At 44.3% G+C, this 72,089-nt stretch overlaps 2 long non-coding RNA genes across 7 annotated transcripts; both read left to right on the plus strand.

The window, feature by feature from the left end:
* The first annotated feature begins 35,260 nt into the window (after positions 1 to 35,260).
* Positions 35,261 to 38,059, plus strand: LOC123044859 (uncharacterized). Its single transcript, XR_006420584.1, has 2 exons — positions 35,261 to 35,895; positions 36,545 to 38,059. It is a non-coding gene; the product is annotated as an uncharacterized lncRNA (long non-coding RNA).
* Positions 38,060 to 39,407: 1,348 nt separating this feature from the next.
* On the plus strand, positions 39,408 to 46,559 carry LOC123044860 (uncharacterized). 6 transcript variants are annotated; one of them, XR_006420587.1, is made up of 8 exons: positions 39,761 to 40,284; positions 40,399 to 40,450; positions 40,542 to 40,937; positions 41,034 to 41,085; positions 42,930 to 43,160; positions 43,666 to 43,870; positions 44,036 to 45,597; positions 46,132 to 46,559. It is a non-coding gene; the product is annotated as an uncharacterized lncRNA (long non-coding RNA). The 6 variants fall into 6 exon arrangements; XR_006420590.1 differs by having other exon boundaries at positions 39,762 to 40,284; positions 44,881 to 45,597; XR_006420588.1 differs by lacking the exon at positions 39,761 to 40,284 and adding an exon at positions 39,408 to 39,531 and having other exon boundaries at positions 43,666 to 45,597.
* The last annotated feature ends 25,530 nt before the right edge of the window (positions 46,560 to 72,089 follow it).

Consider the following 72,089-nt stretch of genomic DNA (forward strand, 5'->3'; position numbering starts at 1 on the left):
GCGTGTCATTGAATAACGTCATGTAAACTACTTTACTTTATTGCTAAACGTTAGTCATAGAAGTAGAAGTAGTCGTTGGCGTGACAACTTCATGAAGACACGATGATGGAGATCATGATGATGGAGATCATGGTGTCAAGCCGGTGACAAGATGATCATGGAGCCCCGAAGATGAAGATCAATGGAGCTATATGATATTGGCCATATCATGTCACAACTATATAATTGTATGTGATGTTTATTATGTATTATGCATCTTGTTTACTTAGGACGACGGTAGTAAATAAGATGATCCCTTATAAAATTTCAAGAAGTGTTCTCCCCTAACTGTGCACCGTTGCTACAGTTCGTCGTTTCTAAGCACCACGTGATGATCGGGTGTGATGGATTCTTACGTTCACATACAACGGATGTAAGACAGTTTTACACAGCGAAAACACTTAGGGTTAACTTGACGAGCCTAGCATGTGCAGACATGGCCTCGGAACACGGAGACCGAAAGGTCGAACACGAGTCGTATGGAAGATACGATCAACATGAAAATGTTCACCGACGATGACTAGTCCGTCTCACGTGATGATCGGACACGGACTAGTCGACTCGGATCGTGTAACACTTAGATGACCAAAGGGATGTCTAATCTAAGTGGGAGTTCATAATTTGATTAGAACTTTATTATCATGAACTTAGTCTAAAACCTTTGCAAATATGTCTTGTAGATCAATGGCCAACGCTAATGTCAACATGAACTTCAACGCGTTCCTAGAGAAAACCAAGCTGAAAGATGATGGCAGCAACTATACGGACTGGGTCCGGAACCTGAGGATCATCCTCATAGCTGCCAGGAAACAATATGTCCTAGAAGGACCGCTAGGTGACGCTCCCGCCCCAGAGAACCAAGACATTATGAATGCTTGGCAGTCTCGCGCTGATGATTACTCCCTCGTTCAGTGCGGCATGCTTTACAGCTTAGAACCGGGGCTCCAAAAGCGTTTTGAGCATCACGGAGCATATGAGATGTTCGAAGAGCTGAAACTAGTTTTTCAAGCTCATGCCCGGGTCGAGAGATATGATGTCTCCGACAAGTTCTACAGTTGTAAGATGGAGGAGAACAGTTCTGTCAGTGAGCACATCCTGAAGATGTCTGGGTTGCACAACCGTATGACCCAGCTGAACATTACCCTCCCAGATGAGGCGGTCATTGACAGAATCCTCCAGTCGCTCCCACCAAGCTACAAGAGCTTTGTGATGAACTACAACATGCAGGGAATGGAAAAGACCATTCCTGAAGTGTTCTCGATGCTGAAGTCAGCAGAGGCTGAAATCAAGAAAGAACATCAAGTGTTGATGGTCAATAAGACCACTAAGTTCAAGAAGGGCAAGGGTAAGAAGAACTTCAAGAAGGACGGCAAAGATGTTGCCGCGCCTGGTAAGCCAGTTACCGGGAAGAAGTCAAAGAATGGACCCAAGCCTGAGACTGAGTGCTTTTATTGCAAGGGGAAGGGTCACTGGAAGCGGAACTGCCCCAAATACTTAGCGGATAAGAAGGCCGGCAACACCAAAGGTATATTTGATATACATGTGATTGATGTGTACCTTACCAGTACTCGTAGTAACTCCTGGGTATTTGATACCGGTGCCGTTGCTCATATTTGTAACTCACAGCAGGAGCTGCGGAATAAACGGAGACTGGCGAAGGACGAGGTGACGATGCGCGTCGGGAATGGTTCTAGAGTCGATGTGATCGCTGTCGGCACGCTGCCTCTACATTTACCTACGGGATTAGTTTTGAACCTTAATAATTGTTATTTAGTGCCAAGTTTGAGCATGAACATTGTATCTAGATCTCGTTTAATACGAGATGGCTACTCATTTAAGTCTGAGAATAATGGTTGTTCGATTTATATGAGAGATATGTTTTATGGTCATGCTCCGATGGTCAATGGTTTATTCTTAATGAATCTCGAGCGTAATATTACACATGTTCATAGTGTAGATGCCAAAAGATTTAAAGTTGATAACGATAGTCCCACATACTTGTGGCACTGCCGCCTTGGTCACATTGGTGTCAAGCGCATGAAGAAGCTCCATGCCGATGGACTTTTAGAGTCTCTTGATTATGAATCGTTTGACACGTGCGAACCATGCCTCTTAGGTAAAATGACCAAGACTCCGTTCTCCGGAACAATGGAGCGAGCAACCAACTTGTTGGACATCATACATACCGATGTGTGCGGTCCAATTATCGTTGAGGCTCGCGGAGGATATCGTTATGTTCTCACTCTCACAGATGACTTGAGTAGATATGGGTATGTCTACTTAATGAAACACAAGTCTGAGACCTTTGAAAAGTTCAAGGAATTTCAGAATGAGGTAGAGAATCAACGTGACCGAAATATAAAATTCTTACGATCAGATCGTGGAGGAGAATACTTAAGTCACGAATTTGGTACACACTTAAAGAAATGTGGAATCGTTTCACAGCTCACGCCGCCTGGAACACCTCAGCGAAACGGTGTGTCCGAACGTCGTAATCGCACTCTATTGGATATGGTGCGGTCTATGATGTCTCTTACCGATTTACCGCTATCATTTTGGGGATACGCTCTAGAGACAGCTACATTCACTTTAAATAGGGCACCGTCTAAATCCGTTGAGACGACACCGTATGAATTATGGTTTGGAAAGAAACCTAAGCTGTCGTTTCTAAAAGTTTGGGGATGCGAAGCTTATGTCAAGAAACTTCAACCTGAAAAGCTCGAACCCAAGTCAGAAAAATGCGTATTCATAGGATACCCTAAGGAAACTATAGGGTATACCTTCTACTTAAGATCCGAAGGCAAGATCTTTGTTGCCAAGAACGGATGCTTTCTGGAAAAAGAGTTTCTCTCGAAAGAAGTAAGTGGGAGGAAAGTAGAACTTGATGAAGTACTACCTCTTGAGCGGGATAGTGACGCAGCACAGGAAACCGTTCCTGTGATGCCCACACCAACTGAAGAGGAAAACCATGATAATGATCAAAGTACTTCGGATCAAGTTACTGTTGAACTTCGTAGGTCCACAAGGACACATTCCGCACCAGAGTGGTACGGCAACCCTGTCCTGGAAATCATGTTGTTAGACAACAATGAACCTTCGAACTATGAAGAAGCAATGGCGGGCCCGGATTCCAACAAATGGCTTGAAGCCATGAAATCCAAGATAGAATCCATGTATGAAAACAAAGTATGGACTTTGACAGACTTGCCCGATGATCGGCGAGCGATAGAAAACAAATGGATCTTTAAGAAGAAGATGGACGCGGATGGTAATGTTACCATCTATAAAGCTCGACTTGTCGCTAAGGGTTATCGACAGGTTCAAGGGATTGACTACGACGAGACATTCTCTCCCGTAGCGAAGCTAAAGTCCGTCCGAATCATGTTAGCAATTGCCGCATACTATGATTATGAGATATGGCAGATGGACGTCAAAACAGCATTCCTTAACGGGCATCTTAAGGAAGAACTGTATATGATGCAGCCGGAAGGTTTTGTCGATCCTCGGAACGCTAACAAAGTATGCAAGCTCCAGCGATCCATTTATGGACTGGTGCAAGCATCTCGGAGTTGGAACATTCGCTTTGATGAGATGATCAAAGCGTTTGGGTTTATGCAGACTTATGGAGAAGCCTGCGTTTACAAGAAAGTGAGTGGGAGCTCTGTAGCATTTCTCATATTATATGTAGATGACATACTCCTGATGGGAAATAATATAGAATTTCTGGACAGCATTAAGGCCTACTTGAATAAGTGTTTTTCAATGAAGGACCTTGGAGAAGCTGCTTATATATTAGGCATCAAGATCTATAGAGATAGATCGAGACGCCTCATAGGTCTTTCACAAAGCACATACCTTGATAAGATTTTGAAGAGATTCAGAATGGATCAGTCCAAGAAGGGGTTCTTGCCTATGTTACAAGGTATGAGACTGAGCTCAGCTCAGTCACCGACCACGGCAAAAGATAAAGAAGAGATGAGTGTCATCCCCTATGCTTCAGCCATAGGATCTATTATGTATGCCATGCTGTGTACCAGACCCGATGTAAACCTTGCCGTAAGTTTGGTAGCAAGATACCAAAGTAATCCCGGCAAGGAACACTGGACAGCGGTCAAGAATATCCTGAAGTACCTGAAAAGGACAAAGGACATGTTTCTCGTTTATGGAGGAGACGAAGAGCTCGTCGTAAAGGGTTACGTCGATGCTAGCTTCGACTCAGATCTGGATGACTCTAAGTCACAAACCGGATACGTGTATATGTTGAATGGTGGAGCAGTAAGCTGGTGCAGCTGCAAGCAGAGCGTCTTGGCGGGATCTACGTGTGAAGCGGAGTACATGGCAGCCTCGGAGGCAGCACATGAAGCGATTTGGGTGAAGGAGTTCATCACCGACCTAGGAGTCATACCCAATGCGTCGGGGCCGATCAATCTCTTCTGTGACAACACTGGAGCTATTGCCCTCGCAAAGGAGCCCAGGTTTCACAAGAAGACCAGGCACATCAAGCGTCGTTTCAACTCCATCCGTGAAAATGTTCAAGATGGAGACATAGAGATTTGCAAAGTGCACACGGATCTGAATGTCGTAGATCCGCTGACTAAACCTCTCTCGCGTGCAAAACATGATCAACACCAGAACTCTATGGGTGTTCGATTCATCACAATGTAACTAGATTAGTGACTCTAGTGCAAGTGGGAGACTGTTGGAAATATGCCCTAGAGGCAATAATAAAAGTATTATTATATTTCATTGTTCATGATAATTGTCTTTTATTCATGCTATAAATGTATTATCCGGAAATCGTAATACACGTGTGAATACTTAGACCACACTATGTCCCTGGTAAGCCTCTAGTTGACCAGCTCGTTGTGATCAACAGATAGTCATGGTTTCCTGACTATGGACATTGGATGTCATTGATAACGGGACCACATCATTAGGAGAATGATGTGATGGACAAGACCCAATCCTAAGCATAGCATAAAAGATCGTGTAGTTCGTTTTGCTAGAGCTTTGCAAGTGTCAAGTATCTCTTCCTTCGACCATGAGATCGTGTAACTCCCGGATACCGTAAGAGTGCCTTGGGTGTACCAAACGTCACAACGTAACTGGGTGACTATAAAGGTGCATTACAGGTATCTCCGAAAGTAGCTGTTGGGTTGACACGGATCGAGACTGGGATTTGTCACTCCGTATGACGGAGAGGTATCTCTGGGCCCACTCGGTAATGCATCATCATATTGAGCTCAATGTGACCAAGGTGTTGGACACGGGATCATGCATTACGGTACGAGTAAAGTGACTTGCCGGTAACGAGACTGAACAAGGTATTGGGATACCGACGATCGAGTCTCGGGCAAGTAACGTACCGATTGACAAAGGGAATTGCATACAGGGTTTGATCGAATCCTCGACATAGTGGTTCATCCGATGACAACATCGAGGAGCATGTGGGAGCCATCATGGGTATCCAGATCCCGCTGATGGTTATTGACTGAGAGAGTCTCGGTCATGTCTGCATGTCTCCCGAACCCGTAGGGTCTACACACTTAAGGTTCAGTTACGCTAGGGTTATAGGGATATGTATATGCAGTAACCCGAATGTTGTTCGGAGTCCCGGATGAGATCCCGGACGTCACGAGGAGTTCCGGAATGGTCCGGAGGTAAAGATTTATATATGGGAAGTCCTGTTTCGGGCATCGGGACAAGTTTCGGGGTTATCGGTATTGTACCGGGACCACCGGAAGGGTCCCGGGGGTCCACCGGGTGGGTCCACCTGTCCCGGGGGGCCACATGGGCTGTAGGGGGGTGCGCCTTGGCCTAATGGGCCAAGGGCACCAGCCCCACATAGGGCCATGCGCCTAGGGTTTAAGGGGGCAAGAGTCCTAGGAGGGTAAGGCACCTCCTAGGTGCCTTGGGGGGAGGGAAAACCCCCCTTGGCCGCCGCACCCCCTAGGAGATTGGATCTCCTAGGGCCGGCCACCCCCCCTTGGCACCCCTATATATAGTGGGGGAGAGGAGGGACTTCATACCTGAACGCCCTGGCCTTTGGTTGCCTCCTTCTCCCTCCCCAACACCTCCTCCACCTCCATAGTGCTTAGCGAAGCTCTGCCGGAGTACTGCAGCTCCATCAACACCACGCCGTCGTGCTGCTGCTGGTGCCATCTCCCTCAACCTCTCCTCCCTTCCTTGCTGGATCAAGAAGGAGGAGACGTGGCTGTTCCGTACGTGTGTTGAACGCGGAGGTGCCGTCCGTTTGGCGCTGGTCATCGGTGATTTGGATCACGTCGAGTATGACTACATCATCACCTTGCAAGCTTCCACACGCGATCTACAAGTGGTATGTAGATGCAAACTCTCTCCCTAGACTCGTTGCTTAGATGAACTCATAGATGGATCTTGGTGAAACCGTAGGAAAAATTTTAATTTTCTGCAACGTTCCCCAACAAAATCTACTTCACATACACAAAGGTGAATCATCTCCTTTACACATGCTCACTTGACCCCTTCGAGGATGGTATACTACTTGACACCCCTCTTGTGTGCATGCATAGGTATTGGCGGAGCTTCACAGACGATGAGGAGGAGTGCAAGCGCCAAGGAACAACTACACCATCCGCGAGGGAAGCATGGAACCAACAACGGAAGAAGATGGAACTGCTGAAGCTACAACGGCCAGATATCCGCGCCAAGGGTCGTACATCCGGCGTGTGTGCAACCACCCAACAACTACACCAACAGATGAGTGAGACATCAGCGGCTGGACATCCGGCGCCTTGCCACCATCCGGACATCCAACCTTCCCCAGAAATCCAGCATCGATGCCACAACACACCAGAAGTTTGGCCACCTTTGGGCCAGACATCCGGTGTCTCACGTGAGCCCGAACATCTGACCCGCAGCCCGGACATTCTACGCCTGCCTGTGCAGCCCCGGGCCAGAGGCCCATGTATCTGTTTCCCACTTACCCCTTCGTGGCTTAGACTATATATAGACATCCCCCTCCTCCTTTCTAGGGTTAGGAAAGTGATAGCTGTATGTGAGCTTTGCTTCTACCTACTCTACTCTTGAGAGAGAGAGGGAGAGAGGGAGAGAGAGAGAGAGAGAGAGATACCACTCCCATGGAGTTCAAGGCCTCCATGTGAGAAGATCCCTAGTGGATTCAAGACCCCATCTAGGGAACATCCTCCAAGGATTCAAGACCTCCTTCATGGAGATGAACTAGTTCATTTGTATCCCCCTTTGTAGGATTTGGACCTTTGTATCTCTCTTTCTGTGTTTGGATCTAGCACATGTGTGATTGAATCAAGTCAATTTGAGTGTTTCCTCTTGTTTTTCCCCTTTGTGTTCTTCGTGTGTTATTTGTGTTCTACGGGAATCCCCCTCCAAATCGTGAAAGATTGACCCCTAGAGTTCCACCCTACATCATCTTGGATCAGAGTCATGGTTGATCACGAATTTGGAGTACCTATACCCCCACTTCTAGCCTAAATTTTGCTCTAATTTTGTCCAATTTCAAAAATCCCCACCAAAAATAGCCCCCAATTTTTTTGTGATTTGTTGGTTTGATAATGTTTTGTTGGATTTGATCCATGGATTTGCTGTGTTACTAGTGGATCTATCTTTCCCCCAAGTTTCTCCGAGGATTTGTTGTGTTACTAGTGGTTCCATGAAATCTCCTCAATTTTGCCCCCGAAAACATCAATTTCCGCACCCAAAATCGAGTTCATCGAGTTCATCCTTGGATTTTTTTTAGCCCGCACATCTGACTCATGGCCCCGGACATCTGCCCCCCGGACATCCGGCCCGTAGCCCAGACATCCGGCTCCTGGAGTGCAAATTCGCACGCGGTTCTGGACATCAGGCCCCGGATTTCCGGCCAAGCCCCCGGATGTCCGACCCCTTGGATTTCAGCCTTCCTTGTTTCACCGTTTTGTCCATAACTAATTCATATAGAGTCCGATTTTGACGTTCTTTAGCTCGTTTTGAAGCTATTAACATTCCCCATCACACGAAAATACTACCGCCATCATTTGAATCCATCAAATTTTGGAACGTTGGCATCTTTGCCTAGGGCATCCACCATATCATCCGCATTACCACCACCGACTTCCACAAGCTAACCCATTATATTTCCCCTTTGCATTTGAGGTTGTTTGAGTTGTTGTTTGTGTCTCCTAAGGTGTTTAGACTACTTAGGGACTGTGCCTTCAACTCCGACACCGTGTATAGCCCATCATACCCTTCCGCTACCTTAACCCATTTTGATCAGGTTTCCACCAATATTTCCTTAACTATCACCGCATTCCGCTACCACCATTTGACATTTCAGATCTTGACTTTGCGGTTTTTCCGTTTCCTAAGGTGTATCAGCTAAGTCGGAACGGTTCGACATCGAGAACACCACCACTAATCATCGCCATGAGGTCGTCATTGACATTGACCACTTCATCATTTTCACACCATCAACCGTAAGCAAGAACGGTAACCTCGACAACATCATTGTATATTCTCCCTTGCCATTGCATTGTTAATCCCTAGCCCTTTTGGCATCACTTGCCAATCAAGACTAGCCATTGAATATTGCCAGCAATGTTACTTGTGCACATTAGTGATAATACCTTGCATTGCATACATACCATATCATCTTGGTATCCTCATCTTGGTATTATCATATCATCTCTTGTGTCACAAGATTGTTGCTGCATATACACAATTGCTATCTTGGTTTGTGCATTTCATATAGTAGCCATAATAAAAGAAACAAAGAGAATAAGCTTTTAAGCAAAGAGAAAAACAAAGAGCTTGTAAGCAATTGCTATCTTGGTTTGTGCATTTCGCATAGTGGCCATAAAAAATAAGCTTTCAAGCAAAGAGAAACAAAGAGCTTGTAAGTAATAGTCGTAGCATCGCCACATTGCATATCATACTACCATATTGATCATCTTGGATCATCGTGTATGGAACACGGGGAACCATACATACATAGCATACTTGGGATAGAAAGTTGATACATTTTGCATCTCATAAGTTGTGCACAAGTGTCGTATCCTCCTATTGAGCAATCATGCTAGCGTCTCTCTAGAGTTGAGCAACATGAGCGTTTTCTGTGGATTCCACATTTTGTGCTCATTCCTTGGTTGCACGACCCCATTTATCTATCTGTGTGTGTGTTTTCATGTGCCATTCATTGCTATTGGTCTACTTGTTTCACTTGCAAATTTGTGAATCTCTTTCAACGTTATTGACTCTTGCTAACAATTGCATCAAATTTTTGTGCCACTATCCTCACCAAGCTGCTCCATAAGCTTTACTTGTGTAGGTGTGAGAATTGACAAGATCTGGTATCAATTGTGCTATTTCCATAATCCATTATTGAGTGATCATTGATCCATCTTCAACATTGGACAAGGTACATTTGGTCTAGTTCCTTCCTATCTTCCACTCACATTTTGCTTGAGCATGATGGATAGGCAAAGCACATCTACTTCGGTCTACAATAACAACGACGAGTTCGATGTCACCAAAAACTACTTGGACGCCAAGATGGATGCTCAAATGGAGGAGATCAAATCCCTCATCAATTCCTACAAGATATCTTCCTCGTTTTTGAAAGACGGTCAAGTGCACATCCTTCCAAGCTACCATCTTCGGCAAGGTCACATCGACATCGACACCATCATCGACGAGAACGTGAAGGTCAAGAGCTCAACACCAACCACCGCTCTACAACTTCACCATTTACCTTGGCATCTTTGCCAAGCAACTTCAAGGCATCTTCACCTTTGGACATGCGACATCTTCGCCTACAAGCACCTCAAGATTACGCCCAAGAGAAGCTCCCCAAGCTCAAGTCTGCGACTTCCACGAGCTACTACGACCTCGACACCGACCATGAGCTTCCTTTCTATGGGACTCAAGACCCCAGGAGTATCTCGAGTGGGAGCGCAAGATGGACGACTACCTCAAGCCACATCAAGTCCCTTCCGAAGGTCAAGTGAAGTGTGCCACAAGTAACTTCCACGACTATGCGTCGACATGGTGGCTTCACACACCTTAGAAGACCTTCGACATGAGTTGGCCCAAGACAAAGAAAGCTATGCGGCGAGAGTTTTTCCTTACACCTAAACGGGACATCTTCAATGCCAATTGGAGAACACCATCCAAGGATCCAAGTCCATCGACGAGTACTTCAAGGAGATGAAGAAAGCCTTGCGATGAGCCGGCATGCACGAACCCATTTTGATCAAGTTCCACTTCATGATGAGATTGAACAACGACATCTCCAAGACTATCTTCCTTGAGAACTACAAGTCCCGCGACGACAACTACATTGGTTCTCTCAAGGCGCAACAAGAACTCATGAAGGCCAAGACTTCTCCACCCGAAGCACACTCCGTGACGACCAAGCTCCACGACAACGAGCATGAGGGTAGTACCACAAAGATGTCCAAGCCCGACGAGCTCCAAGACGATGCTCCCAAGTTCGACTTCACAACCATCCCTCTTTGTGGCATTGATGATGCCGAGTCTACCACAACTCTTTTTCAAGACGGCACGGCGATTACTATGACTATGGCGCCTCTCAAGGAACATGCTTTGGAAGCGAGCGACATGGTGACAAGCAAGGATGATGCTTCCATCTTTGGAGGCGAGACTGATGATGTGCCATTTTCGACCTTCACCCACGGCAACGGTGGCGAGATGGTTGAGCATGGGATTTGCCCTTTGACCACGGCGGCGTTTGTAGATGACTTGAGTGACTTATGCCACCATATTGAGAGTGAGAGCGAGTTCCACTAGCCCCATATATGATGAGTTTCCCCAAAGTTCATGTGAGGAGAGCCACAACCCCCACCAGTTGAGTGAGATGAGTGACTCCACCATATGTGACTTTGAGTGCACATACCTTGAGGGAGTGAGTGAGCCACCACATAGAGAGAGAGTGATAGTTGATAGGGCATGTGAGGCCATTTTGATTTCTAACGACTTAACCTCTACCTCTATTGTGTCTTCTCAATTGGTGCTAGGTCCCATATACGATGACACGCTGATTCTTGATGACTTTGTCCTTCCTTTGGACAATACGATGGCGATGGTGGAATATGATGCACCCCCCACATGGTTCCATCAAGATGAAGATGACCAGCATGTGGTCTTTACCACCTTACCTACACCACTTGAGTGCAATGAGAATGATAACATAGGTGAAGGTGATGCTCTAGTCCCACTAGTAGACATTTGATGTAGGGTGGAATCCCTAGGGGGCAATCTTTCATGATTGGAGCGGATCTCGCAAAGAACACCAAGAACACATGAGGGAAAAACACGAGGGAAACGATCCAAAAACAATCAAATCGACGAGATTCGATTACATATGTGCTAGATCCGATTACACAACAAGACACACGATCCAAACACAACAAGGGACGATACAATCGGTCGGTAGTTCTTCCCAATCCAGGAGGATATGGGGGCTTGAATCCACGAGGGGGTCTTCCTTTGACGGGGTCTTGAATCCACTTGGGGGATCTTCTCCTAGGAGGCCTCGGTCTCCAATGGAGTAGGGGTACAAGTGGATGAGAAATGCTCTAATCTCCAAAATGAGCTATCATAATGCTAACCCTAGAAGGAGGAGGGGGAGGTCTATAAATAGTTCTAGTACAAGTTTGGGCGAGTTGGAAGGATACATGGGCCAGAGGCCCGTTACGATGTGCGTAGATAGATGCCAGATGTCCGAGCAAGGCGCGGATGCCCGAGCCTTCAACAGGGGCCGGATGTCCAGACTGGGGACCGGATGTCCAGGGAATATGTGGTTTTTGGTGTTGTAGTCTTCAGCCAGATTTCCGGGGTGTCGGCCAGTTGTCCGGGAGGCTTGGGTCGAATTAGGGGTGGACTAACGAGCAGCTCGGCTCGTTAAGCTCGTACTCGTTAAGCTCGTGCTCGTTAAGCTCGTTAAGATTAACGAGCAGAAAAGCCTGCTCGGCTCGGCTCGTTTGAAGCTCGTTAAGCTCGTGAGCGCTCGCGAGCGCTCGTTAACAGATTATAATGTGTTTCGATATACGGTATGAATGCGTAGGTGTGGTTTTCAAGATGAAAATTTGTCACGTAAAATGAAAATATGTGTTATGTTGTTACTAATGAGCTTAACGAGCTATGCGTGAAACTCGTTAGCTCGTTTGTTAAGCTCGTTAAGCTTAACGAGCTGAAATCTATGATTGGCTCTGTTCATTAAGAAGCGAGCTTCGAGCTTAACGAGCCGAACTATCGAGCGCTCATTAAGCTCGTGAGCTACGAGCTTTTGGTCCAGCCCTGGGTCGAATGTCCGGGGCTTGGCTGGATGTCCGGGTCCTAGGAACTTTCTCCGGTTCCTTTTGTCGGTCTTCTTCGTTCGTGTACTTGGGGACTTGTCCATCGCTTCGAGCATCTCCAAGAGGGTCCTCTTGGTACCTAACCACATGTAGTGCCTTTCATTAGGTAGCAACCACGTCTCGCATGAATGGAAAGGGGAAGCATTTAGGAGCGGGTTCACCTTGTGTCCAATGGCGTATGCTTGAGGTCTCGTCATATGTCTAGTTGGTGCTTGGGGAGTAGTCATAGTGTACATGGGAATGATCATAGGATGCTCTCCATCATCTCCCCCCTCCCTTGGGAAATATCTGACCTCGGATCATAAACCTCATCAGTAGTCATGGACAGACTTGTAGTTGGACAGAGTTGAAGACACTGTGCAATCCAAGTACTCCAAGGTGTCTCCAGAGTGGTATACATGCAAAAAGAGCAAACACAAACGACACTCAAAAATACAATGGTTAGCGCACACGAGGTGTCCATCAAGTAAGCATGAGGTCGTCCGATGAGATTGATCATGAAAAGGTGCATGAAGCTTAGCCAAATGATATATAATGATATGCAAAGCATTCATGGAGCAAAAGCATTTGTTGTGCGCACAAAGTTTCAGTAATTGGCATGGTGCACAAAGCTAAAAATTCTACCATTGTGCAAAATGATGTCATAGTGTGATTGTTTCTGAAGAGCATGAACATGACAATTGGTTCTCCATGTGATTATGTGATCACGCAATTGATTATGGGCAATATGATGATGAGGTATGAATATGCCCTCAAGGAAGATCACAACAAATTTGCTAAGAACATGCACAAGCTCATATATCATGGATGACATGGTAATACAAGATGCAACAAGGCAATCATAATGTAAGTCAATCCATGCATAAGGTGCAAATTTTTCATTGAAGGAATGTTTCCATCTAGCATGCTCATCAACAAATATGTAAGTGTTGGTGTAATATGGCAAACGTTTCATGGCATACAATTGCTCAATGTCGTTGCAAGAGTGGTGGTCTAATTCCAAGCGCTCCACAACTTGAAGGTCCATAGGGTCCATCTCCAATGTCGGTCCTCCATCCAATATATGTATCATGTAGACAAGAAGAAGGAGACAACAATGAAAGTATGGCTCATCCAATATTCTTATGCGAGGATGTCTCACAAGGAAGGAATTCACCTTTATGAGGATGTCGAAATGTTCGTGTTGCGCATCATGTACGCCTTCGCATGACCAATATGCCTCGCGATGGTACCGCCTTGTGAATCCTTCAAAACTAAAGAACATGACAAACACTCGAAAAAACAAATGAGGTTGGCATAAAGCAAAGCTTATCATTCATGTGGTGAGATACCCAACAAGTGTTTTCATCATTCTTATCATGAGAAAGGACAAGGTGTGGCATGGTATGAAAGCATATGATGCAACTACAACCAAAGACATTAGGCTCAATCAAATGAGAATGCTTCACAAATAAGGTGTCCAAGTCTCCAAGATCAACAAGCATGGCATGGTTGCACTCACGACAAGTGAATATGAGAGATGCAACTATTGGAGACAAGTGATAATTATCAATGTAAATCAAGTGAGAGGCATGTATATATATGTTATCAACCCAATGCAATGAGAAATTTTGTATCATGGGTGATGCGACAAAGCAAGTGATCCTAGTAAACAAGTCATGCAAGCTAGTAGTGCGAAGATGCAACATACTAGAAGTAATAATGGAAATGATGTCATGTGTGCAAATATAATGCGCATGACATATCACAAGCATGAAAACAAGATCTGAGTAATGTATCGTCATTGTATTGGCAAGAAGTTCTATGTAAATAGCAATGAAACATCACGACTCTCCCAACACAAGAATCAATAATAGAATGGATCATGGATAGAACATGGCAATAGCAACAAGTATATTCACCAAGCATGCAAATACACATAGTAGTAGTAGAATGGTGAATCATGGGTAAATGCAAGCAAGGGTCACATTTGCATGGCAAAGGCATAAAAGCAAGCATAACATACAAAGTGAACATGGTAAAATGGGCATAAGGTAATAAGTATTATATAGCCCATATCCGTGTGAGAGCCAAGTAAAAGATATGCGCAAAGTTCTTGCATGAAGGAAACGTTGGAAAGGACAACCCATGGGATCCCAAATCATCGTTGCTCTCAAGAGCTTGTTTCGTCAACTCATGGGATTGTGAGGTCGAGTGTTCATAAGTACCTACACCAAACAAAGGAAAAGGGGAAATTGTGTGTGCGTGGTATATGTACACATCATCCATTATGATGCGCACGTGCATGTGTTGGTTAGAACAAAATATCCAATGCTCAAATAAATGAGATGCATGATATAGAAACATGTCATCCATCATGATAGCTTTGTTCTTATGTATAGATAATAGAGACTCAAATTGTGTAATGCATCACTAGTAATATCTAGAGCATTGTCATGAATGGTATGCATATGGTGCAAACAACCGATGCAATCAGGCGATGCACAATAATTTTCATGGCATGGCATATGAGATGAATTCCACAAATTTTGCAAAGGTAGCATAGCAATATCATCGCAAGAGATGCAAAATCCAATAACCATCATGTCATCATCTATGCCATAAGTGCAAATGGTATTTATTTCAATGGGGCATGCATAGTTACTATGTTGAGATTGAAATGATGCAATAGGGGAGATCTCACTCATAGCATATGACATGTTTAATGGATTGTCAAACATAATGTGACCAATAGAAGTTTCACATGATATCCTATGGAGCATAGCATCACAACCAGGCAATTCAACATGCCCATCATCATATTCATCATAAATGGGTGGCATATCTAAGCATGTAGAATACATAGTATGTGGTGAATCCGTAAGGTGATCAACATCATGGAAGCAATCCATGTCAAGATAGTCCACTAGTGGGACAAGTTAAGTACCATCACCTCTGTTACCTTTAGAGTTCCCCTCATGTGCTGTAGGTGACGTGGAAAAAATTGACGCTTGGTCAATAGCTTCATCATCCTGATGGTACCCTGTGGGGGTGTGTAATCATCCATCATGGCCATTGGTTTGTTCATTGGATGTATGGACTCATCTAGGATTGGCGCTTTGTCTTGTTGGACATCTATCACCAAAGAAAAAAACACACTCAAATTGAGGTTAAGTCGTTAGAAATCATAGTGGCCTCACATGCCATCTCAACTATCTCACTAACTAAGTGTTGTGGCTCACTCACTCCCTCAAGGATGCTCTCACCCATATGGCTGGTGGAGTCACTCAAATGGCTCTCAACCTCACATAGGATGTGTCACTGGTATAGCGAGGTGCTATGCAAACGGTTTTTAACCCCTTTCCGCGATGGTGTTCGGAACTGTCGCCAGGTGAGTGACTGTGATAGGGGGGTCCTTCCCACACGACCCAAAAACCATCGGGAATATGACCTCCTGGCACACACGCTCGGCAAAATGAGGTCGTGTGCGACCGGCGAGTGATCAAATACGCTTATACGTATAGTAGTGCTCAAAATACAATTATACACACGAAGTCATTTCTGGTCATAGGTACATCCCACACAGTCAGTCCCCGCTAAACATTTCCGTTCGTATGTACATTCCACATAGTCAATCCAAGGAATACGTTTCTGTTAGTATGTACAACCCACATTGTTAATCCAAGAAGTATGTTTCCGTTTGTATATACATCCCACACAATCACTCCGAGGAAAACGTTTCCGTTCGCAGGTACATCACACACAATTTTCCCCATTAAATCATTTGTGATAGTGTTGCCATTGCACATGATATTAACAATTTTATCATTTGCGTTATTGAATGCATCAGACACGGTGCGTAGAAGAACTGTGTGGCAAAGGTTGTCCATCACACACACTTTTTATGTGGTAATCATTTGCGCAAGGTGGCCTAGCGCAAACAGTTTTCAAGATGGTGTCGTGTGTGATTGTTCATTGATCCAACACGGTTTATTCCTAGAAACTGTGTGTGTTGCTTGAGGTCATTACCCATGGTGTTTTCTCAATAACCGTTTGCAACAGAGAAACCCAATTAGTAGGCTAATTGGCCATTAGCAGGCCAATTGCCCTATTACTAATAATCCATTTATTAATCTAATTGACATTTCATATTAAGCACACAATATATTTCATTTCCATATTAAGGAAGCAGGATTTCATAATTGATATACATCAGAGTACAACATCATATAGCTTCAGCACTCAGCTACCCCATTACACAACTGCACCAGCACCAAGTTTCACATGCAACATCTACAACCTTCCGAAATTAGCATTGTAGATGGAACACAGACAGATGAATCTCATCTAGAAAACTGTTGAAGCGGAAGGCGAATATTGAGCCCTCATTGATGTTGAAGGTCTTTGCAACTTTAGGTTAGTGCCTGTGGATGATTGACCGTCCTTTCTTCGTCCTCTTCAAGAACACTTCAATATTGAACCGTGGGTGTTTTATGAAAACCTTTGTCGCCTCCCGACCATACAGGTGGTTTGAGAGGTAATCATCAGTTAACTACTTTGGAAAGGCCTGAAAACAAGGACATGCATAAATATCTTCTCTAGATTTGAAATGACGTAAAGGAATTAAAAAGACAAGGTATAACAGTTAGTACCATCCCGTAGTGAACTGATGTCTTCTTCATTGTGTAGACAAAGATCTTGTTGTTTTTTGTCACTAATTTCTTTATCATAACAATCTTTCTGAGTGTCTTGACATGACTGATATTAATGGACAACTCACTTCCACATATGCAAAAAGGGTCAAACAGTGGGTCAAAACCTCTGACAGCAGGACCTACATGTGCAAGACCAAATTGTTAGAAACCTAATATTTAAAACAAGAAGTGGAAAGGTGTGTTATTAACTTCAACAAGCCTAATAATTAAAAACAAGCAAACGTGGTCATTTAGACTTGTATTGTGCAAGTCTAAGTACACTAGTTAGTGGCCCTGTTGGATCCATGGGTTAGAGTTAGTTTGAGTTAGTTTGGGATCAAATAGCCCTAAAGTATCCAAACATGAGGGCTAGTTTGAGCTAGTTGCATCAAACCCACCCAAAACAACTATCCCACCCAAGAGGTTTTGATTGGGGCTAGTTCTACTAGTGCATTTATTGTCAATCTAACACTGTCATCCAAACACCTCTTTGGCTAGAGTTTGTTCATTGTTATTTAGGAAACGTAGGATAGCGTAGGATTTATTCTACCTTGACTTGTACTCCAAGACGACCTTGTAGTCCTATATATATATTCCCACGAGGCTCAAGCAATATAATCAACTATTCCACCCATCTCTCTCTCCCTTTTTAACTTTCATGAGCTAGAAACTAATCTAACCTGTAGCTAAGTTAGAGTATCCAAACAGTGCCATTGTTAAATCAAATGGAAAGGCATGTTCTATACTCCCTCCGGTCCTTTTTACTCTCCGTATAAGAATTTTCTGAAGTCAAACTTCATAAATTTTGACCTTATTTATATGAAAAAATATCAACATCTAGCATGCTAAAGTTATACAATATGAAAATTTAATTCATGACACATGTTCTGATATTTATTTAATATTGTGAATGTTGGTATTTTGTTCTATAAAGTTAGTCAACCTTTAAGAGGCCTGATTTTAGACAAATCTTATATGCGAACTAAAAAGACTCGGAGGCAGTACAACATGCTTAACAACAACCAAATATAGTCATTCATAGAGCTATTGTTAAATTTGGTATTGATGAAATTGAACTGCAGAGGTCATACTAGCACATATAGAACATCACATTGTTAATAGCTGAAATAAACAAGGCATACTATGAACAACCAAAGATGGCAATTGAAAATGGACATATGCTAACTACAAACAACCAAACAACCATAACCGTAGAAACAAACAAGTCGTAATGCAAAAAATCTAATATAGCAATAAATACTGGATAGGTTCTCACTACAAAAGGGGTTCGAGAAAACAAATCATGGGTTTCCTCACTTGTCACAGATTGGCTCCTCCTCGTGGTCGTTGTTGATGAGGTCTGACTTGCTAGCTTAGGATCCTAGGCCAGCATCACAGAACGTGTCCTTCAAAAATGACCAAAAGGGGCGTTCATAACGAGCTGCAGGAGATGAGCGGCATGGCAATCGATGGGAGCGACAGTTGTCAAACCCGAAGGGTTGGGGGTGGGTAACTTAACCTGTGAAATAACCCGTGTCAAGATGTCGGTGTCGACGACCTCGATGTCGTAGCCGGCGTCCATGACAGGCCAGAATACTCTAGCCCGCTGATTGAAAGGTTCAATCTAGGTCCAGTCATTGTCGTCAGCTTCCTCGGCGGCCACCTCGCCGACATTGGGCGAAGAGGCCGCGGTAAAGCTCTTTTGGGCCATTCGCTCCTCGAGCTCCCCGAGAAGCATAGCCAGGCTTAGGTTCCGACTCTCTAGAGTGGGGGAGGGGGTGGGGATGGGGATCTCTGGGAAAGGGGGCGTTTTGCACGCGTCATCTAAGAAACTCAGGGAGGAAAGGGTATATATATCGGTAGGTAAGCTGCATGGGCAGACCGGCAGACATTGACGATGGAGGCGGCGGTGGCGACGACCTAGCTAGGTTTGGAGCAAGGGAGGGGTGGTGTGTATGTGTGTGAGCGGGGGATTGGGGTGTGTGTGTGGAGGGGGTCCAAGGTGGTGTTTGAGGAAATGTCACGAGTACTGAAAATTTTACTAGGCGGGGGTAAAATGGCGGGGCTACCAGAAATTTGGATCAAGGGATTGAAGCAAAGCGGGACGGGAGTAAAATGTCGGGGCTACAGAAATTTGGATCTACTGATTGAAGCAGAGCGGGAGTAACATATATCACACACGGTCCAGACATACTAATCGTGTGCTATAAAACAGAAAAACCATCTACACGGACGCGAGTAGATATTTTTGAGATTTTGAGGGAGTAGATATTTTCGAGAGGGGGAGGGAAGCCTCATGGAGCCCAATCTACTTTGATCATGTGGGCGATAGGGGCAGGAGCACGACACATGGGTAGTCCTATGTAATCGTGTCTATTTTGTACCCGATCGTAGACGGTTGCTGCGTCCGACTCATCTGCTGTTTATAAATTTGGCCAAAAAAACACGGGAAAGGGCCAGAACACGAACACACTTGCATGTGGACCAAATATATGTATGAAAAGGGTGGTTTGATGTTCAAATACCCAATGCAAAACTTTGATGTAGCACATGTCACACAAAGCGCATGTTATTATTGCTATCCCCCCCCCCCCCCCGCGCCAAACACACACACACACACTTAGTGTTGCCGGGAGGGGAATCCTAGCTATGAACGCATGTCCCCAAATAGCTAGGTCTGACATCTCACCGTATCGTAACACAAAACCGGACGGACTGCATCAACCCCCCTCCCTCCTTTGCTTCCGATCAAATGTGGACGATATGAGGGACCACCGATGTGTTCTTCTCAGTTACCAAATCACAAATTTGATGTGGCACATGTGCATCGCAATTTAACCGGGAATCCCCGACCCCACGGAGGTTCATCTAGTACGAAGTAGTACTGTGCCCCCCCCCACACACACACACTTTGAGTCGGTGGGAGGGGGCATCTCACCAAGGTGTATTATAAGACTGACCAAGAAGAATCACCACCTTGGTCGTATAACCTCTCTTGTTTTTTGGGTCAAAGTCATGCGTTGACGTTCCACACATGACCCCACAAAATAGGCTAGTTTGTTGCCAATAACCATGCCCCTCTAGTAGTACGTTGAACTTCCCAGTGAACTAGGTTGAACTTCCGCCAACATTGCCCAAATGGGGCTTGCGATAGACCGTTGGAAAGCTATGGAGACCAGTATCATGACCCAACTTAAATTTTTGGCAAAATGTAAGCGGTTTAAGAGCAGTTTTGAAAACCGTTTTTTCTTCACACAAAAAACGTGAATCGTATTTTCGATCGCATTTCTAAACCGTCTATCGGAATGAGGCATATAATATGGCGTTGGAAAGCTTTTGCAAACCCGCTCCTTACACATGTTTAAAGTTTTCACTAATTTCCTATGGTTAAAGCGTAATTTCAAAAAATGTAAAATTTTGCAAACCGAACAGCCGAGTTCGTATTTTTGATGCCATTTCTAAACAGCTAATCCAATTGAGGCATATGATATGGCATTGGAAAGCTTATAACAATGTGCTACTTTTTAATGTTGAAAGTTTTTTCTAATTTTGAACGGTTTAAGAGTAATTTAGAAAACGGTACAAGTCGTACCGAGTTCGTATTTTCGAGCTCATTTTTTAACCGTGCGTCCAAATGCACCAAATGATATGGCGTTGGAAAGCTTGAACAAATGCGAAACTTTTGGTATGTATTGTTTCTCTCAATTCTTTACGGCTTTAAGTTAGTTTAGAAAATGGTGAAAACGTATCTTCGTAGTATTTTCTACAAACTTTATCGGAATGACGCAAATAATATACCGTTGAAAAGCTACGGAAAATGCAAAACTTTTTTATGTTGATTATTTTCTCTGATTCCTAGACGTTTTCAACTAATTGCGAAAATGGCAAGATCATTCGTTCTGTCTTTATCGCGAAACTGATTCTTCGAAAATGCTCCGCGTGAAGAACCGGAACTTCTCGGCACGTGTACTTGAACTTCAATCTATTTTTCACGTGCTTTTTTGGCTCGCAGCTCTCCACCCACTCACCGGAATTGAGCAAGTGATATACCGATGGAAAGCTGCTATAAACACGCAACTTTTCCGTGTTGATCATTTTTTCATACTCTCGACGGTTTTAAAAGTTTTTCATCCAAAATTCATTCAGTGTAGTAACGAGGAAAATCTGAGTTTTCTATAATCATCGAACTTCTTGCTATTTTCACGTTGAAATTCATCAGTGTAGTAACGAAGAAAATCTGAGTTTTCATACCGGAACTTCCTGCTGTTTTCACGTTGAACTTCTTGTTGTTTTCACTCTGACGTATTTTTAATAACGAGGAAAATCTGAGTTTTCTATAATCATCGAACTTCTCCATCTTTTTAATATGGACTTCTTGGTTTTATTTCTTAATCATTTTTATGAATAAAAATATTTTAAAACACCAAAACAACATTTTTGTGTGTGTTTTTGCATTGGTTTGCACATCAAACTGCATCATCTTTAGAAATTGAACTTCTCCTTTTCTTTTTTATTTTCTTTTAACATTGTTTAGCGCGTTGAACCATATCATCTTTAGAAATTTAACTTCTCCTTTCTTTTTATATTCTTCCAACATTGGATTGCACGTCGAACCGCTTCATCTTTAGAAATTGAACTTCTCATTTTCTTTTTGTTTTCTTTCAACATTGGTTTACACATTGAACCGTGTCATCTTTAGAAATTGAACTTCTCCCTTTTTGTTTTCTTGCATGTTTTACCTTGCATGTTTAAATTTATTTTGAACTTGCTGAGATAACTGATACGTCTCCAACGTATCTATAATTTTTGATTGTTCCATGCTATTATATTACCCGTTTTGGATGTTTATGGGCATAACTTTACACTTTTATATCATTTTTGGGACTAACCTACTAACCGGAGGCCCAGCCCGAATTGCTGTTTTTTTGTCTATTTCAGTGTTTCGAAGAAAAGGAATATCAAACGGAGTTCGAATGGAATGAAACCTTCGGGAGCGATCTTTTTGGAACAAACGTGATCCAGGGGACTTGGAGTGGACGTCAAGCAACAGAGCAGGCGGCCACGAGGGTGGCCGGCACGCCCCCGACCCTCGTGGGCCCCTCGAGCGTCCACCGACCTACTTCTTCCTCCTATATATACCCACGTACCCTGAAACCATCAAGGAGCACCATGAAAAACTATTTCCACCGCCGTAACCTTCTGTATCCGCAAGATCTGATCTTGGAGCCTTCGTCGGTGCTCCGCCGGAGGGGGAATCAACCACGGAGGGCCTCTACATCATCTCCAAGGCCCTTCCGATGAGTTGTGAGTAGTTTACCACAGACCTTCGGGTCCATAGTTATTAGCTAGATGGCTTCTTCTCTCTCTTTGAATCTCAATACAAAGTTCTCCTCGATCTTCTTGGAGATCTATTTGATGTAACTCTTTTTGCGGTGTGTTTGTCGAGATACTATGAATTGTGGGTTTATGATCAATTTATCTATGATAAATATTTGAATCTCCTCTGAATTATTTTATGTGTGATTAAGTTATCTTTGCAAGTCTCTTCGAATTATCAGTTTGGTTTGGCCTACTAGATTGATTTTTCTTGCAATGAAAGAAGTGCTTAGCTTTGGGTTCAATCTTGCGGTGTCCTTTCCCAGTGACAGCAGGGGCAACAAGGCACGTATTGTATTGTTGCCATCGAGGATAAAAATATGGTGTTTATATCATATTGCATGAGTTTATCCCTCTACATCATGTCATCTTTCTTAATGCGTTACTCTGTTCTTTATGAACTTAATACTCTAGATGCATGCTGGATAGCGGTCGATGTGTGGAGTAATAGTATTAGATGTAGGTAGGAGTTGGTCTACTTGTCACGGACGTGATGCCTATATATATGATCATGCCTAGATAATCTCATAATTATTTGCTTTTCTATCAATTGCTCGACAGTAATTTGTTCACCCACCGTAATACTTATGCTATCTTGAGAGAAGCCACTAGTGACACCAATGGCCCCGGGTCTATATTTTATCATATAATCTTTCAATCTACTTTTATTTGCATCTTTACTTTTCCTATCTATATCATAAAAATATCAAAAATATTTATCTTATCATATTATCTCTATCAGATCTCACTTCCGCAAGTGGTCGTGAAGGGATTGACAACCCCTTTATTGCGTTGGTTGCGAGGTTCTTGTTTGTTTGTGTAGGTGTGTGGGACTTCTGAGGAGCCTCCTACTAGATTGATACCTTGATTCTCAAAAACTGAGGGAAATACTTACGCTACTATTGTTGCATCACCCTTTCCTCTTCAAGGAAAACCAACCGCAAGCTCAAGACGTAGCAAAGAAAGATTTCTGGCGCCGTTGCCGGGGAGATCTTCGCTCAAGTCAAGACATACCAAGTACCCATCACAAACTCATCTCCCTCGCATTACATTATTTGCCATTTGCCTCTCGTTTTCCTCTCCCCCACTTCACCCTTACCATTTTATTCGCCCTCTCTTTCCCAACCTCCTCTCTCTCTCTTTCGCTTGCCTTTTTGTTTGCTTGGGTGTTGGATTGCTTGTCACGATGGTGCAAGATAATACCAAATTGTGTGATTTTTCCAATACCAGTAATAATGATTTCCTTAGTACTCTGATTGCTCCTCTTAATGATGTTGGGTCTTTTGAAATCAATGCTGCTATGCTGAATCTTGTTATGAAAGATCAATTCTCCGGCCTTCCTAGTGAAGATGTCGCTACCCATCTAAACAACTTTGTTGATTTGTGTGAGATGCAAAAGAAGAAAGATACGGATAATGATATTGTTAAATTGAAGTTATTTCTGTTTTCACTTAGAGATCGTGCTAAAGTCTGGTTTTCGTCTTTGCATATGAATAGTATTGATTCATGGAATACGTGCAAAGATGCTTCTATCTCTAAGTATTTTCCACCCGCTAAGATCATCTCTCCTAGGAACGATATTATGAATTTTAAACAACTTGATCATGAGCATGTTGCCCAATCTTGGGAAAGAATGAAAGTGATGATTCGCAATTGCCCTACTCATGGTTTGAATTTATGGATGATCATACAAAACTTTTATGCCAAATTGAATTTTGCTTCTAGAAATCTTTTAGATTCGGCCGCGGGAGGCACTTTTATGGAAATCACCTTAGGAGAAGCTACTAAACTCCTTGAAAACATTATGGCTAATTATTCTCAATGACACACTGAAAGATCTACTAGTAAAAAAGTGCATGCTATAGAAGAAATTAATGTTTTGAGTGGAAAGATGGATGAACTTGTGAAATTGTTTGCTACCAAGAGTGCTCCTATTGAGCCCAATGATATGCCTTTGTCTACTTTGATTGAGAATAATAATGAATCTATGGGTGTGAATTTTGTTGGTAGGAATAATTTTGGTAACAATGCTTATAGAGGAAACTTTAATTCTAGACCGTTCCCTAGTAATTCCTCTAATAATTATGGAAATTCCTACAATAATTCTTATGGTAATTTTAATAAGATGCCCTCTGATTTTGAGAATAGCATTAAAGAATTTATGATCTCTCAAAAGTATTTTAATGCCTTGCTTGAAGAAAAATTGCTTAAAGTTGATAATTTGGCTAGGAACGTTGATAGACTTTCGCTTGATAGACTCCTCCTAAGCATGATATCAATGAGTCTCTCAAAGCTATGAGAATTTCCATTGATGAGTGCAAAGAAAGAACCGCTAGATTGCGTGCTAAGAACGATTTCTTTGTAAAAGCATGTTCTTCTAGTTTCCATGGAAATAATGATGAAGATCTAAAAGTTATTGATGTGTCCCCTATTAAATATTTGTTTTGCAATATGAATCCTAATAATGATGGGACTGGAGATGAGTCAACTTTAGTTAAAAGGCGTCCCAATGATTCGGAGTTTTTAGATCTTGATGCTAAATTTGGTAAAAGTGGGATTGGAGAGGTCAAGACTTTAAATAGCATTGAACCCACTATCTTGGATTTCAAGGAATTTAATTATTATAATTGTTCTTTAGTAGATTGTATTTCCTTGTTGCAATACGTGTTGTATTCTCCTCATGCTTATAGTCAAAATAAAGCTTTTACCAAACATATTGTTGATGCCTTGATGCAATCCTATGATGAAAAACTTAATTTGGAAGTTTATATACCTAGAAAACTTTATGATGAGTGGGAACCTACTATAAAGATTAAAATTAAAGATCATGAGTGTTATGCTTTATGTGATTTGGGTGCTAGTGTTTCCACGATTCCGAAAACTTTATGTGATATTCTAGGTTTCCATGATCTTGATGATTGCTCTTTAAATTTGCACCTTGCGGATTCTACCATTAAGAAACCTACGGAAAGGATCAATGATGTTCTTATTGTTGCAAATAGGAATTATGTGCCCGTAGATTTTATCTTTCTTGATATAAATTGTAATCTTTCATGTCCTATTATTCTTGGCAGACCTTTCCTTAGAACGATTGGTGCAATTATTGATATGAAGGAAGTGAATATTAGATTCCAATTTCCATTAAGGAAAGGCATGGAGCACTTCCCAAGAAAGAAAATTAAATTACCTTATGAATCTATCATGTGAGCTACTTATGAATTGAGTGCCCAAGATGGCACTACTTAGATCTATCCTCGCTTTTATGCCTAGATAGGGGCGTTAAACGATAGCCCTTGTTGGGAGGCAACCCAATTTTATCTTTGTTTTTTGTTTTTACTTCTGTTTAGTAATACATTTTTCATCTACCTTGTGTTTAGATATGTTTTTATGTTTTAATTAGTGTTTGTGCCAAGTAGAACCTATAGGATATGGTGATAGTTAATTTGATTCTGCTGAAAAACAGAAACTTTGCGCGCACAAAAATAATTTTAGTAATTCACAGAAACGTGATTTTGCATTGATTCTTTTTGCTGTAGATCAACAGACAAATTTGGAAGGACTTCCTATTTTGGTAGGACTTTTAGAGTTCTAGAAGTGTTTGAGAGTTACAGATTTCTCCAGACTGTTCTGTTTTTGACAGATTCTGTTTTTCGTGTGTTGTTTGCTTATTTTGATGCATCTATGGCTAGTATTAAGTAGTATGAACCATAGATAAGTTGTAATACAGTAGGTTTAACACCAATATAAATAAATAATGATTTCATTACAGTACCTTATGTGGTGGTTTTTCTTTCTTGCACTAACGGAGCTTATGAGATTTCCAGTTGAGTTTTGTGTTGTGAAGTTTTCAAGTTTTGGGTAAAGATTTGATGTACTTTGGAATAAGGAGTGGCAAGAGCCTAACATTGGGGATGACCATGGCACCCCAAGATATTCAAGGATAACCAAAAGCCTAAGCTTGGGGATGCCCCGGAAGGCATCCCCTCTTTCGTCTTCATCTATCGGTAACTTTACTTGGAGTTATATTTTTATTCGCCACATGATATGTGTTTTGCTTGGAGTGTCTTGTATGATATTAGTCTTTGCATTTTAGTTTACCACAATCATACTTTCTGTACACACCTTTTGGGAGAAGCCCACTTGATTAGAATTTATTAGAATACTCTATGTGCTTTACTTATATCTTTTAAGCTAGATAGTTTTTGCTCTGGTACTTCACTTAAATATTTTAGAGCACGGCGGTGGCTTAATTTTGAAGAAATTGTTGATCTATCATGCTTCACTTATATTATTTTGAGAGTCTTTTAGAACAGCATGGTATTTTCTATGGTTATAAAATCGGTCCTAGAATGATGGGCATCCAAGTTGCGTATAACAAAAACTATCATAGGAAGTGAATTGGATGCTATGCTCAATTTAATACTTGATAATTGTTTTGAGATATGGAGGTAATGATATTAGAGTCATGCTAGTGGGGTGATTATGAATTTAAAGAATGCTTGTGTTGAAGTTGGCAAGTCCCGTAGCATGCTCGTATGGTAACCGTTGTGTAACAAATTTGAAACATGAGGTGTTCTTAGATTGTGCATCCTTATGAGTGGCGGTCGGGGATGAGCGATGGTCTTTTCCTACCAATCTATCCCCCTAGGAGCATGCGCGTAGTGCTTGGTTTTTGATGACTTGTAGATTTTTGCAATAAGTATATGAGTTCTTTATGACTAATGTTGAGTCCATGGATTATACGCACTCTCACCCTTCCATCATTGCTAGCCTCTTCGGTACCGTGCATTGCCCTTTCTCACCTTGAGAGTTGGTGCAAACTTCGCGGGTGCATCCAAAACCCGTGATACGATACGCTCTATCACACATAAACCTCCTTATATCTTCCTCAAAATAGCCACCATACCTACCTATTATGGCATTTCCATAGCCATTCGGAGATATATTGCCATGCAACTTTCCACCATACCGTTCATCATCATGACACGCATTATCATTGTCATATTTCCTTGCATGATCATGTAGTTGACATCGTATTTGTGGCAAAGCCACCATGCATAATTTTTCATACATGTCACTCTTGATTCATTGCCCATCCCGGTACACCACCGGAGGCATTCATATAGAGTCATATCTTGTTCTAGTTTTGAGTTGTAACTCATGAGTAGTAAATAAATAGAAGTGTGATGATCATCATTATTAGAGCATTGTCCCAAAAAAGAAAGGCAAAAAAGAAAGGCCCAAAAAAAAGGAAAATAAAAAAGGGGAAATGTTACTATCCTTTTCCACACTTGTGCTTCAAAGTAGCTCCATGTTCTTCATATAGATAGTTTCATATGTTGTCACTTTCATATACTAGTGGGAATTTTTCATTATAGAACTTGGCTTGTATATTCCTGCGATGGGCTTCCTCAAATGCCCTAGGTCTTCGTGAGCAAGCAAGTTGGATGCACACCCACTAGTTTCTTTTGTTGAGCTTTCATACATTTATATCTCTAGTGCATCTGTTGCATGGCAATCCCTACTCCTCATGTTGACATCAATTGATGGGCATCTCCATAGCCCGTTGATTATCCTCGTTAACATGAGACTTTCTTCCTTTTTGTCTTCTCCATGCAGCCTCCATCATCATATTCTATTCCACCCATAGTGCTATATCCATAGCTCACGCTCATGTATTGCGTGAAAGTTGAAAAAAGTTTGAGATTACTAAAGTATGAAACAATTGCTTGGCTTGTCATCGGGGGTGTGCAAGATGAGAGCATTCTTGTGTGACGAAAATGGAAGCATGACCAAACTATATGATTTTGTAGGGATGAACTTTCTTTAGCCATGTTATTTTGAGAAGACATGATTGCTTTGATTAGTATGCTTGAAGTATTACTATTTCTTATGTCAATATGAACTTTTATTCTGAATCATTTGGATCTGAACATTCATACCACAATAAAGAAAATTACATTGAGAATTATGCTAGGTAGCATTCCACATCAAAAATTCTATTTTTATCATGTACCTACTCGAGGACGAGCAGGAATTAAGCTTGGGGATGCTTGATACGTCTCCAACGTATCTATAATTTTTGATTGTTCCATGCTATTATATTACCCTTTTTGGATGTTTATGGGCTTTACTTTACACTTTTCTATCATTTTTGGGACTAACCTACTAACCGGAGGCCCAGCCCGAATTGCTGTTTTTTTGTCTATTTCAGTGTTTCAAAGAAAAGGAATATCAAACGGAGTCCAAACGGAATGAAACTTTCGGGAGCGATCTTTTTGGAACAAACATGATCCAGGGGACTTGGAGTGGACGTCTAGCAACAGAGCAGGCGGCCACGAGGGTGGCCGGCGCGCCCCCGACCCTCGTGGGCCCCTCGAGCGTCCACCGACCTACTTCTTCCTCCTGTATATACCCATGTACCCTGAAACCATCAAGGAGCACCATGAAAAACTATTTCCACCGCTGTAACCTTCTCTATCCGCAAGATCTGATCTTGGAGCCTTCGTCGGCGCTCCGCCGGAGGGGGAATCGACCACGGAGGGCCTCTACATCATCTTCAAGGCCCTTCCGATGAGTTGTGGGTAGTTTACCACAGACCTTCGGGTCCATAGTTATTAGCTAGATGGCTTCTTCTCTCTCTTTGAATCTCGATACAAAGTTCTCCTCGATCTTCTTGGAGATCTATTGGATGTAACTCTTTTTGCGGTGTGTTTGTCGAGCTCCGATGAATTGTGGTTTTATGATCAAGTTTATCTATGAGAAATATTTGAATCTCCTCTGAATTCTTTTATGTGTGATTAAGTTATCTTTGCAAGTCTCTTTGAATTATCAGTTTAATTTGGCCTACTAGATTGATTTTTCTTGCAATGGGAGAAGTGCTTAGCTTTGGGTTCAATCTTGCGGTGTCCTTTCCTAGTGACAGCAGGGGCTGCAAGGCACGTATTGTATTGTTGCCATCGAGGATAAAAAGATGGGGTTTATATCATATTGCATGAGTTTATCCCTCTACATCATGTCATCTTTCTTAATGCCTTACTCTGTTCTTTATGCACTTAATACACTAGATGCATGTTGGATAGCGGTCGATGTGTGGAGTAATAGTAGTAGATGCAGGCAGGAGTCGGTCTACTTGTCACAGACGTGATGCCTATATAGATGATCATGCCTAGATAATCTCATAATTATTCGCTTTTCTATCAATTGCTCGACAGTAATTTGTACACCCACCGTAATACTTATGCTATCTTGAGAGAAGCCAGTAGTGAAACCTATCGCCCCCGGGTCTATCTTTTATCATATAAGCTTTCAGTCTACTATTATTTGCATCTTTACTTTTCCTATGTATATCATAAAAATACCAAAAATATTTATCTTATCTTATTATCTCTATCAGATCTCACTTTCGCAAGTGGCCGTGAAGGGATTGACAACCCCTTTATTGCGTTGGTTGCAAGGTTCTTATTTGTTTGTGTAGGTGCGTGGGACTTCTGAGGAGCCTCCTACTGGATTGATACCTTGGTTCTCGAAAACTGAGGGAAATACTTACGCTACTATTGCTGCATCACCCTTTCCTCTTCAAGGAAAACCAATGCAAGCTCAAGACGTAGCAATAACACACTTGACCTTCTCGAACACAACATTTTGAGCTTCGCAAAACATAAATTAAAGCCAAACTTTTGACCTACAGAGCGTGTATAATTTTCTCCACTTTTGCAAGAATAAGCGCTGAATCGCCCCGTTAGTTTGACTTGAACTTCTGCTGCACATGAATAAGCTGTTGAAAATATACAACTTTCCTGCTCCGTTATTTAAATTTGAACTTCTAGTTTTTTAAGAAACGGGATTTTTTTAAACTTTTTTACTTGTTCCTTTTATTCTAATTTGAACTTCTAGTTTTTTATAACGGGGATTTTTTTCATAAATTCTTTTGAAATGTTCCTCTTTTTAATTTGGACTTCTCCGTTTTTTTACAAACGATAAAAATCCATTTTTATAATGGGTTTTGTAGTACTTTTTTATTTGAACTTATTGCTCAGTTTTTTACAAGGTGAACCTCTCTCTTAAGAATTTTTGAACTTCCCCTGACAGAGCACTTGAACTTCTTTCAACAAACCTCTTAAGCTTTTATTTCTCTATACTTTTATTCTCACCTGAAATGCATTCCTTGCAGTACTTGAATTTCTCGTTGTTTTCACTAAATTTGGGAGAATTCTGTGATGGCTCTTTTTGAACTTTTGTGGCGGTTCTTTTTGAACTTCACTCTGCTTTTGACGTGTTTTTTGTGCCCGTAACTCCCAAAACACTTACCGAAATTAAGTGAATGATATACTGATGGAAAGCTGTTGAAAACACACAACTTTCCTATGTTAATCAGTTTTTCATACTCGCGATGGTTCAAAAGAATTTTTTGAATATATAAAAACATGTTTTAAATGGTATACATGAAAATTTTAAACCGTTCATCGAAATGTAGCACATAATATATCGTTCAAAAGCTTATGAATAGCAGCAAGTTTTCCATGTAGACGGGTGTTACAAATTCGTTGTCGTTTGAGAGTAGTTTTTAAAATGGCAAAACAACATCGTTATTTGCCTTTTTTCAACATGTAAATGAACGACGAACGTCTCGCACATGAATTTTGAACTATGCTAGGAGGAGCGCGTGAACTTCTTGCAGCAAACCTTTTAAGTTTTTTGTTTTCTATTCTTATATTCTTATCTGACACACATTCCGTGTAGTAGTTGAACTTCCCGCCGTTTTCACCTTGAACTTCTGTCACGCATTTTTGTTCAACATCTCTCACAAGAATTTTTGAACTTTCTCGGGCCGAGCACTTGAACTACTAGCAACAAAAAATTTAGCCTTTGCTTTTCCCTTCTTTTTTCCATACAATGCACACTATGTAGTACGCGAACTTCTGGCAGTTATCAATCTGAACTTCTCTCGGTTACTCGAAAATATCTGAGTTTTTATAAATATTGAACCGCACTGCTACCTCCTTCCATATATATAGGGCCTAATACATTGAGGTTGCCTTTGACTATTGATAAGATTATATAATATATAAGAATTATAATGTGAAAATTATATTATTACAAGCTCTTCCACATACAAATTTGATGGTGTGCTTTGTGTAACATGTGATCAAAGTTAGTCTCAAAAAACGCGTTAGGCCCTATATACATGGAAGGAGGGAGTACCTTTTTTATTTGAACTTCATTGTGTATTTTTAGAAATTTCAAAATTGGAGGTTTTTTAGAAACATCGAACTTCTTTGTTATTTGAAATGGAACTTATTGGTTTTATTCTTTAGTAACTAGAAAAATCCGATTTTTCAAACAAACATCGAATCGCTCACTTTTTAAAATTTGAATATTCGGATATTTAAAAAAAGGAGGAAATCCATGAACTTTTTAAAGTGCTCGATTTTTTTAATTTGACTTTCTTGGTTTTGGAATAAACATTTTTTGAACTTCTATGTTATTTAAATTTGAACTTCTCTAATTTTTTAGTAAAATATAGAAACACCATTTTTTATAAACTTTTCAAAGTGCTCGATTTTTTTATTTTTGAGCTTCCTGGTTTATTCTATTGTAATGAGGAAACTCACAGGGTTGTAATAAACATCAAACCACTCCGTTATTTAATTTGAACTTCTATTTTTCTAGGAACCGGGAAAATTTGTTATTTAGTTTTTCCGAACTGGTTAGTTATTTTAATTTTAACTTCTTTGTTTTTCTCAATAACAATGGAAAAAACGTTTCTTATAAACATTGAACCGTTCTGCTTTTTTATGTGAACTTCTAGGTTTCTTTGAAATGGGAATAATCTGATTATTTTAAAAAGAATATCGAACCGCTTTGTTATTTTAACTTGAGCTTCTAGATTTTTTTAAACATGAAAACCAAATTATTTTAGCACTTGACCCCCCTTTTTTGTCACTAGCAAAGTGTTCATGTAGATACTATTGTCTCGTAGGTATTAACACAAGCAGCTTGTGTACTGTGAAGGACATCCATGCACAAGGCACTCGAATCAGAATAGTAATAAAATAATTTGGATGCAAATCAAGTGAAAAAAATAAATTGTTGATAGATAAGGTCATGCGTCCATTTACCCACAATGAAATAGTACTAATGAGTATAAAGTAATTTCACAAATCTGTACCATAGCATGGATCTCCCATGGATATGTTCAATGGTAGTACTCAGTGAAGAATGCATAACAAAAACTGTAAAAGAGATCAACAGTGGTTAAGCGATAAAGATGCAAGCTTTTTCCATGATTGCACTGCACATGTTCAGAGATTTTTCACCAGCAGTGTGCTGCTGTTGAACCTTTGGCATTCCTTATAGAAATGAGCTTGAACCCCTGGAAACTTGTGAGATATGAACGCATCTCTTGAAATCCATCGACTGGTTAAGAACAATTCCTGGGATCCTCCCACATCGTGCATAAAAGTTGGCCTTCGGTATTTAGTAATAATATTATGGGAATCCTTCTTCAATCACCATCAACATGGTTGTCCCTGTAGGTCACCTATCAATTTAAGATTCTGAACATACTAGCTTAGGCAAAGTGTGCACGAGCTACTGAAGAAACTGAAGATTGTTGGCAAACAACATAAGGCAGTAAAGGTTGTTTTTGTACTTCTCGTTTATTTTATTCTGAACTTGTGATTTATTTACTTTTTGCAGGGTGCGGTGCGACTACGGATGCTGTGAGGACGGGCTTCGCCCCTCAGGTAGCTGTGTCCTCCACTACTTAGGACAGCAGGCAGGGGAGGAAGGAGGGACAGACCTGACATCAAGCACTAGTAAGTTTTTAAATATAGTGGACATCCTACTTATAAGCTCAGGAAAAAAAGCACATCAGACTATGTACGTCACAGTGCAAAGCAAAGGAAAATCAAAGTGAACGCTTAGTTACAAAAGTTTCCTTACAAGCATTAACGCTAAAGCGAGGAAATAGCTACAGACTCACGTAGCAAACGGGCAAAACACATGGGAACATACGCATTTTACATTGACCCTTTGTACGTTCACTGTGTGCAAAAAGAACAGAAAAATTAAAGTAAGTTATCATAAGCATAAAACAAATAGGTAGAGGGCACACTATCAATTGGGGAAATTTCTGAATCTTCTGTACACAATCTTGAACAAAGAATTAATTACTGATTTTTATAGTACAAACTTCTGAATCTTATTCTGGCACACCAGCACCTGTACATACTTGAGATTTAGGAGAGAACGAACGAGTTGAACAAACAATTAATTTTCACATACAAATTTCCAAATCTTCTGTATAAACTTGAACAAACAAGCCAGCAAAAAGACAGAGAGCATAACAGCAGCATTTATATGTGAGATTTAGGAAAATGAACTAGAAAACGAACTAGCAAAAAGACAGAGAGCACAACACCCGCGGGATGTGGCACATGGATAGGGAAGCTGCGCATGGTGTGAGAGATGCCGGGGAAGGTCGATGAGACGTATCGAAGAAAGTCGGCGATAGATGCCCATGCAGGTCACGCACGAGGGGTGGCGACCCCATGGCCAGCTTGCATCTAGGCGCGACGTCCAGGCAGCAGCCTGAGCTAACGCCAAGGGTGGGACGACTGGGCGACAAAGGGATGGGAGCTGGCTTTAGCGAGCTGGCTACAGGAGTTGAACGGCGTGGAGGGGCTATATTGAACTGCTGCATCCCCTCGTACCCGTCGGCAGAGGTCCCCGTGCAGAGGTCGGTGAAAAGGCGAAGCCCTTCATCGCCGGAGCTATTGCCGGCAGTGACGCGCCGAAGCGGGGGCAGCAACTCATGGCAGGGCGGAGGGCGGCTCCGGCAGTGGCGGATCACGCGGGGTGGATGGGGGCATTTGCTACGGATCTCACGGGGTGGGATGGGGGCAGCCACTGCACCGGTCGGGGACGAAGAGCTGCCACCGTCATGGAAGGAAGGGGAAGGGAGGCCGCTGCTGCGATTGAAGCAGGGGGAGGACGCGGCGGAGGCGCGGTTGGTGGCCGGGGCCACGATGGCGGTGGTGAGCACAGGTGGCGGTGGCGGCAGGATCCTGGGGCGGCGGCAGCATCTCCGGTTGGGGGCAGGGCGGTGGCCGCATCTCCGGTTGAGGGCAAGGTAGTGGCAGCGGCGCCTGTTGGGGGTGGAGCGGCGAGCACGTCGCTGGTTGGGTCAGGAGGAGCGGCAGGCGGGGGATTAGAATCGGGGAAGGTCGAGCTTGGTTGGGCTTTTTCTTACTAGTCCGGGAGTTCGAGAACATCCCATCGGGCCCTATGTAGGCCTGACGTGATCCGAATAGTTATTTTAATCTTGGAATTAGAATAGTGCTACTATATATATATATATCCTACAAGCAGTGGTAGTTATTACCATTTGCGTTTTGTATGTTGTATGTAATATCTATCGAAACCGAGAGTATGTACATGTAGTATGTAGTATATAACAATGATTAGGTAGTATATATACAAATTTCTAGGGCGTATGTACCATTTTTTGAGTATGCTTTTTTTACGTACAAATATATACGTATTTCACAAATATAACAAAAACTATGGGCTCATATGCAATTTTTTCATGTAACTTGTTTTGAAATATCTTAGATATAGTATATGAACATATTTAAAATAATAAAGTAGTATATATAGTACCACATGGTAGTATATGAGACATGTGGGGTAACTACCACCGGGTGGTAGGATGGATTTTCCCTATATATATATATATATATATATATATATATATATATATATAGGGTCGCGCTATTCGTCATCCAGGATGAAGAATTGTTATTCCTCACCCCAGCCGAACCACACATCAGGCGGTGAAAAAACAAAGTATGAAACATAAATTTACCTCACGCATTGCTAGCTCTTACAGCATGGAGACCCTGTGCGCAAAAGAAAAAAGCGAGGTAAATTTACCTCTTCTCTCTCCTACCGAACTAATCGGGAGAAAACCAACTCTACAGATCGTGGGAGGGCTATGCTATTTCCCGCACCATCTACCTACGCTGCCCGACCTGTTCGACACGCAGCCATGGCGGTTCCCCTTCTCTGTAGGCTAACAGAGCAGGCCACTCCATCCAAGCGGGCACGAGCCGGCTGCGGTGGCTCTGCGGTGGCTCTACTGAAGTGACGGCGCCAAGTTGGATCGCGATTTCGGCGGCGGAGCGGCGCTCGGCCGCGGCGAGGTGCTCCATGAGCTCGATAAGTTTCTTATCTCTCTTCTTCCATCCTCGTATCCTTGATTGATCCTCGCCTCCCTGATTGATTTGGGCCCATTGATCTGGGTTGTTTTTTCATTGACTAGGTATGAATATGATTGACATACTTTTCAAGTTTGGTCACTGGCTCCCTGCACGCGCCCATGAGCTCAAGCCCCGCCCCTTACCTCCCTCTAACTTGGCCGCCTCCATGCCGTGGTAAAATCCCTTCCTATTTTTGATATACTGAAGTTTGTTTGTGTCGGCAGAATTTGTGTGTTTTGAGTTTGGCATCTAAATGGGGGTGGTAAGTTGTGATGGGGAAATTACTTGTCAGGGAATCACTTGGCCTTGTTGTAGTGAGAGCAGAACGAAATGACCATGTTATATGAAATTATACTGCTTATGCTAAGGTTATAGTATTAGACCAAGTCGATTCTTTTTAAAATTAGTGACAAATCAGTAGCTCATTTTGTTGTGGAAGCACAGTTTAACATTCAGTTAGTTTTTTTTTGTTGTTTAGAATTTTTGACATCATGTCTGAAGACTAAATTGATATTGGTTCATATAAATGACCGTGTTGCTGCTAATCTCAGGCCATCCAGGCAAGACATAGCTTCTAGTTTTTCGGCATTAGTGCACGCTTGAAGCACTCTCCCTGTAGAAAGCAGAACCTTTCCAGTTATCTTGTAAAACCATCCCCACACTCGCAACTCCTGTTGCCCTGATGATAGAGCCATGAGCCATCCACATTGATTTTGACCCAGTTCATTCCGGCGGCTTCCAGCCAGATCAATTATGTACTCATCCACTCACCTCTTTCTTTCATGAGTAATTAACTGGTATATTGTTGCATGTATTATTGCAGTGGGCAAGTGCAGAAAAGTTATGGTCTATTTGGCGTGACGAGGTTGAGGGAAATGTGTTGCAAACTATGATGTTCTCTTAACATCCAATTGATTTGGTCATAGAACTCGGCCGCCACTCCACAATTGCATATGGTGGTTGCGAACAAACTTATTTGTACAATAAAGAAGCTAATATGTTTAATCTTGTTAGATACACTTGCGGAATGCAGAAGCAGCTTCATCATTGTCTTTCTATATTTGGTATTTTCTGACATGAACTATTGCATCTACTGAGGTAATTTCGTTGGGAAGCTTGCCAGACTATCACAAAGTTCCTTTGTAGCTCAGGCTACACAGACTATACGCTAGGCTCTCTACCGTATGCAACAGTATTTTTATCAGTCTACAAACTAGTACTTAGAATTCTTCTATTTGGAAATAACAAACAAAGGCAAACTTTATTTCTTTTCTGAAATTGTGTTCTGCATGTTCATCATATATCACAGGTTCATTTATGGAGTTCTTGAAAGAAAAAAGGTACTGATTGTGTGTGCAACTCTGCATTACATGATTTAAAATGTTGTTGCTTATATCAATAAGATTTTGGTCAAGAAATAAAAAAGAACAGACATAATTGTCAATACGCCGGGCTTTGTTTTGGAATTAAATGCTTTAGATCTTGGATGCCGCTTTTATATCCTTTGTTGTGTTCAATCAGGTTTTATTAGATGATCAATTAATCTTTGGTTGCGTCTCAGAAAAAATGATCTTTAGTTTGACATAGTGTCATCGGGTTGCAACTGAACATGACACGAAACTGTTGTTCAAGGTGTTAATGATCTTCTGTCAGATTTGTATATTAACAGATTTGCTTGTTAAAATCTTGTCAAGTTTCTTTGTGACAGTTACAGTTAAGCACATTTCCAAATATATTCTCTTGATACGAAAGGCATACAGGAAAGAGATCAAATTTTCATTATCATTCTCGTGTAGCTTTGTGCATACTTTTTGTTTAGCCGTTGGTGAAATCTGCAAGCTTTCATTGTAGGTGGTAATTGAATCAAGCAATTCAGTATGAACTAATAGAGGGCAGGGGGTTCTACAGATGGAGCAGCATCAAGGACTGTGCCGTGAGGAAGCACGTGGAGTGGAGTCATGGCAGCGCCGTGATTCTCATTTAACCAATGAGAACAAACACAACCACAACCACGTCCAGCCCCCGACCTATTGATGCTCACCGTGAATTCAGTAAAGCTTAACTGAAGCTACCAATGCCAGAAGAATATAGATGAACTCTAAATTATTATGCCATGGATGGAACATGTCATTCAGCTGGTTTTGGTTATTCAGTCTCACAAAAGATTTGGATGTAAGTGAAATTTGTACCAGGAAGACAAAGATAACATTACCTGTCGTTTTCATGATGTATAGTGAATACTTGATCTGGGCTGCAACACATTTACCTTATGAATTATTCTGTCGATAAAATCGTGCTTCTCAAATTTCCTTGTATAAGTGGAAGTTTTTCCTTCTAATTTGTGTATGTTTTCAGAAGATTGCGATAGGATTGTCAATAAGTGTTATGTTAAGTGAATCTGAGAAAAATCATGATGATTCCTAGTTTTGGATTCCTGCTCTGCATCTTCCTCCAATGTATTGCACAACACTTGTCTACTAGAGTAGATCATCACAACGTGTGTTCACCTCGTTAGCTCTAGAACACTCACGGAAAGATTCCTCATAGCTCTAGATCACACACAGAAAGATTCCTCATTAGCTCTAGATCACACACAGAACGATTCCTCATTAGCTCAAGATCACACATAGAAAGATTCCTTAGCATTGTTGCCCAGACGACAAGAAATAAAAATTACTGGAATAGTGCATCACACGAAATCAGAACAACTCGGGAAGCAGTCATATTTCATGACATGCCTAGGTAGGTTTACAATGAAGAAAGACGATGTGAGTTCATAACACATAAATCATAAAACAACATATTCAATACGCTGCTTGACAAAGTAGCATCTAAAAAGATCAATATCTATAGACAACTATCTTTCTGTAGCGAAAACTCTCCCGTTGATCTCGAGATGGGCATTGGTTTTTGGCGAAAACTGGGGACATTTATATTTCAAATTAGAGGCTGCAAAATCCCTACAGTTTCTGCAAAGATGTATTTCCAGTTAGCCTTGGCAACATCCTTGTCTGGATGACCCCACAGATTCAGCAACATTGAACATATAAACCCTCAAGAACTCCTAGGCAGGACCAAGCTAGCCACATCGCCCCATAAATCGCTGCTGCCACCGCTTGTAAATTTCGTGCCCCGCCAAGGGTGTTTTAGTAATTTCACGTACAGGCAAGTACAGGTGTATAAAACTCACCCGCTGCAATGGAGAAACCCTGGGCGTCGCCCGCCCCCGTGCGAGAGCGGCCTAACCCGCGTCCCCCCAAGCCCCCCCTTGCCACCGCCACCCCTCCCCTCTGCCCCGTGCCGGATCCGCCTGCCGCCGCCGCCACCGCTCTCCTCTGCCCCGTGCGGGATCCTACCTCCTGGCCTCCTCCTCCTCCCGCTACCCTCATCCCCTCTGCCGCCGCCGGGCCCTCTCCTCTCCCCGTCGGTGCGAGTGCGTGTGTCGTGGCGTGCGGAGAGCGAGGAGAGGGAGAGGACAGACGCGTGAGGAGGAGGAGGCCACGACCGTCGGCTCCTCTCCTCTCCTCGTCGTCTCCTCCCCTCTCCCCGTTGGCGCCAGCGTGCTGGTCGTGTGGCGTGAGGTGAGCGAGAAGAGGGAGGGGGAAGATGCGTGAGGAGGAGGAGGACCAGGCGGTGGCGTGCTGCTGGAGTGGAGGAGTGGTCGTCCGCTGCACGTCGTCGTCGTCCTCATACCCAATCTGGCAGCGGCAGCTGCAGGCCAGTGCGTTAGCTAAAGGAGCATGAGTGAAGAAGTCCTCCTTCAGAATCTTGCCGAGATGCTCCTCTCTCTTTGGGTCTTCTTTCTTCTCTGTACTTTAAACCCTCAAGAACTCCTAGGCAGGACCAAGCTAGCCACGTCGCCCCATAAATCGCTGCTGCCACCGCTTGTAATTTTCGTGCCCCATCAAGGGCGTTTTAGTAATTTTACGTACAGGCAAGTACAGGTGTATAAAACTCACCTGCTGCAATGGAGAAACCCTAGCCGTCGCCCGCCCCCGCGCGAGAGCGGCCTAACCCGCGTCCCCCCGAGCCCCCCCCTTGCCGCCGCCACCCCTCCCCTCTGCCCCGTGCCGGATCCGCCTGCCGCCGCCGCCACCGCTCTCCTCTGCCCCGTGCGGGATCCTACCTCCTGGCCTCCTCCTCCTCCCGCTACCCTCATCCCCTCTGCCGCCGCCGGGCCCTCTCCTCTCCCCGTCGGTGCGAGTGCGTGGGTCGCGGCGTGCGGAGAGCGAGGAGAGGGAGAGGACAGACGCGTGAGGAGGAGGAGGCCACGGCCGTCGGCTCCTCTCCTCTCCTCGTCGTCTCCTCCCCTCTCCCCGTCGGCCCAGCGCGCTGGTCGTGTGGCGTGAGGTGAGCGAGGAGAGGGAGGGGGAAGATGCGTGAGGAGGAGGAGGACCAGGCGGTGGCGTGCTGCTGGAGTGGAGGAGTGGTCGTCCGCTGCACGTCGTTGTCGTCCTCATACCCAATCTGGCAGCGGCAGCTGCAGGCCAGTGCGTTAGCTAAAGGAGCATGAGTGAAGAAGTCCTCCTTCAGAATCTTGCCGAGATGCTCCTCTCTCTTTGGGTCTTCTTTCTTCTCTGTACTTTGTTTTCACATTATTCTCCCTATCCTGTTTGATGATTTGTTCATGAGCTAATTTGTTCTTATTGTGGTTCCACTTCTATTTCTATCTCGCAGGATTTTGTTCCAATGACACGTTGCTGACTATTTGAGTTTTTTGCTCAATCAGGTAAACCTTTTGTTTTGACCATTTGCCGTTAGAATATTTGAGGCACTTAACTAGACACTGTATACCAAGTAGTTCATCAATTTTCTTGCAGGCCTGTAGTGTCCGCCATCATGTAATTTTAGGACCAAATTCAGAGAAAACAGTCGCCTCTATGGAATTGTTGAAGAACCTGTCAATCCAACGGATTCAGTTGCACAATATTCGATTTGATGGTTGACAATATGCAGAGCATCTTGGGAGCCTCCATCATGTTCTGGATAAAGCAGCTGACGAAATAGTATGCTGATCCCGTCCCTTGTTGACGATGAATTTGCCTTGAGCACTGCGGTTTTGTCAATTTGGTAGAGCTTGCTGTCCTCTAGGTTTTATGTACAGAGTTCTTAGAAATGAAGCAGCTGCAGAAAAGGGACATCCTGAGGAGAGGTACACCAACGCCTTCCTTGGGCACGGACCAGAGGACTCACATTTTGTGTAGAGCTCACTTACTGTAAGCTTCAAATGTCAAAACACCCATGACATCTCTTTGTCTTCCAGAGACTGTATGTTTTCTGTTGAATTAACACGTGAATTCACTTACTAGCAGAAGTGACGATATTGGATCTGGTTTTGGTCATTTCGGAATTGCTGTTGAGGATGTAAGATTCTCTCTCCATTGTTTCTTTTTTCAGTTGTTGACGTTCAGTACTATGTCAGTCCATCTAATATTGTTACTTCTGCTTTCTGTAGTTAAGCAGCACTAATTGTTTATCAAGTATAAGTAGCTCATCTATTGCTTTCTCCAACACGATTGAGCTTAGTTTCAGATCCGCCACAAGTTCAAACACGATTGAGCTGACGGGTCGTGTTGGAATTAATCTTGTTATTAGTGCTAGGTTTAGATTATTTCTTCTTTTTGAGTTAGTTAGCAGCATGTATGGGTGCTCCGAGGAGTCTAAGCGGCTAGGTAGCGTAGCAGATAAATACGCAGTGGAAGCATATGTACTTAGTTGTGGCAACGCCGCGTGAGCTTCCAGTTAGTTATCTGCAGATACTTGGGTTGGACTCAAGCATATACGTGCAGTTAGCTAGCGGAGCCGGATCAAGCCAATGTGTGTGGCTGGCCGTGGTGTGTGCATGCATGGCAGGAGTGGTGCGCGTGTGTGCATGCTAGCTAGGTAGTTAGTGGGTCAAAGTAGTGGCGTGAGTTTAGGTGACACTGGTGCTGGCCCTGTGTATATATAGTTTGCATTACGTAATAGAATAAGCAGGCCAGGAGGGCTGTGGAAAAATGTAGTGTTTGTGTCACCAAGGAAGAGAGCTGTCGGCAAAGCCGGTGCTGGTTTCTTCCTTGGGCGTGTGTGTACGTGTGTGTTCATGAGAGTGTTCTTGTGTTCTTGTGAGAAACCATATACGAGAGAAGAGAGAGTTGAGAGGAGGAAGAAGAGCGGCGCTGCGAGGATGAGGCGGCGCCAACAGGTCGGGGGCCACTGGTCGAGGCGGAGGGGAGGAACACCTCCCTCCCAGTCGCCCTCCTCGCCATATGTGTCTCAGGTGCTGCCACAGAAACTTGTTGTGCCATGGGCTTTTTTCAGGGGGGAAATGGTACCTTATTTACTACTCCCTCCGTAAACTAATATAAGAGCGTTTAGAATACTAAAATAGTGATCTAAACGTTCTTATATTAATTTACAAAGGGAGTATTTAGTTTGACTACATGCTTCCTGAGGTGCCTTTGTTTCGAAATAGTCATAGAAGATGATTTTTAGATTATTTATTTGGAAGCATATATTGGGCATACAACTGAAATCTCCTTATGTTCGAGTCAATTTCCACCACCCTTAAATTCCCTTAGTATGACTGTTTATATAACCTTTAAGGCAAATGTGAAGTTAACTCAAGAAATTGCCAGGTGATTATGCACTGACAATTCATTTTATCTCTATGATCTCCTCATGAAAACAATCATAGTGCAGGATGTTGTTCCCCAATTTGTCATTTATCTTTGAATATCCCTTTATATTGGGGCTACTACCTATCTAGCTCACTGAGTGTTATCCAAATTGCCCTTCTAGCTTACACTGAATGATACAAAGGTGTCTTCTCTGCCTTTGTTTTATATTTTTGCTAAACATGTTGGTATGTATCTTCATTTGTATATCATCTCCTGTGTTTTGTGATACTTCGCCGGATTCTTTGTCAATAGTTTGAATAAAGTCTATTAAACAATCTGATTAAAGGATAGCTACAATGAATACATGTGTAGTTAAATCTAAATGCATATTGTTTTGGCTAAGAGTTAAATCCATATACCTGCATTGTTGTTGTTTTAATTTTCCTTAGTTGCACCAAGTGTGATAGTACTTTTCATGCCTCTGTGCTAATTAACAGAATATTTGTTATAAAGGTCTGATGCGTGACGAAATCCTTGGATTTGCAAAATTACCACTCTGTTTCTCTTCATATCATTTTCTTTTGATTCGAATTTGCTCGTGTTTCGCAGGGGCGACATAGCTAAAATTTGACGTGAGAAGTGCAGCCACAACAATGGGCAGCCGAATAAAAAATATAGGGAGACACAAGGAGAATATAACTGGTCATACTTCAACAATGACCACACTACTTATGATGGTTCAAGAGAAGATATCCGTGATACTGAGCCTGGTGATGAGGGCATCAAGACAAAGAGATTAATTCACAACTCTGTTGTTGATAGGTTGTACAAATTTACAAGGTACCGCTATTTCTTTCTATGTATAAATTTGTGAGCACAGCTACTTGGAAATTCAGCGATTCATGGTGGAAGCAAGTTTTTTTGTTTTCCTTTAGTCATTTTATCATGTGTTCACATCTTAGTTTCTTGCATTATGGAATTATTTTGTGACATTAGACATGTATTCTTGCCATTAAAGTGTGACAGATGTGCCATAGAAAAGTTATCATCCATCGGGACCTTAAACCAGAGAACTTATATGCGAACAACAAGGAGAGTTCTCCTCTAAAGGCAATTGATTTTTGTCTATATGTGTTCTGTAGGCCTGGTATGCTCAGTAGACAACTGATGCTCAAGAACATACATTTGCAGCTTATAATCTTGACATGCTAAAATAAGTGATGTAGATCTTCCTATTTTTTTCTCTGGTTTGTGTAGTAATTTCAAGCCTACCAATATATATGTTACACAGTGAAGTCCTGAATCTACTGTTATGACAGAATTTGAATTTCTTTGACTTTTGTAGGCACCACGATATGTAACTTATGTTTGTTGCTTCGGAGAGTACTGCCATGCTGTCATGGTCTTCAAAATGTGGAAGGTGACTTTTGCTTGATCTAGAGTGGACGTTGAGCCTTGCCTTGTGGTGGCAGTAGACAAGGAAGTCGCCCATTGATTGATCTTGAGATGGCCATGTCCCTGCATTGCGGACGCTGAAGACAGTGTGTGTGGTATGAGCCCTGTCTCCTCCAACTTATATTTTGGAAGCAAGTCTTCATCACTATCCGCGCCAAATTTTCTTCCCATCCAGGCCTACAATGTGTTCCTCCTATTCCATGGTTGTACCATTTTTGCTGTGCTTTGTCTGAGTGTTTGGCATCCTCTCTTTGCCTCAGATAAGAGATGCACTAGCTGCGAGGAGATATGAAAGGGCCAGTTCCGAATCTTCATGGAACTACTGAATTTGAACGCATACTTTGGCCTCTTTCTGGTCCAACGTGTTTGCATCAACATTTGAATCATTTTTTATAAATGTCTTGAGAATATGGTGATTACGATTGTCTGATGTTCAATTCTATTTTTAGCAAATTATTCAGGAAGCCACGATCCTTAGTTGCGGCTGATGAGTGAAGGAATTATGTAGTACTGGTGGCACGCAGTTCACACTCCAACCCAATTCGAGTTCATCTCCCATCAGCCCTGCTGCACACCGCCGGCAAATAACCCTGCGACGCTAAATCCCTTTGTTCCATGGTCTAATGAATTTAACAGAAAGCCTCAAATAGACCGACTTGATCCGTAATGTTTCATCAAGAAAAATGTTTTTTTTCGCGTCTCTCGTTCTGCACTACTCTTTACCAAATTATATATTGTAGGGAGCCTAGGAGAATCAGCTAGGGTATGCATCACCTAAAGTGGCACCCTGCAGCAAGCTTGCGTTCACTACATACAGTTCACATCGATTGTTTATAGGAGCTTTATAGAAGTTCTTCGATTGACCCCTATGTTTGCCAACGGAGTTAGTTGATGATTCCTACATGGAGAGGATTCCGATGTTGTATATTGTTTCTTACAAACTAATAAACGGTAACTCAGATTAATAATTCTCTCTCCGTATCTAATAATTTTCTCTTTGAATATTAATTAAAGGAATGGCTGTTGGCATTTAAGTTTTACGAGCTTGTCAATTTCTTCAAATCATTCTAATAGAGTGTGTAATATTTCCTTGGCATATCTGTAGTAAGGTGTCGCCTACTTGGAGATATAGAGGTTTTTAGGACACCACACACATTTATGGTATGTTGAAAAGGGAAGCAAATCTATGTTTTAATGTTTAACATTCATATGAAGTTTTTCTGCAAATGTGACCATGGAATCCATATTTCTAGGTTCGCTTTTAATAATATGCATGATCTTTCATTTGCAGTTCCAGAGACCTGCTACTTATTCATAATTTCATACTCCCTTCGATCCGTAATAAGAGTTGCGGGTTTAAAATAAGTTGAACTAACCTCAGTTCAAAACTACGATGCTTATTATGGATCAGAGGGAGTAATATACTTTCAGCTGCATATCAGAATGCCATTTCATCTATTTTCATTTAAAGCAGTGAGTAGTGTACATTGTTAATGGTATAAATATTGTCAGTGACCAAATTAATAGATTTATGCATTCGATTGTATGCACCAGAATTTTTAGAGTACATGCTTGGCACTACATCTACTACTCCAAGATTATGTGGTGCTGCCTTGCTGACCCAAATCTCCAGGGTCTCTTTAAGGAGAAGCCAGATGGAACAAAACATGATAATGGCCATTTGCCTTTCTCTGGGTAATACCGAAGTGACTGCTCGGCTACCAACCAACGTCTCACCTTTTGTTTCATTGTGTATGCTGTCAACTGGCACTGAAGAAAATAGTGATTTGCTGCTGACTGACATAGTGAAAAAAAAGAAGAGGTACAATTGAATCAATAGTACTTTTCCATAAGCGTGTCTCATGTAGCTAAACATTTGCATCTTTTTTCTCATCATGTAAAAAATTTAGCAACGAGTCGTTCTTGCCTGCACACTCCCACAGTTGACATGCAAGAAGGGCAGGAATTAAATCAGTAACCTCATGTGTATAGATTCCATCTTCTACTCACCTTTCTAAGAAATTCTTTTGCGTTTTTTTTTCAGCATGTGGTTTGTTGGATCTGACCAGAACTGGTTACCATGATTTATCTATTGGCTTGCATTGGGAAAATAATTATGCTTTTCCTTTTGTTATGGTTCAGCCAAACAATAGAAATAGGCAACACCATGTTAGTTAAATGCAACCGTTATGGTTCTATGATATTATGATATTGGTACGGCTTGGTCCATCAAACATCACTTGTTGTCTACTTATTCTTTGCTGACTTCCTTTTTTATATCTCTTATGAAGAAAGGTTATTACTCACTTTATTTATGATGTCCTGTTTCTTGTCTCACGTTGCATCATTTCAACAGGTGTGAGTCTTTTGGTGGTGCCTTTTGGAGATAATAGTTATGTAACAGAGATAATAGACAAAAAACAAAGAGGTATTATCGGGTACTCAACTATGATATGGAAGGCATTTCTGCTTTTGTCAATGGCAACCCACCGAACACACCCATCAGGAAGAGTTGCTTACATGTTGAGGTCATTTTTCATACCAAAGGCACATGTAGCGATGACTACCTGATGTAAATGACTGCATAACTTAGTTAACATAAGCTGAATGACCAGAGCTATCTATATGATGCATTTCTGCCTATGTAGCTTTGCTTATCATGAACTGATCTTGTGCCTTTCTTTTGGCCTATAAACCGACCATGCATTGTAATATATAATATTATGTATGAACAGTGACTCTGTATGAACATCATACCTAGATATTTATTTTCTTATGCTTCAAGTATTTTATGATTGGTCTCTAAATATTCTTACTTGCATGGTTTGAAAGCTCGGTTTGCTCTCGCCCTTTGCGCCATTGGGGCAACTTGTAAGGATTAATTTCATTGTTCAAAACTTGTCAGAAATATCTTGGAAATTCACATATACTACTACTTATATAATATAACTTTGTGAAAATGTCCAAGACTTTTAAGGAGTATTTGACTGCCCTTTTCCAGATTTGGTTTTGAACTGTAAGCCGGTGATATGAAATTCTGAAACTCATTAATCTTTCACAAGAGTTTGTAAATAACACATAGCATGGAGTATGACTTAGAGGTGTCAAACTATTTTAAAAAATTTGCAGGTAACTCTTGGTTTGGATCAGTTTTTTTCATCTTAGAAAACATGTATCATCATGAAATATTTTAATGCACACTCTTACAATACTTGGCTTACACTCGGCCTTTGCACCATTGGCGCAACGGGTCATCTAGTTACTGAAAAAGTTGCAGAGCCTGGGCAACTATTACATATATACACATATCATTGCAGGTCCTCGTGATTCCTCTGTCCTATTTCTTTGTCGGAGATGCATGACAAAATGTAAGCAAGGAAAACTGTGAGCTGAAAGAGGAACATTAGTATGAAAGGTACTCTAAATAATCCATTAGCCACATATGACAAGGAACTAAATAAATATGACAATGAACTAAATAAACACTTGTCTACGACAGTGCGAAGAAATCCCCCCGGAAGAAGATATTAATCATATTTGGATAGCTAGCTCTCCAAGATATAAAGAATGGGTTAAAAAGATGAGCAAAACCAACACGTCACGGTACATAAGAATCTGAAGCAAAACCCAAGGAAGAGAAAATTATATTTGTTTCAAAAAAGTAAATATTAAATCTGCAAGCTCTAATATAAACTAGAAATTGGACAAATAGAAATCTTGTTTCAGTAATAGATGATTTATGCCTTACCGTACCACCCGCATCTACGGGTGGTGGTTCAGCAGGGGTGTCATTTTGTAGATCACTGTTCTTGTTCTACAGACTTATTTTAGGAGCTACGCAATTATGAAGCTATTGTTGAACAAACAGAAGGTAATGCCGTGTTTTTATAGTGTTGGAAAAAAAAGCCACATGCATGTTCGTCATTTGGACTAATGTTTAGCTGCATAGAGTATGTATTTTGAAGTTGGAAAAAGTATCCTAATTTAAAATTTGTAAGGCAATACATGAATATATAGTACATAAAATGGAAAATTAAACAGGGACGGGACAGTTCCTCATTTGCTTGAATGAGATGAGAGTTGATGCATCCATTCTTCACTGGATGGTGAAGCCTTAGGAATATGGACTCCCATCAGTTTCAAACAAGAAATCAGAACACAGATAATTGGAGTAAGAAAACAAAATTGTGGGACTTACTATTAAAATTTCCCTAAGTCACAGCATTCTGTAGGAAAAAGATATTCTGAACACACCAACCCTGCCAGAAAACAAGGCAATTAAGTACCAAATTTCCTAATTGAAAAGAAAAGTAATACTCAAGATAAATACTACAAGTACTGATATACGTTAGATTTCTTTTATCTGTATAGGACAAGTAGTATTATTATGATGATCAAACTGAAGGCAGAATCTTTCAGTTCTCATTAAAAAATCTGAGAGGTATATGCACATAAGAAAGAAGTACATTTTCTTCAAGCTCCTCAAAATGCAAAATAACCATGCGGGTAATACTGAAAACTCGCTTGTAATAAAACACATTTAATAACCATGGAACGACATCCAGGGTAGAACTTGATCAAAACCTGCACACAATCTGGACCATATCAGGTCAATGTCATGCTTGATGTTTCTTTACCTTTCTATTGTTTAAGTTTGCACCTGACTGAAGTTCTGGCTAGAAGAGGCATGAATCCTGCAGTCAGTGATCAAGCAATCTGCCTGGATCTTGTAGCCAAATTGAGAGGCATCTCTGCTGCTGAGAAGAACTTCATGGACCTCCCAGCACACACACTAACAACCATCAAATCAAAAAAATGTTCCAGAAGCATAGGTGTCAATCCCCTCCCTTCGTTGTTTTCTCCTTGTCCCCCAAAACTCTGGCTTTGTTGGTCATATGAACGCTTGCAAATTGAAAAACATCATCAACTCCAAGGTAACAATCACATCACGACAAATCTGGTAATTAACTGAACCCTTCCTAATGGAAATTTGGAAGAAATTATTAGAATTGGAGATGCTCACTCCTCACGTGCGCTCACACACCCAACCAAAATTCAATCAGAACACAAAACAATGCTGTCACGAAGCAGACCATGCACAACCATCCCATCTAGTTTCACTGCGATAACAACCACTGCGCTGCCAAAGACCTAGGAGCCGCCGGACATCACGCCGCCCCACCTTCCCAGCGACCAACACAACGTCGAGCCCACCAGCTACGTATCACCCCACCGAGCAGCACACTGCCCCCCAGCCAGCCAACCGATGACTTTCCTTCAAGCCACCCCACTGAGCACCACGCCGCCGTTCGCCGTCGCTACTCTCGAAATCGTTCGCAGCTTCTTTTTTCACCCCAAAAGAAAACCGTCCAGAATATAGATTAGAAAAGGACGGGGAGGTGGGACACGCGTGCAGAGTCGTAAAAATACCTCGACCCCGTTGTAATCTTACTGCGAGGGATTGTGGGCTTCTTTTTTCAATCGGCATAATGGTGGCTTTGTGGGACACGCAAGGTCTGACTCGGTTGATCGTCCAGGGTGAGGAATAAGTTATTCTTCACCCTGGGACCTAAATAGACTTTATATATATATATCCTATCACTCGGTGGTAGTTTCCCCACATGTCTCATATACTAGCATGTGATACTATATATACTATTTTATTATTTTAAATATGTTCATATACTATATCTAAGATATTTCAAAACAAATTACATGAAAAAATTGCACATAAGCTCATAGTTTTTGTTATATTTGTGAAATACGTACATATTTATACGTAAAAAAGAGCATACTCAAAAAATGGTACGTACTATCTAAAAATTTGTGTATATACTACCTAATCATTATTATATACTACATACTACACGTACATACTCTCGGTTTCGACAAATACTACATACAACATACAAAACGCAAGTGGTGGTAACTACCACTGCTTGTAGGAAACTTTGTCATATATATACATCGAACATAGGTCTCGAATCTCACCATGATCAACATACGACTATACGGTAACGCGAACCAAGGGAAGAAGAATCCACCCTAGTAACCTCTCTCGCGTTGTTGATCGAAGTGATGGACGTCCATGCGGGCCCACGAATATATAGGCCGTCGATGATAACCAAGCGAGGAAGAGTGTCCAAAGACAACCACTGCATGTATATATGTGCCCCAAACATATGTATGGACATGCGTGATGCATGCATATATGTTTGAATACCAAAAGCACAACATTTTGATGTGGCGTAAGCATGCGTAGAAAAACGCACAATCCCCACACAGATCTGGTTCATGATGCGTCATGTGCGCCCCCCCCCCCTCCGCACTTCGACTCGGTGGGAGGGATTCGTGCGTACACATGCGCGCGAACTATATAGCTACATGTACCAAACCGTATAAGACGAACCAAAATTTAATCCCTCCTAATTATAAGTCAAATAAACCTCCATCGCTGTCGGTCGAAGTGATTGACCAAGCGGGCACACAGAGATGAACAAAGCATCTCGCTAATAACCCCATGAGATAATGCTAGAGGACAACCGCCATCGCTTGCTTGTGGGCCAAACACATGTATGGAGATGTGTGGTTGTGATGTTTGAATACCTAATATATATGCAGAACTTTGATGTGGCACCTGCCTCGAAAACCTTTAAGTCCCCCACACGAACCGAGGTTCATGGCACGTAGTATATATATGTTGCCCCCCTCGCCTCTTCGACACGTAATTATACTCCTACGTACTGTAACACAACCTGAAAACAATCCTCCTTGTTCGTCAAATTACCTTTCTCGTTGTGTCATATATTAGAGGGATGATGACCTTGCGGGCCCATGGAGGGAAGAGTCACAGGCGAACGAGTGACAACCATCATCCGCACGTGGCCCAATGTGTTGGTGATGTTTTTAATACCCAATATGCACAAATTTTTGCGGTACCTGCCTCGGGAACTGGAAAGTCCCCACACGGAGCAAGATCGATTCATGACATGTGTGTCGTATATATGTGCTGCCCTGCCCCCCTCCTCCCCTCTTCGATGCATACTATATACTCCTACCGCAACACAACCCAAAAAGAAACCTCCTTGCTAGGTCAAAGTTATGGAGGAAAACCTCGCGGGCCCATAGATGGAAGCATCGCACGCGAGTGAGTGTCCTATATGAGCATAGTATTGCCCCCGGCCACCCTCTTCAACGCGTACTATATATATACTCCTACTGTACGTATAACAAAAACCAAAAAATGACCATCCTTGTTGGTCAAATTAACCTCTCTCATCGCATGTCATAGTGCTTGACGGCAACCTCACGGGCCCATGCGAGTGAGTGTCCTAGGACCACCGCGTGCATGTGGCCCAAAGATGCATGTCAAACTTTTTCTGCAGCGTACATGCGACCAAAGGAGTTTAGTGTTGAAAAATTAAAAAATACATAACATCTATCTGTTTTTTATACATTGATTGATTTCCTAGGGATTTAAATGTGCAAAATCAAATTTGATCTATATGAGACCCGTGACAATGCACAAAAATGGATTGCAAAATCATATGTGTACGTGTCCCTGGGTGCATGTTTAGTCCCGATGAAGAAATTTCTAACATCTAGAATCTTGATTTTAAAATCCAATAAATCCAAAACTAAGTTGAAATTCATGAAACTGGTCGTGGTGTCATATGGACACCAATATACTATTATATTATTGTTTTTTTCAAATTTGAGACAAGTTTTGATATAATCTTCTTACATACAGGAAATTATAAACAATTATCAACCAATATCATAAATGAACTCTTTATTCGAACCTTGTGCTTTAGACCAACAAAATGTAAGCGCAGTGCTTCGGCTAAGCAATAAAGCGGCATAATTAATCATCAAAAATGAAAAATCAATATAATACGTACCGCACATGCGTCCCATGTGCCGTACGAGCATGTGTGAGTTGATGAGACGCATGCTAGCAGGCAGACGGGGAGGCCGAGGCATGCGCGTGTTCGCTACGCACTCACCATTGGGCATGCTACTAGCTGTGTGAAATGACGGTAGGCGTGCCAGCAGTCCGCTGCGCAGGCTCACCGAGAGGCGAGCCAGCCCTTTGACCACCGCCCACCTTGCTCCCACAACTCCATATTAATGGCGCGCCTGATGCGCGGCCGCACACTCCGTCCACATTTGTCACCACCGCATGGAGTGTCTTAGGATTTTGCCTTAGCGCACCAACGGTGGGAGTGGCGACGCTGGGGCTGGTGAAGCACCTGCGCAACGCGTGAAAGCTGGGCACAGAGGTTGTCGTCACCGCCGACGAGATCTCGCGGGCAGCAATGCGACCTTGACTTCGTCGCCGTCGTCGTCCCTCCCCAGCTGGAGCCGGAGGTTCACAGCTACTCCGGCAACGACCCCGACTCCGACGGAAAACCGGTTAGTTCCCCCCCCCCCTTGTTGGGAACAGAAACCCTTGGTTATGTTCACCCAGTCCATGAAATCAGAGTTAGATTTGTTAGATTCGTGTAGTGTATTGATTGTTTGAATGGTATATATGGTTAGTGATTAATTGTTTGTTATGTACAAATGATTTGTTTGCTAATAATCCGACTAGGGTTAGCGTGCGTGCTAATAATTAGTAGCCAGATCTTGAGAATTGATTTTGAATGTCCTACATATATGTTTGTGCCCTTTTTTTCTTCCAAATCTTGAGGATTGATTTTAAATGTCCTACATGTATGTTTCTGCCTTCTTTCCTTCCAGATTTCTACGTACACAGATGAGGCTCCGGCCAGTGGCACCACCGGCTGTAGATCCTTCACCCGATAGCGCAGGCAGAAGCGGCCTCGCCCCCCTGAATCTGAGGAACCCGTAGAATATTGGGTGGACCGCATCAGCGATCTCTTGGACGCCATCCTTGGGGAGATCATCTTCCTTCTCCCCACCAAGGATGGCTGCCGCACACAGGTCCTCGCATCTTGGTGGCGCACTCTGTAGCGCGCCGCACCTCTTAATCTCGATTGTCGCCAGCTATATGTCATTCATGATTTTGAACTCCACCGAGCCATCATTTGCTCCCACCTGGGCTCCGTTCAACGCATATGCATCCCAGCATGCTGCCTACTGCACATACCCTTCACGGTGAACGCCTGGCTGACATACCGTCAATTCGAAAAACTCCAACGTCTTGAGTTCTACCATTACCATGCAAATAGTTGTCCACCAAGCATTGTAGCTGTGCCCTCACCACCAGTGTCCATCTCATGGTTTTCCTCCTCTCTCCACACCACCACCCCGTCCCGGTGTCATGTACTAGACAATCTGGTACAAATGCTTCGACTCCCACTTCTAAAATAACTCGCGCTTGTGGTGGTCGATCTGTCGGAGGCCTCACTACACAGCATCATCCACTCCTACTGCCCTACCCTGGAGCGCTTGCTGCTTCTTTTTGGAAAAGAAACCCGTATCCTTGTCTCCAAATAAAGTCGCCTCACCTTGTAAGCATTGGAATTTGCTTTAAAGGAGAGGAGCTCATCATCAAAGACGCCCCTTCACTCCAAAGGCTGCTCCTTGATTATCGTTATGCACCTTCGCAAATAACTGTGGTCTCTGCGCCTAAACTGGAGACCTTGGGTGTAATTCCTGATCCATTTGAAGGTTTCAAGATGGTGGTTGGTGAGGGAGTCCTTGATAAGGGGGTATCCGGACAGCCGGAGTATATACTTTGGCCGGACTTTTGGACCGTGAAGATACAAGACTCAAGACTTCGTCCCGTGTCCGGATGGGACTCTCCTTTGCGTGGAAGACAAGCTTGGCGATCCGGATGTTAGATCTCCTTCTTTGTAACTGACTCTGTATAACCCTAGCCCCCTCCGGTGTCTATATAAACCGGAGGGTTTAGTCCGTAGGGACACAATAATCAGAATCATAGGCTAGCTTCTAGGGTTTAGCCTCTACGATCTCGTGGTAGATCAACTCTTGTAATACTCATATCATCAAGATCAATCAAGCAGGAAGTAGGGTATTACCTCCATCGAGAGGGCCCGAACCTGGGTAAAACATCGTGTCCCCTGCCTCTTGTTACCATTAGCCTTAGACGCACAGTTTGGGACCCCCTACCCGAGATCCGCTGGTTTTGACACCGACATTGGTGCTTTCATTGAGAGTTCCTCTGTGTCGTCGCTGCAAGGCTCGATGACTACTTCAATCATCAACAACAACGCGGTCCAGGGTGAGACTTTCCTCCCCGGACAGATCTTCGTGTTGAGCGGCTTCGCACTGCAGGCCAATTCGCTTGGCCATCTGGAGCAGATCGACAGCTACGCCCCTGGCCATTAGGTCAGGTTCGGAAACTTGAATTACATGGCTGATATCTGCGAAGACTTGATCTTCAACGGATTCGGGCCTACGCCAGGAGCGCCGAACAGTCACGACGAGCACGGCTTAGACCTGCTGCCAGACAATACTTGGGATATCGCACCTGCAAGAGCTCCGGACCTAAATCTGGGGCAGATCGTGTCGTCCAATGACGGGTGGATGGACCCCGCCCCGGAGGCCGCATACTCATCGGCGGTAGAGCCGAACACGGACTCCTCCCCCAAGGAAGTCTGTGTCACCGGACCCCCAGACTTCCGTCCGGCTGTAGGTTCCAGACCGCGCGCCCCCGAGCTCGCCGAATCTGGTTGGGCTCCGATAATGGAGTTCACCGCTGCGGATATCTTCCAGCACTCGCCCTTTGGCGACATGTTGAATTCATTAAAGTCTCTCTCTTTGTCAGGAGACTCTTGGCCGAACTATGTCCGGCTCGAGTGGGAAGCCGGCAACGAGTTCATTGCCCACCCACCACCCACTTCATTGCCACTGTCAATGATTTGATCGACGTGCTCGACTTCGACTCTGAAGACATCGACGGTGTGGACGAAGATGCAGGAGAAGAACAGGAACCACCGCCCACGGGGCGCTGGACAGCCACCTCCTCGTATGATATATATATGGTGGACACTCCCAAAGAAGCCAATGGCGACGAGGAAATGGAGGATAACCCCTCAAGGAAGAAATCAAAGCATGGGCGTCATCGGCGCTGCTCCAAGCCCCGCCACAGCAATACCGTCACAGAGAAGAAAATAATCAGGATGGTGCCGAAGATGAATACAATCCTGATCAGCCTGCCTTCGAGCAGGCCGAACAGGAAGATGGGCAGGTTAGCCCAGACAAACAGGCGACGGATGGATACTTGGAGGAGGACAACTACATGCCCCCCTCCGAAGACGAGGCCGGCAAGATAAATGCCGAAAATAAGGACAAGGGGCTGCACAACAACGATGACGAGGAGCCCTGGCGTCCGAACACTGGGGGACAGAAGAAATTTCCTCCTTAGGTGAAAATGGTAAACATGATCTATGCCACCCACATTCCCAAACGGGAACGAAAGCGAGCACTAAGGGACGTCTATGCGATGGAGCCAGTCGCCCGAAAGTTCAACCCATGGTCAGCCTGTCCGATCACTTTTGATCGTAGGGACCACCCTACCAGCATCCGTCATGGCGGTTCAACCGCATTGGTCCTTGACCCAATCATCGACGGATTCCACCTTACACGAGTCCTTATGGATGGTGGCAGTAGCCTGAACCTACTTTACCAGGACATAGTGCGCAAAATGGGCATTGATCCTTCGAGGATCAAGCCCACCAAAACCACCTTCAAAGGTGTAATTCCAGGAGTAGAGGCCTGTTGTACGGGCTCCATAACACTAGAAGTGGTCTTCGGATCCCCGGATAACTTCCGAAGGAGGAGTTAATCTTTGATATCGTCCCTTTCCGTAGTGGCTATCATGCACTGCTCGGACGAACCGCATTCGCTCGATTCAATGCGGTACCACAGTATGCATACCTCAAGCTCAAGATGCCATGACCTCGCGGGGTTATAACAGTCAATGGAAACACAGACCGCTCTCACCGTACAGAAAAGCACATTGCGACCCTCGTGGCAGAAGTACAAAGCAGCCTTCTCCGGCAGACCGCCAATTCGGCGACAACAACCCCGAGCTCCGTCAAGCGAGTCCAGAGTACTTTCCAACAGGATCGCCAAGCACGCCAAGAGCATTACTAGCAGTCCGGCCTCTGCCCTAGCTCCATTCAGACAGCATTTGTGCCGCGCGTACACAATTACGCACTCAAAATACCATGGGCATAGGCGGAGGCGCAACAGTGATGCGGTCAACAGTGCGGTTCAACCGCAACATACTTTAATAACCTTCTTTCTCTTTCAGGACCCTACTTTCGGGCAGCCTCTTTAGAGAGCCGGATCATTGGACTTATCACAGGAGGGAAAACCAAGGAGGCAAAAGGCTTTGCGCACAAAGGGAATACCCAGGTGGTATCTGTCAATGATCGTTATACTTGTTTTGCATACCCGCATGTGGCCCGCCCTTGGATAGGACATGTCAAATAGTCCTATTTGCTTCTGCTTAACGCATTAATTGTACGCATACGCTTGGACATATTATTTAACAATGGGAAGCAATATATAGCGTCAGCTTATTATTCCTATCTTCACATTTTTCCTATAAATGTTTATTTAATATTGAACCCGTACACTTTGGTACGTTCAGTTTGCTAGGGGCTTCTTATGGTGCCCCATAATACGGCGAGATAAGTCCGAACACTTTCGACAGTGCGGCGCCCCGAACTTATAGCATTATATGCATCAGCTCCGAATCATGTCTTGGGTCAATAGTTGGTTTTTCCCGGCTCCCTTCTTTTGGTACCTTATGTTCCGTTATATCGGCTAAGGTAGCGCAGGGAGAACTACTGCGATTGTGTCCCGGTTCTTCCGGACGAGCACCTCAGTAGAGAAAGCCGAAAACTGTCTGTCATGATGCGGCGAGAGCTGGTCGCTGTTCGAGAGGTCTTAAATCCTTAAAGATTTTTTCCGCTTCAGGCAAGGAATCAGCCTTGTACGATCTAGGCATGTATAGTGCCCCAATTCGGTTTTCTGAATTCTAGGGGCTTCGCCGAAATTTAAAATTGTAGAGTTCTATGGCTAAGTGAGAGTTATAAAGCCGCATATCCGATTGCCTTGTTCGCTGTGCCGAACACCTCCTTCAAGGACCAAAAATTTGGATAACGAGTGTTTGGGTTTTCCACGAACACCCTAGTACTAGTTACGTGGGGGCGGAAGCCGACGACTAGCCTACTTTCAGAAATTTATAAACAGCCGCACAGAAGGTAATATTTTAAATCAACAAAGTGCCATATAGCGCAAACGAACTAGTTTTCATATTACAAAGACGACATGAGTACATTCACTCAAAGATTACGTCCTTGGTACATTCATCGGCCAAGAGATGAGCGCCTTTCATAACGCCATCATAATATTTCTCGGGGTAGCGATGCGCCTTGCCCTCTGGCGGTCCATCCTTCACTACACTACTAGAAATACCACTACTAATGGCGCACCTAATATGGCCATTAATGGCGCATCACTGGTGCGCCATTGATAGCACGCCATTAGTAATTTTTACTAATGGCGCACCACCTGGTGCGCCATTAGTATCTGGTATACTAATGGCGCACCACCTGGTGCGCCATTAGTATATGCGAGGGTGCGCCATTAGTATGCCTCCCAGGGGCATGTATACCCAGGTGCTTTGGCATACTAATGGCGCACCACCTCTGGATGCGCCATTAGTAACCGCAGCATACTAATGGCGCACTACCCGGTGATGCGCCATTAGTATGCACTGTCATACTAATGGCGCACTGTCATGTGATGCGCCATTAGTATGAATATTAGGTTTTTTTTATTTTTTTATTTTCTGTTTTTTGCACAGGTTACAAAATGTATAATTTGACAAAATATAGACAGCACACATCAACAATAGATTCATCAAATACAATAGAAGATTAGTCTTTGAATACAATTCATCATATTAGTCTCCGAATACAATTCATCATATTAGTCTCCGAATTAAAAAGACCGAACAAAGATAGAACATTATATTACAAGTCTCGAGACCGCGAGTAGCGAGTTTGTCTTCGCATTACAAGTCGATATCGATCATCTAAACTACCATCACATAGAAGAGAGCTGCGGTCATCACGATGAGCATCATCACGATGAAACTCGTCTTCATCCGGTTCCTCCAACGCTCCCTCCCCTCTCCCGCTAGATAGCGGGCGTATCTAGATTCGGCCTCGGCCCTAGTGGTGTACCCTTTGTAACTGTTACCGCTGAATCGGTGAACCTGTCTCCGACACTCCTCCCAGTCATCGTAGACTCCGGGAACCTTACCCTTGTACACGACATACGTCGGCATCGCTATGCACTAGCCAAACGAAACGTTAGTACCAATTCACAGACAATACATAAGCAATATATAATTATGCAACAGAACGATCGGAAGAGAAAAGCAAGACATTAATAGCATCGATTACATCTAAGTTGAACGACTCTCGAAACCAAAGAGACATACTACAAGTTCATTAAAGTTTAATTACAACATGAGCCAATCGATGTTTCAGAACTAGACAACTCGACTCAAGGGACCGGAGCGTGGATGAAGCCGCCGTCTATCGTGGGAGTCATGAAAGAACGGGCGTTGTCATCCTGCATTTGTAGCATTGTGTCGATGTCACTGTTGGACGGTTGATTTCTGAGGTAGAACTGCCCCGAGGTACGAAGGACATCTTGATGGATGATTTCCGCAAACTCCGACTGGATGCGAAAGAATTCTTGTCGGAGGTCCGCGTCCTGGATTGCCGACACGCTCGCGGCCCAATCTTGGAGTTTACTCGGTAGCAGAAGTTGATGATGGTCCCGTACGATCGCCCGCATGTGATGGATGGCGTAGTAGGCACCCTTCTGACCGCCAGGCGGCTGCTTGACGCAGCAGAACGTCGTATTGTGGGAGAACACGTGCTTGCCGTACTTACGAATAGGCCTGGTGAAGGTGCCTCCAGATTGGGCGTAGCCGGGGAGAACATCATCAAGAACCTTCTTGACATTTGTGTAGTCTACGTTCGACTGACGGTCCGGGTCGAAATACGTGGCCATGGAATATTTGGGGCTTAGGAGGATGAGCGTGCAACGTGTGTCACTGCAGAAAACACGGAATGTTAAAAGAAAAACGATCGAAAAGTAAGAATTCATATGTTACGGGCCGGTTGAGGGGAGGACTTACTCGGGAAAGTAAGGCACGAGGAAGTTATCCTTATCTTGGTTTGCCAGAATGACGCCTTCGAGGTAAGAACTCGCGACTTGCCGGTCCCCAGCGCTGCCCAAGATCTTGGCACGCATGTAGAAGGGGTCGACTATCACGATGTCCGGGGTCTTGTCGCGAATGATCCGCATCTCCATACTCAGCGAAAATAGCCGAACGAAGGTGTAGTGCAGCGGATGAAGGTTAAACATAGCAAAGATGTCATCAAACCGCAGGACGATCGTACCCCCGATGTCGCCATCCACAAAGCCCTTGCCCTCTGGCACCTTGGCCACGAAAACCGGGTATGCCACATCCTTCTCTCTGAGACGCCGCTTCTCCAAAGAAAGAACACTGTCGTGCAGACTCCGCATAGCACCGGTTGCAGCATTGAGCATATTTGGTGGTAGCATCGCCCTACCCGCCACATGCACCCTCCTCGAGATATCCTGCGGTGAAGGTGGCCCGTCCTGAGCACGGATCGTACTCGGTGCCGGCTGGCTCGCACCCTTCTTAGTCTTTCTTTTGCGTGCCTTCTTCTTCTCCTGTAATGGGACCGAGTTCTGCTCACAGACCGCCTTCTTGAGTGTGTTGGGGCTGATAATATTTCGCACCTCGCCTATCTGAGGCTCGGTGAAGTCGGCAGCTGGAGGCGTCTCCTGAGAGCTGAACGCCAGACGGCGCCTGTTGCAACTTGGCTTCTCCGCGGTACGAGCTAGATCGCACACGTCTTTTGTTGGGTTTGGTTCTTGAGAAGGAGGCCCCATGAAGTCGCCATCGTACCCATGCTCGGCAAAGTACTGATCGACGTTGCCAAATGTATCATCGTCGTCGTCGTCGTCGTTCTGATCCTGTGCCATATGCATGTTTGGATCCAGTGGCATAGGGATGTCCGGCACCGTTACGGCGGTCTTGCCATGGGGCCGACTTGGCGCCGGCACGACTGGCGGTGTTGTCTTTGGGGTGGTGTCCCCCGCCCCCAAACGAATCTGGCTCTTCGGCCAAAGCAGGGGCCAGCTCAGGCAGGCGCTGAGGGTCATCACGTCATCATCGTCGGCCCCGACGGGTCGAATCGGAGGTAACAAGTCGTCGCAGCCTGGCAGCACCCGAACCAGTTGAACCCTAAACAAGTTGGGTGGCATCTGGGTACCGTGGAACAAGGGGTTGCCCGGTTGAACGATTTTGCCCTTGGCGACATCGACCAACTCGTTGTTCACGAAGTGGAGGAGAGTGCACGGAACGTCGGCGGCGCCCTGCGAAAACATGTAGGGCGTCAGGGATGCCCAGTCAAAGGCAAGGAGATGAAGTCCTCGGCCGAGAGAGGCTTAATTAGTTACCGTGATGATGGCGTCGAGCTCGGCTAATGTCGAGGCACCGCCAACGGCGGGCGTGCAGTTGACGGAGCGGCCGCTTGCTGAAGAGGTGCCGGCCGGCGTACACCCGGGTGCATTAAGCTCCCGTGCCGGCGTCGGAGACACCAATGCCGCCTCCGCCGGAGGCACCAATGGCCCCGCCATCGCATTATGCGAGTTGCTGGCCGTGAAGCTAGGAATCGGGGGCGGCCCCTGTTGGCCGCCCGCAATCCACGCACTCAACCCCGAGATCAAGGTAGGCACAAGGGCGGTGATCGTCGCTCCGAGTCGTTGTTCCACTTGCTCTTGGACAATCTCCGGAATCCGCGCCACCTGTGCCTTGAGTTCTTGAACCTCTCGCGCCTGGCTTTCCGAGCTGGTCTTTTTCTCCTTCCGCACACCAGCGGTATAGTATGACCCCCATTTTGTCGACAAGCCTTTGCCGGCCACACGACCAGCTGACGTCGGCTTACTGAGCTTATCCTTGTTCTTCATTATATTCAACCCCCTATTTAGAGTGGTGTCCCAAGGGTTGCTCTGAGTCGACCCCGCGCTACTGCTTTCAGTCGCCTGCGGAAGGAATGTGAACCATTTAGAAATTCGGCTTCATTAATTAGAATGCAACCATATGGAGCTAATTACGCGGGGGTGTATTCCTTACCAGAACAAGCTCAAGCCGCCTGGTCTTCGGATCCGTGGTAAGCTCCTTTGTTTTCGGGTCCTTCTTGTACCGGGCCCTGACAAAGTTCCTGGTCTGCTTGTCACCGTATTTATCGAAGAGGGGCGGTAGGCCTTGCTCGGCACGGTCCGCCTCCTCCTTGTCCCATATAGGCTCCGCCACTCTGTAACCGCCGGGACCGAGTGTGTGTTCCCCTATGTTCAGCTCCCGCATTTGTTTCCCCCACTCACTTGATTGGGAGCTTGCGGTGCTCGAGCAATTGATCTTGAAGTCGTTGTAGTCATCTTCGGTGATCGAAGGATTTTTCTCCTTGATCTTCTCATAACTCTCACCTTTCTCGATCATTCTCTTCACATTGCTTTTCCAAGTAGACAGGGCCTTGCTCATCTTCGTGAGGGCAGCATTGTTCACTTTATTCCCTTTGAGGCTTGTGTTTTCGAATTCAGCGGGGAACTTGTATCGTTCGTGCAGCTTCGTGAAGAGGAGGTGGCGCAAATTCCCCCGGTCAGGATGCCTCAGGTTCTCGGTGTTGATCGAGACGGTGCTCCGGACAATGCACCCGAGCTGAAGCGAGTACCCCTTGACTATTCGTTCGGGCGCCGTTGGATTCCCGTTGGAGTCCACTTCAGTAACTTCCTCCTTGAGGGTGCGGAGCACGATCGGGCGCCGGTCCTTCCGTTGCCTCTTCGGCTGGCTGCTATCTGTGCGTGCGCCGCCATCATCAGTGGTGGCATCCTCGGCGGCACCATCAGTGGTGGCATCAGTGTGGTCATCCTCGGCGGCACCATCCGTGGTCTCAGGATCGGTGGGGAAGGCGGCGGCCTCATACAAGTGAGGTTGTTCCTCCATCTCCTGGGACAGCTCCCAGAATGCCTTGCCGCCCGAACCCCCGGCCTCATCGTTGTGGGCCATGTTTCTCTCTAAATAGAAACAAAGTTTGGTCAAAAAGTTGGTTATTGTCAAGGAACAAGATCATGGTCTCATCATTTAGGGTTTGTCGACACCGAGGCATCCTAAAATCTAAGCTTTTATCATTGAGGGTTTTTCGACGCCAAGGCACCCTAAAAGCCTAACTTTTCATCATTTCGGTTTTTATCGACACCGAGGCACCCTAAAAGCCATGCATTAGTCACAAGTACGCCGGGGCACTTGATCCTACTTAATTAACTACTAAGATACCCCGGCCCATGCATTAGTCACAAGTACCCCATATGTCCTATTTTTAGCAAAGTCATGCTAAAATTCACGGAAAATTTCAGCATGACCTTTGCTGAAAATAGGACATATGGAGTACCCGAATTTGCCGGAACGGAAGTTAATCGACATTCCGGCAAACTCAAGGGCCTCTCGGGGTACCTGCAAAATCATCACGACACGATGGTCGGAGACAAAACCCAGCAAACTAGCAAAATCATCACAAATTGTTTTCTGTTAAAGATGATCATCATCTTTACAAGTCTTTCTCAATGTGATCACAAGTAATTCAGAGGCATCACAAGTAATTCAGAGCATCACAAGGCATTAGTAGTTCAGTACATGAACAAGTTTTACAAACCCATATAAGAACAAGTGAATTCTAGTCCCATTGACACTCCTGGTTTTCTACAAACACCAAGTACTAGGGCTAACTGGATGTTGGCTATCTTTTATAGTGTCTCTGTTACATGCCAGTTTGGTCATTGCTAACTCTTGATGTAACTGATATTTTGATTCCTGAACCCCCGATATGCTGTTGTGGTTAATCCTAAGAGAAGATTTTGAACAATGAGAAGTCCATGGATATGTTGTGTTTCTGACTTCCGTTGAGGATCATGGAAATTGGATATGTGAGTGGTCGGTGGACCAACTTTTCACTAAAAATAACAGAAGAGTCCTTTGTTTTCCACTAAAATTATCAGTGTCATCTGGTTTCATGGCAATATTTATCTAGCATGTTCCGTATTGATTTCATTGTATTTTCTGTTCCATCATATTTCAGTTAGTACTAAGGTTCTTTTTTTAGGGAACTCAGTTAGTACTCAGTTTACAGAAACGGTTCGATGTCTATCATATACAACCATTTTCCCTGTTATAAAAGACATGAAAGATCACAACAATATTGATCTGAAAAGAACAGAAAAAAAGAGAAATAGTATGTATGCAGTGGTGATTCTACCTTGCTTTCTCAGCCGTGGGTGATGAAGTGCCTCTGTTCTGTTGTGTCTGCAGTGGTATGGAGATGAATGAATTGGTATTAGGTTCAAATATGATCGATGGATACTCTAACTGTCCCAGAAATATTGAGTTTACTTGATCAAAATTTTAACTGGTAAAGATATATATCCTGTTAAAGATATATATCCTGTTCATGCATATGTTCACTTGTGTTATTATTATACATATGTAGACTGCGGCACGGCCCATGCTGAAGAGTGCTTTGGTGAAATGACCCAGATGTCTCATAGAGAAGGAACATAGGTGTTATAAAACAATTAAGGGTTTGGTTTGAAGAAATGTATAAACAAACTACTCGTTTAGTTTTCAAACACAAATGGTAAATATGTTGAGGCCCAAAAACTAAGTGTACCAACAACCTAAGCTAAACAAGATGAGCACAAGATGTATAATAATAACACAAGTGATAAATAACCTAAAAGAAGATAAATAACTTGAAGCACTAACAAACAACTTCAGCGGCACGATTTTTGCAGAACCACAACTTCAGAGATTTATAACACAGAAGCACAACTTCAGAAGAAAGAGTAACACATAACCCAAGTTTCCAAGTTAGAGGAGTTCGACAACGGATCTGACAGAAATGGCCCTGCGATGTCAGTGATGATGTGGAGTCTCAATTTACTCAAAAGACAGTGTTGTAACGACAGTAGCTGAATCTGGTTGCAGAAATACAATTTTCTCCATAATGCGCAGTCAACAACTTAATGAGTTCAGCAGAAGGTTTTAACTAAATATTCTGGAGGTGTGAGCATCAACAATAAATCTTCTCCAATGCTTTACACTTCCCAATGACAAAACAAAGTTGTATCTCTAGCCAAGTTTCAACAGGAGCCAACCTCAAATCCTTCAACTTCTCACAACAGAAAATCATATCTATTCAGGTTGTGAGCGTTGTACGAGGAATCATAACCCACAACAGAACCCCAGAAGTTCTCCCTCGATCTCAAATTCAAACTTTTGGAGCTTCGTCCATCCTGGACCGAACTTTAGGTGGCCATACTAACTGACTCCCTTTCAGTTCTTTATTACATGATTTGCACCAGAAAAATCTTCACCACATGCATATATAATGTTGATCTCCTATATATGTTTTGCAAAAATTCTATATAATCCCACAAAAATATCGAAGACTAATGGCGAAGCTTCATAAAATTTGACTTAGGTCAAACTAATATGCAGAGTAAATAAAACAGAAAAAGTAGTTAAGTTTATTTTGACAATCACCCAATAACCCTGAAAGAACTGGCTCTACCCAACTTATATCCATCCAGAGGCCCAAAGAGAACTGACCCTTAATATATACTCCCTCCTTTAGTGATCTAAACATTCTCATATTTCTTGACATGATCTAGCCCAAAGAGAACCGACCCTTAATTATATACTCCCCTTTAGTGATCTAAATACTCTTATATTTCTTTACGCGATCTAAACATTCTAATATTTCTTTATGCAGGGAGTACATGAACTAAAGCACTGTCATGTGTCATCCCATGGAAGAAACAGAGAATTGCAGAGGGGTTAGCTAGGCAGGCAGGCGGCAGACCTTGAGACGGGCTCGACGTTGATGGCGCGGCACTCGTAGCAGCCGGAGAGGCCGCGGAGGGAGGACGGGTGCCCCGGCGACGGTGGTGTGGACGGGGCGGGGTCGAGGTGGGGCAGCGGCGTCGGGGCGGGGTCGAGGCGGCGTCGGGGCGGCGGGGCAGCGTCGAGGCGGAGTCGGGGCGGCGGGGTCGCGTCGAGGCGGCGTCGGGGCGGCGGGGTCGCGTCGAGGCGGCGTCGGGGCGGCGTCCGGGCGGCGGGGTCGCGTCGAGGCGGCGGGGCAGCGTCGAGGTGGCGGGGACGGTGGCGTCGAGGGAGGCGGGGCGAGGGAGAGGGAAGGCGAGGAGAGGGCGAGGGAGGGAGAGGGCGAGGGCGAGGGCGAGGGCGAGGGCAGCGGCGGCGGCGGCGGTGGATCGAGAGGGAGAGAACTGGCGAGGGGGAGAGGGAAGGGGGGATCGGGCGAAGGGGGGATCGGGCGAAGGGGGATCGGGCCACAATACTAATGGCGCACCTCACCGTGGTGCGCCATTAGTACTTTTTTTATTTCAACTCGAGCCAAAAGGTTATGTACTACCAGAACCTATCCATGTCAAGCCCACTCTACTAGCTCGACTGGTCAGCAGCCAGTTCTCACACCAGGAGGTCCTGGGTTCGACTCCTAGGCTCCACACATTTTTTTATCATTTAAAAAGCTGTTTGATACTTATTTATGTTTAAATATGTTCAAACTTGTTTAAATAATAACAGTAATATTTTTTTATAAGACAGTAGCATTTAAAAAGCTGTTTGATACTTATTTTTTTTATAAGACGGTGCGCGCGGTGTGGGGGGTCGGCGGCGGCGGTTGAGTAGGGGAATCGAGGGTGCGGTGGGTCGGCGGCGGCGGCCGGTGGACTTGGGGGGTGCTCGGCGCCGAGGGGGACCGGATCTGGCGAGGTGGGATAGCGGTCGAGATGGAGGGGGATCGAGGTGGGCTCCACAAATTTTTTTTAGCATTTAAAAAGCTGTTTGATACTTATTTGTGTTTAAATATGTTCAAACTTGTTTAAATAATAACAGTAATATTTTTTTATAAGACAGTAGCATTTAAAAAGCTGTTTGATACTAATTTTTTTATAAGACGGTGCGCGGGGTGCGGGGGGTCGGCGGCGGCGGTTGGGTAGGGGAATCGAGGGTGCGGGGGGTCGGCGGCGGCGGCCGGTGGACTGGGGGGTGCTCGGCGGCGAGGGGGGCCGGATCTGGCAAGGTGGGATAGCGATCGAGATGGAGGGGGATCGAGATCGAGTGTCCATGAAATTTAAAAATATTCATGATAGTTCAAAAAGTACCCATGAAATACAATCGAGAAATGAAGGCTACGATTTAAATACAATCGATCTTAGCTAGCTATCTGTTCACAATCTTCTTGCCCTTCTTTTTCGCAAATGGAGTTCTTCTGTGGAACGGACGTCCTTTAGGTAGGGTGGTCCTGCTTCTTCTTGTGGTGTATGCTGCTACTTCATCATCGTCGTCATGTTCGATCCTCGGGTCGCCGTACTTGTCGAAGTCTTGCTCATTGGCTACTCCATCCATTCCGATGATCTTCCTTTTGCCTCTCCTCACGACAACACGACTGGGCTTTGGCGGGTCGGTAATGAAGAAGCATTGGTCCACTTGGGAAGCCAGTACCCATGGCTCATTTTTCGCGGTGACGTTTGCGCCCGCGGTCTTGGATTTGGCTTCGGGTATAACCATGGTGGTGAAATACCGGTCTTCTTTTATGACGTTCTTGGCCCATCTGACACGGAACATCGGGACCTTCTCTCCAGCGTAGCTCAGCTCCCAGATCTCCTCGATCCTTCCGTAGTATCTGTCCTTGTCGTTACCGGTGTAGGATTCCATCGTTACCCCGGAGTTCTGATAACCATCGCTCTTCATGTCCTTGGCCTCGGTGTAGAATGTGTAGCCGTTGATATCGTACGCCTCATAGGTCATCAGGTTGTGCTCGGCGCCCTGTGACAAGGCGAATATGAGTTGTTCTTCCGCGGAAGAATCCTCATGTAAAGGGTACGACAGAAGCTTATGCTTGAACCAACGCGTGAAACATGAGTTGTGCTCTTTGAGTGTATCTCCGTCCGTCCTCTGTTGGCCTCGGTCATTGTACGTCTTTTTAATAAAGGTTTTGTGCTCTACCAACCAAGGATCGACCACGTCTATGTGTTGTAGCGCGACTAGGTTTGCTCTTTCAAAGTCGGCGAGTCGACCCTCGAAGTCGACATGCATTTCGCGGCGACCCTCACGGTGACCCCATCCAGCGAGCCTGCCGAGGTGCCTGTTGACGGGCAGACCAACGGGGTTCTCGATGCCTAGATAATTCGTGCAGTAGGAGATGCACTCTTCGGTCAGAAAGCCCCTGGCTATGCTTCCTTCTGGACGTGACATGTTGCGAACGTATCCTTTGATGACACCATTCATCCTTTCGAACGGCATCATGCTGTGCAGGAACGTCGGCCCGAGTTGGATGATATCCTCCACTATATGGACCAGCAGATGCACCATAACGTCGAAGAATGCGGGCGGGAAGTACATCTCAAGCTCGCATAGTATCACCACGATCTCTTCCTGTAGCCTTCTGAGTTGCCTCACGCCAATCGACTTCCGAGAGATGACGTCGAAGAAGTTGCATAGGCCAAATAGCGTTTCACGGACGTGCGCGTCCATGATCCCACGGATTGCAACTGGAAGTATCTGCGTCATCAGCACGTGACAGTCGTGAGACTTCATCCCGCTGAACTTCTGCTTCGCTGGGTCTAGGTATCTGCTTATCTTCCCCGCGTAACCGTAAGGAAGTTTTACTCCTAGGAGGCAGGTGAAAAACTGCTCGATCTCCTCCTGACTTAGAGTGAAGCACGCGGGAGGGTAGTCATTTCCGGTCTTCTTGGCCTTTTTGCCTTTGCGACGACTTTCTGTGTCCTGCTTCGCCTCATCATCATCATCATCATCATCATCATCATCATCATCATCATCATCATCATATATAGCGTGAAGCTCCTGCCTGATGCCCATTGATTTCAAGTCTGCCCTTGCTTTCGGCCCATCTTTGGTCCTCTCTGGCATGTTGAGCAGGGTACCAAGCAGACTCTCGCACACGTTCTTCGTGATATGCATGACATCAAGGCTGTGAGGCACACGGTGGATCTTCCAGTACGGCAAGTCCCAGAAAACAGACCTCGTTTTCCATACCTTCAGCAGCGGCTCTGGCGCCTTTCGCTTCTTTCCCGGCTCTGGCGCCTTTTGCTTCTTTCCCGGCAGTGGGCAGTCTTTCCAATTTTTCAACAGCTTGTCTACTTCCTCGCCGCTCCTCGTACACGGGCGTTTTCGGGGTTCGGTTTCACCATCGAACAGATCCTTGCGTTTCCTCCACGGGTCATCGTCGCGAAGCCACCTTCGATGTCCCATGAACACGGTTTTCGAAGACCCGGGATCTCTATCTAGCTGGCGATACGTTGTGTCATCCATGCACCTTACGCATCCAGAAAATCCGTGGACTACCTGCCCCGCAAGATATCCGTAACCGAGATAGTCGTGCACCGTCGTGAGCAGTGCGGCTCTCATAGGGAAATATTCTTTCTCTGCGGCGTCCCACGTATTGGCTGGCGTTTTCCACAGCGTGTCAAGCTCCTCTTTCAGCAGCCCCAGATACAGATTGATGTCGTTCCCTGGTTGTTTCGGCCCTTCAATTAGCATACTCATGTGAATGTACTTCCTCTTCATGCACAACCAGGGGGGAAGGTTGTACATCCACACAAACACAGGCCAGGTGCTATGTGTGCTTCTCTGGCTGCCAAACGGATTGACTCCATCGGTGCTCGCGCCCAGCACGATGTTCCTTGGATCGTTCCCAAATTCTGGGTATTCGAAGTTCAATGCTTGCCACTGGCTCGCATCCTTAGGGTGACTCAGCATCTTGTCTTTTTTATCTATCTCCGGATCATTTGCGTCATCTTCTCGCTTCTTCTCCTCCCTATCCGCGTGCCAACGCAGGAGCTTTGCTACCTTAGGATCCGCGAAATACCGCTGCAGACGAGGAGTGATCGGAAAGTACCACACCACTTTTCGAGGAGCTTTCTTCCTCTTCTTGTATCGAGTGACACCGCACACCGGACATATTGTAGACTCCGCGTGCTCGTCCCGATAAATGATGCAATTGTTCATGCACACATGGTATTTCACGTGCGGTAAATCCAGAGGACACACGATTTTCTTCGCCTCCTCCAAACTGGTCGGGCACTTGTTCCCCTTGGGAAGACGTTCGTGCCAGAATGACATGTTCTCGTCGAAGCATGCGTCGGTCATTTTGTGTTTTACCTTCATCTCCAGGGCCATGAGCGTTACTTTCAGGCGGGTATCCTCGGGCCTGCATCCTTCATACAATGGAGTAACCGCGTCTAACTCAAGTTGATCCATCTTGGCTTTCTCTCGGGCGGCAGCTCTTGCGTTATCCGTCTGCTTGAGAAGCAGCTCTTGAATATGAGGGTCCTGCACCCAGCCCATCGATGGTCCAGCGTCGTCTGCTCCGCCGGCATCATCATCTTCATGATCATGCCCGTCGCCTGCTCCGGCATCTTCCTCATCATCATGTCCTGCATCTTCTACATGATGACTGTGTACAGCATCACAGTCGTGATCATCTCCTGGGGATTCTTCGTCTTCTCGCCCGCCCGAGCCGCGGTGGTTGTCTTGCTGCCCTTCCTCATTTCTTGCCCGGCCCGCATGGACGACTTCGTAGTCATCTTCATCACCTTGCCACCGATAGCCATCCATGAAACCACGCAACAGCAGGTGGTCCCGCACCTGCCCGGAATCCGGGTCCGCAATAAGGCTCTTCAGCTTGCATCTTCGACACGGACATCTTATCTCCGTCTCGTTCTTTTGAAGCATCTCGGCCTTCGCGGACCTCAAAAACCTATTCACGATGCCTTCGGTCATCGTGCGGACCATGGTCGCCTGCGGGGTAGAGCAAAACGATATTTTAGAACCAAACAAAAATTTGGCATGACTTTCCCTAAAAATAGGACCAAAAAGAATGCTTAATGCCAAAATTCTCGCCGAAACGGAAATGAATCAACATTCCGGCAAAATATTGGCAACTATCGCATATCAAATACCGGTACACCTCCAAACACAAACACATATGCAACACCACAAACATATGCAACACCACGAACATACATAGATCTAGCTAGGCCGTAAAAAGTGCATGTGCACATTGTTGTAAGGAGAACAACCTAAATATAGCTTCCCCCCTTACTTACCTATTAAAACAAGGTAATTTAACCACTTAATTTGAATGAATCTATGGTGGAAATGAGGTGAAAAAGAGGAGGCACCCGAGACAAGGAGGAGGTGGAGAGAATGAAGTGGGGAGAAAGTGAGTGTGTGGGTAGGAGAGGCTGTCCCAAATATCTTGTTGCTGCCCACTTACTAATGGCGCACCTCTTGCATGGTGCGCCATTAGTACTTACAACTACTAATGGCGCACTTAAGCAGGATGCGCCATTAGTATGTTTGGATAGGCGCACTAGTTCAAAAAAAAATTCTATACTAATGGCGCACCCACTGCCTGGTGCGCCATTAGTAGTTACAACTACTAATGGCGCACTTGGGCAGGATGCGCCATTAGTATGTTTGGATAGGCGCACTAGTTCAAAAAAAAATTCTATACTAATGGCGCACCTACTGCCTGGTGCGCCATTAGTAGTTACAACTACTAATGGCGCACTTTGCCCGGATGCGCCATTAGTATGTTTGGACAGGCGCACTAGTTTAAAAAAAATTTGATACTAATGGCGCACCCTTAGCGTGGTGCGCCATTAGTAGTTTAAACTCTAATGGCGCATCAGATTGTGGTGCGCCATTAGTATATACTAATGGCGCACCATCTTTCTGGTGCGCCATTAGTGTCAATCCCATCTATAGCCCTTTTCCTAGTAGTGCTAGCTTCTCTGCATCCAGCTTGGCCCAATGCATTTTCGCATGGGCCTGCGGGCACCCTCAATACAAACGGATTGCTTGATAACTTTGAGCCGCGGACAGGCATTTACCATCTGCTTTACAAGGCCGAAGTAGCTGTCGGGCAGGGGCTCACCAGGCCACATCCGGACTATGAAGTCCTTCATGGCCACTTCGGCCGCCCCGTGGAGTTCAACCAACTGCTTCAGTTGGTCAGTCAGAGGCATTGGGTGTTCGGCTCCAGCATACTGGGACTAGAACAACTTCTCCGTTGAGCTCCCCTCTTCGGCACGGTAGAACTCCGTGGCATCCAATATGCTGCATGGCTGATCTGCGAATGCCCCTGGAGAGCTCCGAATTCGGGTAAGTAAAAGAAATGTCTCCTCCACATGCTTGTTTTGCATAATGAATGCCTTACCCGCCGCTATCTTCTTGGCCGCCTGGATTTCCTGCTGGGCCTTTTGGGCTTCGGCCCTGGCGTCTTTCGCGCTATGAAGGGCCTTCGCAAGCTCAGACTCTTTTGTCTTGAAGTCACGCTCCAAGGACTTGAACTCCTTGCCGAACTCCTGGAGCTCTTGATGTACCTCGCCCACCCTAGCATCTTGCTTTTCACGCTCAATATGCTCCGTGTCCACCTTGTCTTCGGCCTCGGATAGCGTTTTCTTTGGGGCCGCCACTTCGGTCGTGGTCCCTATTAAAAATCATGACGCTTTTTGTTAGCGTCACCAATTTTTTCTCCTCTATATGACACATGAACGGGGTATCACTTACCTTTGTTCTCTTCAAGCTGCCTCTTCGTGAGGCCGAGCTCCTCTTCAGCCTGCTTCAGGTCCCGTTCGAGTCCGGTGACCTCTGCTGTACGGGCAGCAGCGGCAAGCAGCACCGCCTGCTTATTCACATAGACACATACTGTTAGATCCCTGCGGTTTAAAATTGACCCTCTGTTTGGCTTTTCTTCCCGAACACCAAACAGAGTATCAGGGTCTACTGTCTATTGGGTGATAATTTCTCACACTTTTGATTACTTACCTCAAAGCCTGTCAGGAGGCTGGTGCAGGCTTCGGTCAATCTGCTTTTGGCGGACCGAACCTTCTGAATCACCATACTCATAAGAGTACGGTGCTCTTCATCCATGGAAGCGCCGCGAAGCACTTCAAGAGGACTATCCGATGCCTCTGGCGCAATGGAGGTCATCGGCACGGCCAGCTCGCCCTCCCTAGCGAGGGGCTGCCTACCCGAATCCGGAACCTTTGGAAGTTTTGGTGCAGTGTCCGGCTGGGAGCCCAACTTGCTGCGGCTCTTGTCAACATAATCTATGGGGATCTTACTCCCCATATGCCCAATGTCTGGAATTTTGC

The sequence above is a fragment of the Triticum aestivum genome, chromosome 2B (assembly GCF_018294505.1).
Source record: "Triticum aestivum cultivar Chinese Spring chromosome 2B, IWGSC CS RefSeq v2.1, whole genome shotgun sequence".
Classification (NCBI taxonomy): Eukaryota; Viridiplantae; Streptophyta; class Magnoliopsida; order Poales; family Poaceae; genus Triticum; species Triticum aestivum.